Raw genomic sequence first — 57,664 nt, 5'->3', positions numbered from 1 at the left:
GCATCTAATTTGCATTTATTTTGCATCTAATTCACAGCCAAGATGGGGAGAAGTGGGTGGGAGGGGGTGGGGCTCATCCAGGCCCCGCCTCTTCCCCCCCATTGGCCGGCGTGGGCACAAGGGGGAGGGGGCGGGGCTTCCCTGGTGAAGGGTGAGGGATTTGTGAGAGGGGAGGGGCTTGTGGACGGGGGCGGGGCTTTGAAAGGGGGTGTGTCCTCGCACCAGGGGGTGTGGCCGTGCACAGTGGGCGTGGCCAGGGAGGCCGGCGGGGTCCTGCCCCCAACGGCTCCATCATCACGGGAGGGGTCAGACCTGGGGGGAGGAGAGAGAGGGGGCGGGGTCAGGTTGTGACGTGGTGTTGAGGCCGCCCCCCCCCCCTCCCTGCTCATGTCATCCATTTGGGGGGGGGGGGGGCGTTACCTGCGTGGCAGCTCCACGGGGCCGAGCGGGGGCGGGGCTGCAAAGCAAAGGGGGGCGGGGTTAATAGCGGGAGGGGTCAGTGGCGGGGGCGGGGTCAGTAGCGGTGGGCGGGGTCTATAACGGGGCGGGGGTCAATAACGGGGGGAAAGTCAATGGCGGAGGCAGGATCAATAGCGGTGGGCGGAGTCAACGGCGGGGGCGGGGCCAATAGCAATGGGCGGGGCCAATAACGGGGCGGGTCAATAGCAATGGGCGGGGTCAATAGCAGTGGGCGGGGTCAATAACGGGGCGGGGTCAGTAGCGGTGGGCGGGGTCTATAAGGGGGCGGGGGTCAATAACGGGGGGGAAGTCAATGGCGGAGGCAGGATCAATAGCGGTGGGCGGAGTCAATGGCGGGGGCGGGGGCAATAGCAATGGGCGGGGCCAATAACGGGGCGGGGGTCAATAGCAGTGGGCGGGGTCAATAACGGGGCGGGGTCAGTAGCGGTGGGCGGGGTCCATAGGGGAGGTAATTGGGGGTATCCCCGCCCCCCCGCCTGGCCCCTCCCCTCACCTGCTCGCGCGGAGGCCCCGCCCCCCGCGCGCCGCCGCGCGCAGCGCCAGCCCCGCCCCCAGCAGCAGCAGCGCGAGGGGCCCCGCGGCCGCCAGCGCCGCCGAGGGGGCGGGGCCGCGCGCCCGCCGGGGGGGCGGGGCGTCGGCGCCCGGGGGGCGGGGCGTGGCCACGGGCAGCTCGCAGCGCGCGCCCATGTAGCCCGCGGCGCACGCGCACACCGGGCCGGAGATGTGCGTGTAGCACGTGGCGCCGTGGCGGCAGGGCGCGCGCGCGCACGCGTCGCGGCGGCGCGCGCAGCGCGGGCCGCCGTAGCCCAGCGTGCACGAGCAGCGGAAGCCGTTGGCGCCGTCCACGCAGGTGCCGCCGTGCGCGCACGGGTTGGGGCTGCAGTCGTCCACGTTGTGCTCGCAGCGCCGCCCCGTGAAGCCCGGCCGGCAGCGGCACGTGGCGCCGCGGCGGCCCTCCACGCACTGCCCGCCTGCGGGGACACGCGGCGCCGCCGTCAGGGACCGGGCGCGGGCGGCGGCGCGGCGAGCAGGGGCGGGGCAGTTCTGCATGCGCGGCTATTAGGGACATTACGGCCGGGGTGCGCGGCCACTAGGGGGTAGCCGTTCTGCATGCGCAGCTACTATGGACATTACGGTTAGTAGTGCGCGTCTAGTAGGGACATTACGGCTCGGTGCGCGGCTAGTAGGGACTGCGGTTCCGCATACGCAGCTATTAGGGACATTCCGGTTGGTCGCGTGCGGCTATTAGGGACACTACGGCTGGGGATGGGCGGCTATTAGGGACATTACGGTTGTCTGTGCGCGGCTATTAGGGACATTACGGATAAGGGATGGGTAGCTATTAGGGACATCAATTCTGCATGTGCAGCTATTAGGGACATTACGGCTGGGGATGGGCGGCTAGAAGGCACATCAGTTCTGCACGCGCAGCTACTAGGGGCATGACGGTCCCAGGTGCGCAGCTGTTGGGTCATTACGGGCCCCCGATGGGCAGTTATTAGGGGCATTACGGTTGGCGATGCGCAGCTCTTAGTAGTGTTACGGTTCTGCATGTGCACCGTGCCTTTTACGGCAGCGGCGCCGCTCCACGGAGCATTACGGTAAAGGCACCGCTACTCAGCCTATTACGGCAGCGGCGCTGCTCCACGGAGCATTACGGCCGAGCACGGTAGCTCGGTACATTACGTTAACGGCACCGCGGCTCGGTACATTACGGTAAAGGCGCCGCTACTCGGCGCGTTACGGCAGCGGCCTCACCGTGCAGGCAGGGCCGCTCGGCGCAGCGGCCCGCGCGGCGCTCGCAGTTGGCGCCGCGGAAGCCGGGGGGGCAGCGGCAGGCGGAGCCGCCGCCGGGGCCCGGGGCGGGCGCGCAGGCGCCGCCGTTGAAGCAGGGCCCGAGCGCGCAGGGCGGCGGCTCCGAGGGGACGGGCCCCGCTTCCAGCGGCGCCGCCGACGCTTCCGGTGCCCTTCCGCCCACACTGGGCGGTGGCGCGGGCACGTCCGGCGGCGCTCTGTCCCGCTCTGATGGCGCTCCGCCCACTTCCGGCTCCCTTCCGCCCACACCCGGCGGCGACGTCGTCACTTCCGGCACCCTTCCGCCCCCACCCGGCGGCGACGCGGTCACTTCCGGCGGTGCTCCGTCCCTCTCTGATGGTGCTCCGCCCACTTCCGGTGGCCTTCCGCCCACATCTGGCGGCGGCGCGGGCCCTTCCGGCGGCCTTCCGCCCACATCTGGCGGCGGCGCGGGCACTTCCGGCGGCGCTCTGTCTCCCTCTGGCGGCGCTCCGCCCGCTTCCGGGGGCGCCTCCTGGCGGCTCCCCCAGTGACACCGGTCTGGACGGGGGGGGGGGAATGGGAGGGAGTGGCCGTGAGCACAGGGGACACCCGGGGACACCAGGGAGACCCCAGGGGACCTCCCCCCCCCAGGTGTCCTGAGGCCACCCCAGGACATGGGGGGGACACTGGGGGCTAATGGAGACCCCAGGGTGCAGGGAGGGACACGGGGACCCCCCCCGGTACTCACGGTGGTCGCAGGGGGCGGGGCCGAGGTGGGGGCGGGGCCAGGGCCCCAGGCGCAGCCGGTGCCACCGGGACCCCAGGCCCAGGTGCTGCCGCCAGCGGCTGCCGCCCAACAGGCGCCGGCGGCCTGAGGAGCCGCCGGGAACAGCCAGACTCAGCGGCAGCCCAACGGCCGCCGGGCACCCAGCGACACCTCAACACCCCCCACAACACCCCAAAACCCCCCACAACACCTAGGAACCACCAACACCTCGACACCCCCCACAACACCCCAAAACCCCCCACAACACCTAGGAACCACCAACACCCCAACAACCTCCCACAACACCCCAAAACCCCCCACAACACTCCAAAAACCATCCACAACACCTAGGAGCCACCAACACCCCTAACAACCCCCCCAATACCTAGGAACCACCAACAACCACCCACAACACCTAGGAGCCACCAACAACCTCCCACAACACCCCTACAACCACCCACAACACCTAGGAGCCACCAACACCTCGACACCCCCCACAACACCCCAACAACCACCCCACAACACCTAGGAACCACCAACACCCCAACAACCTCCCACAACACCCCAACAACCACCCACAACACCTAGGAACCACCAACACCCCAACAACCTCCCACAACACCCCAAAACCCCCCACAACACCTAGGAACCACCAACACCTCGACACCCCCCACAACACCCCAAAACCCCCCACAACACTCCAAAAACCATCCACAACACCTAGGAGCCACCAACACCCCTAACAACCCCCCCCCAATACCTAGGAACCACCAACAACCACCCACAATACCTAGGAACCACCAACACCCCAACAACCTCCCGCAACATCCCTACAACCACCCACAACACCTAGGAGCCACCAACACCCCAACCTCCCACAACACCCCTACAACCCCTAGCACCCACCAACACCACAACCCCCCCCACCCAACAACCCCCCATCAACACCCCAACAAACCCCCAGTGCCTAGGAACCACCAACACCCCCCCACAACAACCCTACAACACTCCAACACCCCCCCCCACAACACCCCAACAACCCCCTCAATCCCTAGGACCCACCAACACAACAACCCCCCACTCAATAACGCCCCCAACCACCCCCGCACAACCCTCCACTAACACCCCAACAACCCCCCCCCAATACGTAGGAACCACCAACACCCCCACAACACCCCAACAACCCCCGGTTGCCCCCCCCTCACCCGCGGGGCCTTCGGCCTCCTCCAGCCGCCAGGTCTCGATGAGGAGGGAGACGGTGCCCTGGGGGGGGGGACACGTGGGGGGGGGTCCCGGGAGGGGGGGACACGTTGGGGGGGGGGTCCCTGGGGGAGGGGCTCACGGCCGGGGGGGGCGGGGAGGGGGCTCCGATCGGGGCGGGGGTCCCCACCCTGGGCGGGGGGGGGGCGCCCCGGTTCCGTTTGGGGGAGGGGGCGCTCCATGGGGGGGGGGGGTCCCAGTTCGGGGGGGGAGGGGGTGTCCCATCCCGGTTCGGGGGGGAGGGTCCAATCCCGGTCCCTATTCGGGGCAGGGGGTCCCGTTCTGGTTCGGGGGGGAGGGTCCAATCCCGGTCCCTATTTGGGGCAGGGGGTCCCGTTCTGGTTCGGGGCGGGGGGGGTGGTTCGGGGGAGGGGGTCCCGGTTCCGGTTTGGAGGGAGTTTTGGTTCGGGGAGGGGTCCCATCCCGGTTCTGTTTCGGGGAGGGTCCCAGTTCCGGTTCGGGGGGGGCGGTCCCGGGTCCAGTTCGGGGGGGGGTCCCCGTTCCGGTTCGGGGGTGGGGGCGGTCCCGAGTCCAGTTCGGGGAGATCCCGGTTCCAGTTCGGGGGGCGGGGGGGGGGGCTGGTCCCGGTTCCGGGGGGGGGGCGGTCCTGGGTCCAGTTCGGGGTGGGGGGGGGTCCCGGTTCGGGGCGGGGGGGGGGGTCCCGGTGTCCCGATTGGGGGGGCAGGTCCCGGTTCCGGTTCGGGGGGGGGTCCCGGTTCGGGGGGGGGGTCTCACCGGCCAGGCCGAGGCCAGGGGCCCCCGCGGGGGGGGGCGGGGGGCGCCGGGCGCCTGGGGGGGCCCGAGGGGGGGGCGGGGGCAGCGGCAGGGGGGGGAGGGGCCGCCCCCCCGCGGCGGCCGCAGCTCCAGCGCCTGCGGGGGGGGAGGGAGGGAGCGCTGGCACCGGGACCCCCCCGAGCACCGGAGCCCCCCCCCCGTTAATAGCCCCAGGGACCCCCCCATTAATAGCCCCAGGGACACCCCCAATAGCCCCAGGGAGCCCCCCATAGCCCCAGGGACCCCCCAATAGCCCCAGGGACCCCCCCAGTAATAGCCCCAGGGACCCCCCCAATAGCCCCAGGGACCCCCCCAGTAATAGCCCCAGGGACCCCCCAAATAGCCCCAGGGACCCCCCCAATAGCCCCAGGGATCCCCCATTAGCCCCGGGGTCCACCCATTAATAGCCCTAGGGACCCCCCAGTAGCCTCAGGGACCCCCCCACATTAATAGCCCCAGGGACCCCCCCCCAATTAATAGCCCCTGCCACCCCCCCGAGTCCTCCAATAGCCCCCGGGTCCCCTGAACTGCCCCTAATGTCCCCTAAGGGCCCCCCTCAAACCCCCCCCCCCGAGTCCCCTCGACCCCCTGGGTCCCCCCAGGGCCCCCCCAAATCCCTCCCGCTCCCCTGAAGCCCCCCCCGGAGCCCCCCAATGCCCCCCATGGCCCCCTCAGGGCCCCCCTGTTGCCCCTCAAGTCCCTTCACCCCCCCCCAGACCCCTCGAGCCCCCCCTTAGGGCCCCCCCCAGAGCCTCCACCCCCCCCCCCCCATGCCCCCCCCCCCAGTGACATCATGGTGGGGGGGGGGTCCGGACTCACCGGGCGGGCGCAGAGCAGGGCCAGGAGCCCCGCGAGGAGCAGGGGGGCCATGGGGGGGCCGCCCGGTTCGGGGGGGCCCGGCCCGGTTTGGGGCGGGGGGGGGGGGGGGCGCCCGGTCCGGTTCGGGGGGTCCCTGTTTGGGGGGGGTCCCGGCCCCCTCCGTGGGTCAGGATGGGGGTTTGGGCGGGGGAGGGGAAGTGGATCCGAATCCACGCGGGTGCTCGAGCCCCACTGCGACCCCTGCCCCGACCCCCTCCCCTTATAGGCGCCCTAGCCCCGCCCCCAAAACCTGGCCACGCCCCCTGCCATAACCCCCCGGTCCCACTCCCCTCATAGGCACCCTGGCCACGCCCCCAAATCCTGGCCACGCCCCCTGCCATAACCCCCGTCCCACTCCCCTTATATACGCTATAACCCCGCCCCCAACCCTGGCCACGCCCCCTGCCATAACCCCTCCGTCCCACTCCCCTTATAGACGCTATAGCCCAGCCCCCCGATCCCCTTTATAGATGCTCTAGCCCCGCCCCCAAATCCTGGCCACGCCCCCAATCCACTCCTTTTATAGGTGCCCTAGCCACGCCCCCCCGCGCTGGCCCCGCCCCCCGCCATAACCCCCTTGGCCCCACTCCCCTTATAGACGCTGTAGCTCCGCCCCCCCCGCGTGGCCCCGCCCCCAACCCCCCCAATAAAACGAGGGCACCGCAGGCTCCGCACGACCCTTTATTGCCCCCCCCCATATATATATATTTATATATATAAGAACAGGCTGGAAGCGGTGGCGTGTCCCCGCCGTGTCCCCCGGTGTCACCGCTGTGTCCCCGCGGTGTCACCGCCGCATCCCCCCGGTGTCACCGCCACGTCCCCCGGTGTCACGGCCGCGTCCCCCGGTGTCACCGCGGTGTCCCCACGGTGTCACTGCTGCTTGGAGCGGGGCCACAGGCGCCCAGCCAGGGAGCCCAGCGAGAGCTGGGGCCGCTGGTGGCCCTGTGACAGGGCGGCCTGGCGCTGCTGCTCCTCCTGTCCCCAACGGTGCCACCGTGAGCCGGGGACACCAGGGACACGCGGGGGGGGTGGCCATGGGGGCACGCGGAGGGTGAATGGCCAAGGGGACAACGTGGGGACAGCAGGGTGATGGGGGGGGTGACGTCCATGGTGGCAATGGGGGGACACCCGGGTGTCACTAATGGTGGTGGCAGGGAGGGGACAGCACCCAGGGGACCTCAGGGTGCCTTAAGGGCAGGGGGACGTCGCTAGTGGTGGCCCCGGGGGGGAGATGTCACTAATGGGGGTGACATGGGGGACAGTGGCATGTGGCTGGGGCCACCGGGGATGCTACAAGTGGCGATGGGGAGGGGACACAAGGGGACAGTGGCGTGTGGCCAGGGGCTGCCACTGAATGGGGGGGACACGGGGGACGCCCAAGAAGGTGATGGGGACATGGGGGGGGAACACGGGGGACACAAGGGACACGAGGAGGCGACATGAGGAACGGACAGGAGGTGACACAAGAACACACCAAAGGACATGATGGAGGAGGACCCAAGGGACACGAGGAGGCGACACCAGGGAACACGAAGAGGGGACACGAGGGGACATGAGGAAGGGACATGAGGGGACACGAGGGGACAGGGCCACCTGCTGCAGCTGCGACTGGCGCCGCTTGAAGGCGCCCAGCGGGTCGGCCTCGCGCGCGTAGTGCTGCAGCACGGGGCGCACGTCCTCGACGCCGCTCAGCGCGATGGCTGCGGGGACGGCCACGCGTTGGGGACACGGCCACGGCCACGGCCACGCGTCCCCTGTGTCCCCATGTCCCCATGTCCCTGTGTCCGCGCATCCCCACACCCCCATGTGTCCCCGTGTCCCCACGTTCCCGTATCCCTGCGTCCACGCATCCCCACATCCCTATATCCCCACATGTCCCTGTGTGTCCCCATGTCCCCACGTCCCCGTGTCCCCACGTCCCCGTATCCCCACGTCCCTGTGTCCCCGCGCGTCCCCCTTCCCCCATGTCCCCGCATACCAGCATGTCCCCATGTCCCCGCGTGTTCCCCCGTGTCCCCGCACTCACCCTTGAGGAAGGTGGCCAGGTCCAGCAGCGCCCGGTCCCCATGTCCCCACGTGTCCCCATGTCCCCACGTGTCCCCATGTCCCCGCACTCACCCTTGAGGAAGGCCGCCAGGTCCAGCAGCACCCGGTCCCCATGTCCCCGTGTCCCCACGTGTCCCCATGTCCCCACACTCACCCTTGAGGAAGGCTGCCAGGTCCAGCAGCGCCCGGTCCCCATGTCCCCGTGTCCCCACGTGTCCCCATGTCCCCGTGTCCCCTCATTCACCCTTGAGGAAGGTGGCCAGGTCCAGCAGCGCCCGGTCCCCATGTCCCCACGTGTCCCCACGTGTCCCCGTGTCCCCACACTCACCCTTGAGGAAGGCCGCCAGGTCCAGCAGCGCCCGGTCCCCATGTCCCCACGTGTCCCCATGTCCCCACACTCACCCTTGAGGAAGGCCGCCAGGTCCAGCAGCGCCCGGTCCCCATGTCCCCACGTGTCCCCATGTCCCCACACTCACCCTTGAGGAAGGCCGCCAGGTCCAGCAGCGCCCGGTCCCCATGTCCCCGTGTCCCCACGTGTCCCCATGTCCCCACACTCACCCTTGAGGAAGGCCGCCAGGTCCAGCAGCGCCCGGTCCCCATGTCCCCACGTGTCCCCATGTCCCCACATGTCCCCATGTCCCCACGTGTCCCCGCACTCACCCTTGAGGAAGGCGGCCAGGTCCAGCAGCGCCCGGTCCCCATGTCCCCACGTGTCCCCATGTCCCCATGTCCCCACACTCACCCTTGAGGAAGGTGGCCAGGTCCAGCAGCGCGCGGTCCCCATGTCCCCACGTGTCCCCATGTCCCCACATGTCCCCATGTCCCCACGTGTCCCCGCACTCACCCTTGAGGAAGGCGGCCAGGTCCAGCAGCGCCCGGTCCCCATGTCCCCATGTCCCCACGTGTCCCCATGTCCCCACACTCACCCTTGAGGAAGGCGGCCAGGTCCAGCAGCGCCCAGTCCCCATGTCCCCACGTGTCCCCACATGTCCCCATGTCCCCACGTGTCCCCGCACTCACCCTTGAGGAAGGCAGCCAGGTCCAGCAGGGCCCGGTCCCCATGACCCCACGTGTCCCCGTGTCCCCACGTGTCCCCACGTGTCCCCATGTCCCCTCACTCACCCTTGAGGAAGGCCGCCAGGTCCAGCAGGGCCCGGTCCCCATGTCCCCACGTGTCCCCATGTCCCCGTACTCACCCTTGAGGAAGGCGGCCAGGTCCAGCAGTACCCGGTCCCCATGTCCCCGTGTCCCCTCACTCACCCTTGAGGAAGGCCGCCAGGTCCAGCAGCGCCCAGTCCCCATGTCCCTGTGTCCCCATGTGTCCCCGTGTCCCCATGTCCCCATGTCCCCGCACTCACCCTTGAGGAAGGCGGCCAGGTCCAGCAGCGCCCGGTCCCCATGTCCCCATGTCCCCACGTGTCCCCATGTCCCCGCACTCATCCTTGAGGAAGGCGGCCAGGTCCAGCAGCGCCCGGTCCCCATGTCCCCACGTGTCCCCACGTGTCCCCATGTCCCTGTACTCACCCTTGAGGAAGGCCGCCAGGTCCAGCAGCGCCCGGTCCTCGGAGGCGCCGTCCCAGCGCGGCAGGGCCAGCCCGTTGCAGGGCTGCAGCGCGAAGGCCTCGCGGCGCCAGTCCACGAGCACCACCCGCGCGGGGTCGCGGTTCAGGCAGGACACGTCCTGGGGACGGGGACAACGCGACAGTGTCACCGAGCGGCCCTCGGTGTCCCCTGGTGTCCCCACTGCTCCCCTTTGCATCCCCATTGCCCCTGTCCCCTCCTGGGGCAGGACACGTCCTGGGGACGGGGACAGCGCGACAGCGTCACCGAGCGGCCCTCGGTGTCCCCATGGTGTCCCCTGGCATCCCCATTGCTCCCTATTGCCCAGCCTCGCTGTCCTCTCCTGAGACAGGACACATCCTGGGGACAGGGACGGTGCAAGGACATCCCCAAGGGGTCCCTGGTGTCCCCATGGTGTCCCCTGGTGTCCCCATTGCTCCCCCTTGCATCCCCACTGCCTGGCCCCACTGTCCCCTCACTGTCCCCTCCCAAGGCAGGACATGTCCTGGGGACAGGGACAGCGTGAGGATGTCCCCAAGGGGCCCCCAGGGTCCTCCGGTGTCCCCATGGTGTCCCCTGGTGTCCCCATTGCTCCACCATTGCCTGGCCCCACTGTCCCCTCCTGAGGCAGGACACGTCCTGGGGACAGGGACGGTGCAAGGACGTCCCCAAGGGATCCCTGGTGTCCCCATGGTGTCCCCTGGTGTCCCCATTGCTCCCCCTTGCATCCCCACTGCCTGGCCCCACTGTCCCCTCATTGTCCCCTCCCAAGGCAGGACATGTCCTGGGGACAGGGACAGCACAAGAATGTCCCCAACGGGTCCCCCGGTGTCCCCATTTCTCTCCCTTGCATCCCCATTGCCTGGCTCCACTGTCCCTTCACTGTCCCCTCCCGAGACAGGACACATCCTGGGGACGGGCACGGCGCAAGGATGTCACTGAGCGTCCCCTGGGGTCCCCCGGTGTCCCCATGGTGTCCCCTGGTGTCCCCATTGCTCCCCCTTGCATCCCCACTGCCCAGCCCTGCTGTCCCCTCGCTGTCCCCTCCCGAGGCAGGACACGAGGCCGGTGATGTCCCCCGGTGTCCCCGGGTACCTTCACGTGGTGGCCGTCCATGTAGCGGGTGGCGTCACGGAACAGGCGGTAGGACACGAAGCCGTGGGGGTCGATGCTGTCGATGAGCGGGAAGGCGGTCTGGGGGGGGGGGGTCGCAGCGTCCCCAAGGTGTCCCCAAGGTGTCCCCAAGTGTCCCCACGTGTCCCCCCGCTCACCATGCCCGTCTCGGAGGTGAAGATGACAATCTCGTAGAGCGGCGCCAGTTGCTGGAAGAGGCTCTCGATGCCCGGGCGCTTCTTGAAGCGCCAGCCGGTGACGAGCTGGGGACAAGGGACGGGATGGCACCGGGCGGGGGGGGGGGGGGTCGTGTCACCCCGCCCGGGCCTTGGGGACACCTTGGGGACACTCACCGACCACTCGGGGTGCAGCAGGACGCCCGTGAGCTCGATGACCAGCGTGTAGGGCGGCTGGTAATAGGGCTCGCGCAGGGGGTCGGGCAGCAGCCGGGCGCTCGTGGGCTCGATGATCATCTGCGAGGGGACAGGGACACGCTGGGGACACGGGGACACCCTGGGGACACCCTGGGGACACCTGTCCCATTGCAGGGATGGATTGGGGACACGCTCATGGGCTCGATGATCATCTGCGAGGGGACAGGGACACGATGGGGACACGGGGACACCCTGGGGACACCCGTCCCACTGTGGGGACTGATTTGGGACGTGTTCGTGGGCTCGATGATCATCTACGAGGGGACAGGGACACCCTGGGGACACGGGGACACCCGTCCCATTGCAGGGATGGATTGGGGACACACTCGTGGGCTCAGTGATCATCTGCGAGGGGACAGGGACACGCTGGGGACACCCTGGGGACACCTTGGGGATACGGGGACAACCTGGGGATACCCTGGGGACACCCCTCCCACTGTGGGGATAGACTGGGGACGCGCTCGTGGGCTCGATGATCATCTGCGAGGGGACAGGGACACGCTGGGGACACGGGGACACCCTGGGGACACCCTGGGGACACCTGTCCCATTGCAGGGATGGACTGGGGACACGCTCATGGGCTCGATGATCATCTGTGAGGGGACAGGGACACCCTGGGGACACCTGTCCCACTGTGAGGACCAACTGGGGACACCATCATGGGCTCGATGATCATCTGTGAGGGGACAGGGACACCCTGGGGACACGGGGACACCCTGGGGACACCTGTCCCACTGTGGGGACTGATTTGGGACATGCTCGTGGGCTCGATGATCATCTACGAGGGGACAGGGACACCCTGGGGACACGGGGACACCCGTCCCATTGCAGGGATGGATTGGGGAAACACTCGTGGGCTCAGTGATCATCTGCGAGGGGACAGGGACACGCTGGGGACACCCTGGGGACACCTTGGGGATACGGGGACAACCTGGGGATACCCTGGGGACACCCTCGGGACACCTGTCCCATTGCAGGGATGGATTGGGGACACGCTCATGGGCTCAGTGATCATCTGCAAGGGGACAGGGACACCCTGGGGACACGGGGACACACTGGGGACGCCCATCCCACTGTGGGGACTGATTTGGGACACGCTCGTGGGCTCAATGATCATCTGTGAGAGGACAGGGACACGCTGGGGACACGGGGACACCCTGGGGACACCGTGGGGACACCCTGGGGCCTCCTGTCCCATTGCAGGGACGGATTGGGGACACGCTCGTGGGCTCAATGATCATCTGTGAGGGGACAGGGACACCCTGGGGACACCCCCCATGACAGGGACGAATTGGGGACGTGCTCATGGGTTCAATGATCATCTGAGAGAACAGGGACATGCTGGGGACACCCTGGGGACATCCTGGGGACATCCTGGGGACACAGGGACACCCTGGGGACGCCCATCCCACTGTGGGGACTGATTTGGGACACGCTCGTGGGCTCAATGATTATCTGTGAGGGGACAGGGACACGCTGGGGACACGGGGACACCCTGGGGACACCTATCTCATTGCAGGGATGGATTGGGGACACACTAGTGGGCTCAATGATCATCTGTGAGGGGACAGGGACACGCTGGGGACACCCTGGGGACACCTTGGGGATACGGAGACAACCTGGGGATACCCTGGGGACACCCCTCCCACTGTGGGGATAGACTGGGGACGCGCTCGTGGGCTCGATGATCATCTGTGAGGGGACAGGGACACGCTGGGGACACACTGGGGACACCCTGGGGCCTCCTGTCCCATTGCAGGGATGGACTGGGGACACGCTCGTGGGCTCAGTGATCATCTGCGAGGGGACAGGGACACGCTAGGGACACCCTGGGGACACCTTGGGGATACGGGGACACCCTGGGGACACCCTGGGGACACCTATCCCATTGCAGGGATGGATTGGGGACACGCTCGTGGGCTCGATGATCATCTGTGAGGGGACAGGGACACGCTGGGGACACCCTAGGGACACGGGGACACCCTCGGGACACCTGTCCCATTGCAGGGACGGATTGGGGACACGCTCATGGGCTCAATGATCATCTGCGAGGGGACAGGGGCACCCTGGGGACACCCTGGGGATACAGGGACAACCTGGGGACACCCATCCCATCACAGGGTTGGATTGGGGACAAGCCCCCAGGGTGGGGACAAAGCCTTGGCGCTGGGGACACCATTTCCACCGGGAGAGGAAGGTCCCCGGTGGGGACAACCGCGGCGGCAGGGACAGATCCCGAGCGGGTGACACGGCCCCATGTTGGGGACACAGTCCCACCTTGGGGACACGGTCCCACCTTGGGGACACGGCCCCCAGCACAGGGCGGGGGGCACAAATCCCGAGGGAGAGGGACAAGACACCGCTGGGGGGGAGGTGACAATGTCCCCCAGGAGGTGACAAAGGCCCCAGGGAGGTGACAAAGGCCCCCGGGGAGGTGACAACGCTGTCCCCAACCTGCCGATAGTCCTTGAAGTACTTGTAGGTCCTGCGCAGCTGCTGGATCAGCACCGGGTCTGGAGAGGGGGACACCGAGGTGACCGGTGTCCCCCCGCCAGGTGCCACCAAGATGTCACCTTCCCCCCGCCCCCCTCACCCTGCCGCTTCCCCTCTCCCATTTGCATCCCAAAAGACCCTTTTTCCCCCCCTTTTTTCATTTTTCCCTTTTCTTCTTTCCTCCCCATTTCTCCCTTTGCTTTTTTTCCTATTTTCTCCTTTTTCCCTTTTTTTCCCTTTTTTCCTTTTTTCTCTAAGTCCCTCTTTTTCACTTTATCTTTTTTTCCTCTTTTTTCCTTTTTATCCCCCTTTTCCCTTTTTTCACTTCTTTCTTTTTTCCTTTTTCGCTTTTTTCCTATTTTGCCCCTTTTTCCTTTTTTTCCCATTTTTCCCTTTTTTGCTATTTTCACCCTTTTTTCTGTTTTTTTTTCCCGTTTTTCCCATTTTCACTTTTTCCCCTATTTCCCCTTTTTTCCCTTTTCCCTATTTTCATTTTTTCCCTATTTTCCCTTTTTTTTTCTCTCTCTCTTTTTCCCTTTTTCTCTTTTTTCCCCTATTTTCCCTCTTTTTTCTTTTTTTCCCCCTCTTTTTTCCCCCTTTTTCCGTTTTTATCCCACTTTCTGGCCCTGGGGGGCTTCTCCCCCCTCGTTACCCCAAAAGCCCCTCTTTTTTTTGGGGGGGGGAGAGAGGGGTACAAAACACCCCATCCCCCCAGGACTCACCGTTGTCGAACTCATCCGGGATCTGCGGGGGGGGGGAAAGGCAAAAATGGGGAGAAAAGAGAGAAAAAAGGCTCGTCCCCTCCCCCCGGGACAATTTGGTGGCCCCGTTTCCGCGGGGACCGTTTGATGGGGGTCGTTGGCACCTCGGCGGGAGCCGCACTTCAAACGCTTCTGAAACGGGGCTTTTTTTCCGGCCCAAACGGGGCCCGGGAAGGGGGGGTGGGCGCTAATTAGCCACCCTCGTTAGCGGCTCTCACCTTGGCGCCCTGCTCGTCCACCGCGTTGGTGCCTGCGGAGGGGGGGACAGAGAGGCAGTTTGGGGACAATCCGGGGGTTTTGGGGGACCCCGTAGCAGTTTCAGGACCCCCCCCTGACGGTTTCGGGGAACCCCCGGCGGTTTCTGGGCCCCCCGGGAGGTTTGGGGGACCCCCTGGCGGTTTCAACACCCCCCGAGCCGGTGCTCGGACCCCCCCTGACGGTTTCAGGGCCCCCCCTCTGGGGATTCCCCCCCCCCCAGCGGTTTCGGGGCCCCCCAAGAGTTTCGGGATCTCCTGGGGGTTTCGGGACCCCCCCCCCCCACGGCGGTTTCAAGACCCCCCCCCCCCCAGCTGTTTCGTGTCCCCCCTCGGCGGTTTCAGGCTCCCCCCACCCGGGGGTTTCAGGACCCCCCCAAGGTGTTTCGGCGCCCCCCGCCCGTTCCGCAGCCCCCGATTCCGCCCCCCGCCGGTTCCGCCCCCGTAGTCGGTTCCGCCCCCGTAGTCGGTTCCGCCCCCCGCTGGTCCCGCCACCCGCCGGTCGGTCCCGCCCCCCCGGTTCCGCCTCCCGGTCCCGCCCCCTCACCGAACACGTAGAGGACGGTGCCGGTGGCGCCGGTCCCCAGCAGCGCAGCCAGGCGGAGCAGCAGCCGCCGCGCGCGGGACCCGGGGCCGAAGCCGGAACCGGTACCGGAGCCGGAGCTCGAACCGGACCCGGAGCCCGAACCGGACCCGGAACTGGAGCCGGACCCGGCGCCCGACGGGGACTCCCCGCCCTGCAGGGACGGCGACGTCACCAGGGTGTCCCGGGAGGGCGGGGGATACCGGGGGACACCGGTGGGCGCCCCCCGTTCCACCCCCCGCCTCCGTGCCAGTGCCCCCGGCCCCGCCCACCTGGTGCTGCCGCAGCCGCTCCTGCAGCAGCGCCTCGGTGCTGCTTCCGGCGGCGGCGCCGGTTCCGGTTCCGGTGCCGGCGGCGCGGGCCAGCGCGGCGCGGCCCGCCCCCCGCAGCGCCCGCGCCGCCGCCGCCGCCGCCGCCATCTTCCCGCAGCCCCGCGGCCAGCGCGCAGGCGCGGCCGCCGCGGCCAATCGGCGCGCGCCGCCGCGGGGGCGGGCCCTGCCGCGCGCCGGCCAATGAGCGCTAGCGCTGGCGCAGCGCGGCGGGGGGCGGGCCAATGGCGGCGAGGCGGGAGCGCAGGGGAGCCAATGGCGGGGCGGGGGCGCGGGGGCGGTGCCGCGGCGCGGCCGGGCCAATGGGAGGAGGGGGCGGAGGCTGGGGGGGGGGCGCCTGCACGTGCGCGGCGCGTGGGACGGGGCGGGAGAGGGGGCGTGGCCGGCTGTGGGCGGGGCGCATTGGGGCGGGGCCGGCGAGGGGGCGGAGCCGCTCGGCGCTGCCGGCCCCATCGCGCTCCCGTTAACGCCCCCCGCCCGGTTAGCGGGACCGAGATGAACGGGAACCCCAGGCCCCGCCCCCGCCGCCGTTACCGGGGGACCCCCCCAGTCACGTGTCTCCCCCCCCGACTGAAGCAGACGGTGTGGGGGAGGAGCGTTTTATTGAACAAGGAACCGGGAGTACAACGGGGCAACGGGGGGGCGGTAGAGGGGGAAGATCCGGAGGTCCAGCAGATTCCCGGGGGGATCCTGGTGTTCCCGGGAATCCTGGGGGGTCTGTAGGACTCCCAGGGGATCTGGAGGGTTCCCACAAGGATCCCAGGGATCCTGGGGGTCCAGAGGGTTCCTGGGAGGATCCAGGTGTTCCCAGGAATCCTGGGGCCTGAAGGGCTCCCAGGGGATCGGGAGGGCTCCCGCAGGGATCCCAAGGATCCTGGGAGTCCCAGTGGGATCCTGGAGGCCTGGGGGGATGTGGGGGGTTCCCAGGTGATCCTGGGGGTCTGGAGGGTTCCCCAGGGGATCCGAGTGTTCCCGGGAATCCTGGGAGTCCGGAAAACTCCCAGGGGATCTGGAGGGTTCCCCCAGGGATCCTGGGAGTCCTGGAGGAATCATGGGAGTCCAGAGGTTTCCAGGGGGATGCAGGGGGTTCCCGGGGACCCTGGGGGTCCGGAGGGTTCCCGGGGGAGGTCCGGGGGGCTCCGGGTGTTCCCGGCCGCTCAGGCCTCCAGCAGCTTTCCCAGGAAGCGCAGGTTGAGGATCTTGAGCTGCTCCTCCAGGTCCATGCGCACGATGCCGTCCTCGCCGTCGATGCTCAGCAGGATCCCGGTGGCCTCGCGGTCCTCGCCCAGGATCACCTTGACCTGGGAGGGGGATCCGCAGGGATCCGTGAGGAGCCGGGGGATCCGGAGGGACCAGGACAGGAGCCACGGGCAGGAATCCGGAGGGATCCCGAAGGGCTGGGGGGATCCACAGGGACTGGGGGGATCCACAAGGGCTGAGGGGATCCACAGGGATCTGCAGGAACTGGGGGGGGATCCCAAAGGACTGGGAGGATCCGGAGGGATCCCCAGGGACTGGGGGGATCCACAGGGATCTGCAGGAACTGGGGGGGGATCCCAAAGGACTGGGAGGATCCACAGGGATCCACAGGGACTGGGGGGGTCCACAAGGGCTGGGGGGATCCACAGGGATCTGCAGGAACTGGGGGGGGGATCCCAAAGGACTGGGAGGATCCGGAGGGATCCCCAGGGACTGTGGGGACCCACAAGGGCTGGGGGAATCCACAGGGATCTGCAGGAACTGAGGGGGGGATCCCAAAGGACTAGGAGGATCCACAGGGATCCCCAGGGACTGGGGGGATCCACAAGGGCTGGGGGGATCCACAGGGATCTGCAGGAACTGAGGGGGGGATCCCAAAGGACTGGGAGGATCCGGAGGGATCCACAGGGACTGGGGGGATCCACAAGGGCTGGGAGGATGCGGCGGAGCCAAGCGGCTCCGGAGCGGGATCGGGGAGGTGCCTGGAGGCCCCAGGGCTCCCGGTGGATCCCTATGAATCCCGGTGGCTCCCAATGGGTCCTTATGGATCCCAATGGGTCCCGGTAGCCCCGATGGATCCCCGTGGCTCCCTATGGCTCCCAGGGCTCCTGATGGATCCCAATGGATCCTGGTGGCTCCTGGGGCTCCCAATGGATCCCTATGGCTCCTGGGGCTCCTGATGGATCCCTATGGCTCCTGGTGGCTCCAGGGCTTCCAATGGATCTCTATGGATCCCGATGGCTCCTGGTGGCTCCAGTGGCTCCCGAAGGATCTCTATGGATCCCAATGGCTTCCGGGGACCCCGATAGATCCTTGTGGCTCCCAATGGATCCTTATGAATCCCAGTGTTTCTAGTGGCTCCTGCGGCTCCCTATGGATCCCGGTGGCCCCCGACGGCTCCCAGGGCTCCCAATGGATCCCAATGGATCCCAGTGGCTCCCAATGGATCCCAGGGCTCCCTATGGATCCCAATGGATCCGTATGCATCCGGCGGCTCCGCACCTTGTTGCTCTTGGTGGGCGTCACGGGCTCCAGGTGTTCGCTGGACACGCTCACCACCTTGTCACCCTCCTGCAGGTACACGGAGCACATCCCGCCCTGGGGACAGCGGGGACGTCAGGGGGGGCCACGGCGACACTGTCTGTCCCCCCCCAGCGTGGGTGACACCGCCTGTCCCCTGCACGGGTGACACCGACTGTCCCCCCCGCATGGGTGACATGGTGCCACCGCCCTGTCCCCCACCCTGTGCCATGCGGGTGACACCACCTGTCCCCCCCGACATGGCTGTCACTCATGGTGCCACCACCTGTCCCCCAGCCGACTGACACGGTGCCACCATCCCCCATGTAGGTGACATGGGTGCCACCACCTGTCCCCCCCGCACAGACACCCCTCCCAGTGCCACCATCCCCCATGCAGGTGACACGGTGCCACCGCCTGTCCCCCCTGCACAGACACCCCTCCCAGTGTCACCATCCCCCATGCAGGTGACACAGTGTCACCGCCTGTCCCCCCTGCACAGACGCCCCTCCCAGTGCCACCATCCCCCATGCAGGTGACACGGTGCCACCGCCTGTCCCCCCTGCACAGACACCCCTCCCAGTGCCACCATCCCCCATGCAGGTGACACAGGTGCCACCACCTGTCCCCCCTGCACAGACACCCCTCCCAGTGCCACCATCCCCCATGCAGGTGACACGGGTGTCACCGCCTGTCCCCCCTGCACAGACACCCCTCCCAGTGTCACCATCCCCCATGTAGGTGACACGGGTGCCACCGCCTGTCCCCACTGCACAGACGCCCCTCCCAGTGCCACCATCCCCCATGCAGGTGACACGGGTGTCACCGCCTGTCCCCCCTGCACAGACACCCCTCCCAGTGTCACCATCCCCCATGTAGGTGACACGGGTGCCACCCCGTCCCCCCTGCACAGACACCCCTCCCAGTGCCACCATCCCCCATGCAGGTGACACGGTGCCACCGCCTGTCCCCCCTGCACAGACACCCCTCCCAGTGTCACCATCCCCCATGCAGGTGACACGGTGCCACCACCTGTCCCCCCTGCACAGACACCCCTCCCAGTGTCACCATCCCCCATGTAGGTGACACGGGTGCCACCCCGTCCCCCCTGCACAGACACCCCTCCCAGTGCCACCATCCCCCATGCAGGTGACACGGTGCCACCGCCTGTCCCCCCAACACGGACGCCCCTCCCAGTGCCACCATCCCCCATGCAGGTGACACGGGTGCCACCGCCTGTCCCCCCCCCGTCCGAGCGCCCCTCCTGGTGCCACCAACCCCCACGCGGGTGCCACGGTGCCACCACCCGTTGTCCCCTGCCCCGCGCGGGTGCCACTCACGGTGACGCTGCGGATGACGCCGGCCTGCCCGGCCACCTGCGCGTCGGGACAGCTGTCGCGCACGGTCACCTGGATGTCGGTGGTGGCCCAGTCGCCGGCGCCGGCCTCGATGCCGGAGCCGGGTGTGTGCGGGTTGTAGCCGCCGGGTGACGGTGCCCCTGGCGTCATGGGGCTGTAGCCCACGGGGCTGGGGCTGGGACTGGCCTGGGGGGGACACAGGGGACTGCGGGTCACCAAGGGCCACCCAGGGGCCACCCAGGGGCCTGGAAGAGCCTGTGGTGGCCCCCAGAACTCCATGGTGGCCCCTGGAGCCCTGTGGTGGCCCCCAGAGATCCACAGTGGCTCCCAGAGCTCCATGGTGGCCCCTAGGGCCCTGTGGTGGCCCCCAGAACCCCATGATTGCCCCCAGAGACCCACAGTGGCCCCCAGAGCTCCATGGTGGCCCCTAGAGCCTCACAGTGGCCCCCAAGGGCCTGTGGTGGCCCCCAGAGCCCCATGGTGGCCCCCAGAGATCCACAGTGGCCCCCAGAGCTCCATGGTGGCCCCTAGAGCCTCACAGTGGCCCCCAAGGGCCTGTGGTGGCCCCCAGAGCTCCATGGTAGCCCCCAGAGATCCACAGTGGCCCCCAGAGCTCCATGGTGGCCCCTAGAGCCTCACAGTGGCCCCCAAGGGCCTGTGGTGGCCCCCAGAGCCCCATGGTGGCCCCCAGAGATCCACAGTGGCCCCCAGAGCTCCATGGTGGCCCCTAGAGCCTCACAGTGGCCCCCAAGGGCCTGTGGTGGCCCCCAGAGATCCATGGTGGCCCCTAGAGCCTCACAGTGGCCCCAAGGGCTTGTGGTGGCCCCTAGAGCTCAACGGTGGCCCCCAGAGCTCAATGGTGGCCCCCAAAACTGCACAGTGCCCCCTAGAACTCCATGGTGGCCTCAAGACTCTTGTAGTTGCCCCTAGAGCCTCACGGTGGCCTCAAAATCCTTGTGGTGGCCCCTAGAGCTCTATGGTGGCCCCTAGTGCCTCACAGTGGCCCCTAGACCGTTGTGGTGGCCCCTAGTGCCTCACAGTGGCCCCCACGGGCTTGTGGTGGCACCCAGAGCTCCATGGTGGTCCCCAGAGATCCATGGTGGCCCCTAGAGCCTCACAGTGGCCCCAAGGGCTTGTGGTGGTCCCTAGAGCTCAATAGTGGCCCCCAGAGCTCCATGGTGGCTCCGGGAGCCTCACGGTGGCCCCCAAAATTCCACAGTGCCCCCTAGAGCTCCATGGTGGCCCCAAGACTCTTGTGGTGGCCTCTAGAGCTCTATGGTGGCCCCTAGTGCCTCACAGTGGCCCCTAGAGCTCCATGATGGCCCCTAGAGTGTCACAGTGGCCCCCAAGGGCTTGTGGTGGCCCCCAGAGCTCCAGGGTGGCCCCAAAGATCCACAGTGGCCCCCAGAGCTCCATGGTGGCCCCTAGAGCCTCATGGTAGCCCCCAAGGGCTTGTGGTGGCCCCCAGAGCTCCATGGTGGCCCTCAGAGCTCCATGGTGGCCCCTAGACCCTTGTGGCCGCTCCTAGAGCTCCACGGTGGCCCCCAAAGCTCCAAGGTGGTCCCTAGAGCCCCGTGGTGGCCCCTAGAGCTCCATGGAGGCACCTGGAGCCTTGTGGTGGCCCCTAAAGCTCCACGGTGGCCCCCAGAGCTCCATGGTGGCCCCTAGAGCCCCATGAGTGTCCCCATGCCATCCTCACCTTATCCCCACATTGTCCCCAATGTCCCCATTGCTGTCCCCACCTGCTAGGCCATGGGTGACGGTGTCGGGTGGTAGCTGTCCCCCCTGTGTCCCCACATTGTCCCCAGTGTTCCTGCAGTGTCCCCATGGGTGACGGTGTTGGGTGGTAGCTGTGCCCCCCGTGTCCCCACATTGTCCCCAATGTCCCCGCAGTGTCCCCACCTGGTAGGCCATGGGTGACCGTGTCAGGTGGTAGCTGTGCCCGCTGTGTCCCCACATTGTCCCCAGTGTCCCCGCAGTGTCCCCACCTGGCAGGCCACGGGCGACGGTGTCGGGTGGTAGCTGTCCCCCCTGTGTCCCCACATTGTCCCCAGTGTCCCTGCAGTGACCCATGGGTGATGGCATCGGGTGGTAGCTGCCCCCCGCCGTGTCCCCACATTGTCCCCAATGTCCCCGCAGTGTCCCCACCTGGTAGGCCATGGGTGATGGCATCGGGTGGTAGCTGTCCCCCCGTGTCCCCACATTGTCCCCAATGTCCCCACAGTGTCCCCACCTGGTAGGCCATGGGTGACGGCGTCGGGTGGTAGCTGGCCGGCGAGTGCGAGGGCTGGTAGCCCACGGGGCTGGGGGCCACTTGGTGGTAGCTCTGGGGACTGGGGCTGGGCTGGTAGGAGCCCTGCGGGGACGGCACGGCGTAGGGTGAGAACTGCTCCGTGTTGTACCTGGGGACAAAGGGGACACATGGGGGACATGGGGACACGGCACGGCGTAGGGCGAGAACTGCTCCGTGTTGTACCTGGGGACAAGGACACGGTGACAGGGGGACATGGAGGGACATGGGGGACATGGGGACATGGCGTGGAGTACGGCGAGAACTGCTCCGTGTTGTATCTGGGGACAAAGGGGACACATGGAGGACATGGGGACACGGCATAGGGTGAGAACTGCTCCGTGTTGTACCTGGGGACAAGGACACGGTGACATAGGGATATGGGGGGACATGGGGACACACAGGGGACACGGGGACATAGGGACACGGCATGGCGTAGGGCGAGAACTGCTCTGTGTTGTACCTGGGGACAAAGGGGACATGCGGACATGGGGACACAGGACACAGGGGGACACAGGGACACACAGGGGACACGAGGACACAAAATGGAGTAGGGCAAGAACTGCTCCGTGTTGTACCTGGGAACAAACGGGACATGGGGACACATGGGGACACAGGGACACACCGGGGACATAGGGACACGGCACAGCACAGAGCGAGAACTGCTTCATGTTGTACCTGGGGACACACACACAGGGACACACACAGGGACACACACGGGGGACACTCAGGTGACACTGGGGTGACCCAGGTGACACTGGGGTAACGGGTGACACTCAGGTGACCCAGGTGACACTCACATGGCAGGTGTCCCCAGCGTCTGCGGGTTGTAAGCCCCGCTCAGCTGGAGTGACGTGGGGGATACACACACAGGGACACACACAGGTGACACCCAAGTGACACTGGGGTGACAAGTGACACTCACATGGTGGGTGTCCCCAGCGTCTGCGGGTTGTAAGGCCCGCTCAGCTGGAGTGACACGGGACACACACACACAGGGACACACAGGGGACACTCGGGTGACCCAGGTGACACTCAGGTGACACTGGGGTGACACTCACATGGCGGGTGTCCCCGGCGTCTGCGGGTTGTAGGCTCCGCCCAGTTGCGGTGACGCCGGCTCGGGGTACCCCGGGGTCTGGGGGTTGGGGGTCCCCCCGTAGCCCTGCGGTGACGGCGTCGCCTCCTCCTCGAAGCCGTAGTCGAAGTCCTCGTCCGCCCTGGGGACAGGGACAGGGCGGCGTGAGGGGACACGTCGGGACATGGGGGACACGGTGGGACACGGGGACACGCTGGGGTTTGGGGACGCGTCAGGATATGGGGACGCATCGGGACATGGGGACACGCCGGAGTTTGGGGACACGTCAGGACATGGGGATGCGCCTGGGTTTGGGGACGTTTTGGGATTTGGGGACGTGTTGGGACATAGGGACACGCTGGGATATGGGGACACGTCGGGACGTGGGGCTCTGTCGGGATATGGGGACACACTGGGATTTGGGGACTCGCTGGGGTTTGGGGATGCGTCAGGACATGGGGACGCGTCGGGGTTTGGGGCTATGCTGGGATGTGGGGACACATCAGGGTTTGGGGACGCATTGGGGTTTGGGGACAGGCTGGGACATGGGGACACGTCGGGACATGGGGCCGCCCCGGGGTTTGGGGACGCATTAGGATTTGGGGATGTGTCGGGACATGGGGACGCGTTGGGACATGGGGACACGTCGGAACATGGGGACATGCTGGGATTTGGGGACGTGTTGGGACATGGGGACACGCCGGGATTTGGGGACACGCCGGGATTTGGGGATGTGTCAGGACATGGGGCCGCGCTGGGACATGGGGACACAGCGGGGTTTGGGGACACGCTGGGGTTTGGGGACACGTCAGGGTTTGGGGACAGGTCGGAGTTTGGGGATGTGTCGGGATATAGGGACATGTCGGGACATGGGGACGTGCTGGGGTTTGGGGACACGCTGGGGTTTGGGGACACGTCAGGGTTTGGGGACAGGTCGGGGTTTGGCGATGTGTCGGGATATAGGGACATGTCGGGACATGGGGACGTGCTGGGGTTTGGGGACACGCTGGGGTTTGGGGACACGTCAGGGTTTGGGGACAGGTCGGGGTTTGGCGATGTGTCGGGATATAGGGACATGTCGGGACATGGGGACGTGCTGGGGTTTGGGGACGTGTTGGGGTTTGGGGACACATCGGGGCTTGGGGATGTGTCGGGATATGGGGACACGCTGGGGTTTGGGGACACGTCGGGGTTTGGGGACACGTCGGGGTTTGGGGATGCGTCAGGACATGGGGTTGCGCCGGGGTTTGGGGACACATCAAGGTTTGGGGACACATCAGGGTTTGGGGATGTGTCGGGATATGGGGACATGCTGGGGTTTGGGGCCCCGCCGGGGTTTTGGGACACGCGGGTTTGGGGACACGTCGGGGTTTGGGGACACGCGGTGTCACTGTCCCCACCGCGAGGGCGTGTTGGGGTTGTTGGGGTCCCAGGCGCCGCTCTGCGCCGGCGTCCGGCTGCCGTCGTGCAGGGGGGTCTGCGAGCCGTAGTGCGGCGTGCGCGAGCCTGCGGGGACAACACCGCGTCACCCGGTGTCACCCGGGGTCACCTGGAGTCATCCGCATCACCTGGTGTCACCCGTGGCGCCTGGGGCACCCGGTGTCGCCCGAAGCGGTGTCGCCCGTAGTGCCTGTAGCACCCACATCACCCGGTGTCACCCGGTGTCACCCGCGGCGCCTGGTGTCACCCGGAGTCACTCGCGTCACCCGGTGTGACCCGCAGCACCCAGGGCACCCGGTGTCACCCGTAGCGCCTGTAGCACCCATGTCACCCACGTCACCCGGTGTCACCCGTTGAACCCGCGGTGCCCGGTGTCACCTGCAGCGCCCGGGTCACCCGCGGCACTGCGGTGCCCGGTGTCTCCCAGTGTCACCCGTGGCACCCGCGACACCCATGGCACCCCTGTCAGCTGGTGTCACCCACAGCACGCGTGGCACTCGCGGCAACTGGTGTCACCCGCGGTGCCCGGTGTCACCCGTGTCACACCCAGCACCCACGTCACCCATGTCACTCGGCAGCACCTCCCAGGGTGGCACCAAGTGTCCCCATGGGGGCCGGTCACCACGTGTCCCGTCCCGGCCCCCCAAGGGTGTCACCACACGGCCCCCCCCACCCCGGGGTGTCACCGAGTGTCCCCTCCTGCCACCCTCGCCCCCGTCCCCTCCGCCCCCCCCGCTGCTCTGGGGTCCCCTTGGTGGCCCCGAGCCACCTCGTCACTGTCCCCCAGGCCACGCGGACGTCCCCTCCATGTCCCCTCTGCCCCCCCCAGGCAACCCTAGTGTCCCCTCTGCGTCCCCCAATGTCCCCTCTATGTCCCATCCACGTCCCTGTGTTGTCCCCTCCGCATCCCCCCGTGTCTCCCCCCCCATCCCCATGTCCTCACACTGTCCCCAACGTGTCCCTTCAATGTCCCCAACGTGTCCCCACACTCACCGTCGTGCAGGGGGGTCTGGGACCCGGACATGGGGGTCCGGGAGCCGGCCCCACACATGGGGGTCCCCTGTGTGTCCCACCACGTCCCCACTGTGTTCCCATGTCCTCCCGTGTCCCCATGACCCTCCCGTGTCCCCATGTCCCTCCCGTGTCCCCATGTCCCCACTCACCGTCGTGCAGGGGGGTCTGTGACCCATACATGGGGGTCCGGGAGCCGGCCCCACACATGGGGGTCCCTGTGTGTCCCACCACGTCCCCACTGTGTCCCCACGTCCTCCCGTGTCCTCATGACCCTCCCGTGTCCCCATGTCCCCCCCGTGTCCCCATGTCCCCACTCACCGTCGTGCAGTGGGGTCTGTGACCCATACATGGGGGTCTGGGAGCTGGCCCCACACATGGGGGTTCCTGTGTGTCCCACCACGTCCCCACTGTGTCCCCACGCCCTCCCGTGTCCCCATGTCCCCCCCGTGTCCCCGTGTTCCCACTCACCGTCGTGCAGGGGGGTCTGGGACCCATACATGGGGGTCCGGGAGCCGGCCCCATACATGGGGGTCCCTGTGTGTCCCACCACATCCCCACTGTGTCCCCACATCCTCCCGTGTCCCCATGTCCCTCCCGTGTCCCCATGTCCCCCCCGTGTCCCCGTGTCCCCACTCACCGTCGTGCAGGGGGGTCTGTGACCCATACATGGGGGTCCGGGAGCCGGCCCCATACATGGGGGTCTGGGAGCCGTACATGGGTGTGCGCCCATAGGCCGAGGCCACCGCGCCGGGGCGCCGCGCGCCGCTGTGGGGACACGTGTGTCACCGGGGTGGCACCAGGGTGGCACTAGGGCCACTGGTGACACCGACCCCCAGGGATCCCTCCCCGCTGCCCCGGATGCGGTCCCAGGGCCACCCGGTCCCCAGTGTCCCCACCCCAAGGGCTACCCAGTGTCCCCAACCCCATGGGCCACCTGGTCCCCAGTGTCCCCCCAGCTGGTGTCCCCGGTGTCCCCAGCCCCATGGGTCACCTCGTACCCAGGGTCCCCATGTGGTGTCCCCAGCTGGTGCCCAGTGTCCCCATCCCCATGGGCCACTCGTTGTCCCCAGCGCCCTCATTGTCCCTGCTGTCCCCGGTCTCCCCATTGTCCCCACTGTCCCTGTCCCCCGTGTCCCCACTGTCCCCAACATTTCCCCACTGCCCTCATTGTCCTCAACATCTCCTCGCTGCCCCAGTTGTCCCTGTTGTCCCCACGTCCCCGCTGTCCCCACTGTCCCCAGCGCCCCCACTGTCCCCGTGTCCCCACTGTCCCTGTGTCCTCAACATGTCCCCATGTCCCCAATGTGTCCCTGTGTCCCCAGCGTGTCCCCACTGTCCCCGGCGTGCCCCCGCTGTCCCTGTGTCCCCAGCGTGTCCCCACGTCCCCAGCACGTCCCTGCTGTCCCCAGCATGTCCCCAATGTGTCCCCACTATCCCCAGCACATCCCCGTGTCCCCAGTGTGTCCCCACTGTCCCTGTGTCTCCAGCACATTCCCGTGTCCCCAGTGTGTCCCCGCGTCCCCAGCGTGTCCCCGCGTCCCCAGCATGTCCCCACTGTCCCCAACGGGTCCCCACTGTCCCTGCTGTCCCCAGTGTGTCCCCACTGTCCCCAACACATCCTCGTGTCCCCAGCGTGTCCCCACTGTCTCTGTGTCTCCAGCGCATCCCCATGTCCTCAGCGTGTCCCCGCGTCCCCAGTGTGTCCCCCCTGTCCCCAACGGGTCCCCACTGTCCCCGCTGTCCCCAGCATGTCCCCGCTGTCCCTGTGTCTCCAGCGCATCCCCGTGTCCCCACGTCCCCAGCGCATCCCCATGTCCCCAACGCATCCCTGTGTCCCCAGTGTGTCCCTGCTGTCCCCGCTGTCCCCAGCGTGTCCCCAACGTGTCCCCGTGTCCCCGCTCACACGGTGGTGAGGCGCTGCCGGTCCACGGAGATGGTCTGGCACGTGGAGTGCAGCTCCACGCGCGCCGTCGACTCGGTGGCGTCCTTCACCACGCCGATGTACCCTGCGGGGACGGGGACGGTGACAACCGCGCGCGCAGGGTCCCCGAGGGCCACCCTGGTGCCACCCACCTTTGTAGGGACCCTGCGAGATCCGGACCGTCTGCCCGATGAGCTCGTTGTCCCTCCGGCCCCGGCCCCGGCCGAGGCCACCGCCGCCGAAGCCACCGCGCTGGCCTGGGGGACACGGAGGGGACAGTGTGGGCGGGGGGACGGCCCCGGGGCTCTCCAGGATGTCCCCATGGCCTCGGGGACGTCCCCAAGGGTGGCAAGGACATCCCCAGGGTCTCTGGGATGTTCCCAGGGCCTTGGGGACACCCCAAGGGTCTCCAGGACGTCCCCAAGGGTTTCCAGGATGTCCCCAGGCCTTCAGTAACACCCCAGGGGCTCAGGGACATCCCCAGGGGTCTCAAGGCCATCCCTAGGGTCCCCAGGGATTCAGGAATGTCCACAGGATGTCCCCAGGGTCCCCAGGCCATCCTCAGGGTCCTTGGGCTATCCCCAGGGGTCCTGAGGCTGTCCCCAAGGGTCTCAGGGATGTCCCCAGGGTCCCCAGACCATCCCCAGGGATTCAGGGACACCCCATGGTCCCCAGGCCACCCCCAGGGGGTCAGGGACACTCCATGGTCCACAGGATGTCCCCGTGGTCCCCAGGCCGCCCCCAAGGCCTCGGGAACGTCCCCGGGCTGTCCCCAAGGTCCCCAGACCATCCCCAGGGGCTCAGGAACACCTCAGGGTCTCTGGGATGTCCCCAGGGGTCTCAGGGACACCCCATGGTCCCCAGGCTGTCCCCAGGGTCCCCAGACTGTCCCCAGACCATGCCCATGGTCTCAGAGACACCCCATAGTCCCCAGGCTGTCCCCAGGGTCCCCAGGCTGTCCCCAGACCATCCCCACGGTCTCAGGGATGTCCCCAGGGTCCCCAGACCATCCCCAGGGATTCAGGGACACCCCATGGTCCCCAGGCTGTCCCCAGGGTCCCCAGGCTGTCCCCAGACCATCCCCATGGTCTCAGGGACGTCCCCGGGGTTGAAGGCTGTCCCCAGGGGTCTCAGGGATGTCCCCAAGGTCCCCAGGCTGTCCCCAGGCCATCCCCACGGTCTCAGGGATGTCCCCAGGGTCCCCAGACCATCCCCAGGGATTCAGGGACACTCCATGGTCCCCAGGCTGTCCCCAGTGTCCCCAGACCATCCCCAGGGTCCCCAGGCTGTCCCCAAACCATGCCCATGGTCTCAGGGACATCCCCAGGGTCACCGGGCTGTCCCCAGGGGGTCTCAGGGATGTCCCCAGACCATCCCCATGGTCTCAGGGATGTCCCCAGGCTGTCCCCAGACCATGCCCATGGTCTCAGAGACACCCCATGGTCCCCAGGCTGTCCCCAGTGTCCCCGGACTGTCCCCAGGGTCCCCAGGCTGTCCCCAGACCATTGCCATGGTCTCAGAGACACCCCATGGTCCCCAGGGTGTCCCCAGGGTCCCCAGGCTGTCCCAGACCATCCCCACGGTCTCAGGGACGTCCCCAGGGTCCCCAGGCTGTCCCCAGGGTCCCCAGGCTGTCCCCAGACCCATGCCCATGGTCTCAGGGACACCCCATAGTCCCCAGGCTGTCCCCAGGGTCCCCAGGCTGTCCCCAGACCATCCCCACGGTCTCAGGGACGTCCCCAGGGTCCCCAGGCTGTCCCCAGACCATTGCCATGGTCTCAGGGACGTCCCCAGGGTCCCCAGGCTGTCCCCAGACCATGCCCATGGTCTCAGGGACGTCCCCAGGGTCCCCAGGCTGTCCCCAGACCATTGCCATGGTCTCAGGGACGTCCCCAGGGTCCCCGTCACTCACCGGCCCCGCTGGGGTGCATGGGGCTGCTGATGCGGGGGCTCATGGGCGCGAAGCCGCCCACCGTGAAGTTGGTGACGTCGCGGGGCTGCCGGAGGGGACACGGAGCATCCATGAGCGCCGCGCGCTTCCGGAGGGCGGGAAGGGCGCCGCGAGGAGGAGGAGGAGGAGGAAGAGGGGACATCCCCACCTTGGAGCCGCCGGCCAGGACGAGGTGACGCGTCTTGCACACGAACATGCCGCCGTTCTCCACCAGCTTCTTGCAGTGCAGGAAGGCGAAGCCGCGGAAAAGGTGCCGGATTTCGCCCTCGCGGCCCTGCGGGAACGCTGGCCTCAGGCCCCGCGGTCCTCCGGGGTCCCCCGGTGTCCCCAGGGTCCCCAAAGCGCCCCCGATGGCGCCCGCGAGGCCTCCCGGGAGCCAGCGGAGGCAGCGGGAGGCTCCTTTGGGCCAGGACAACCGCACAGGGTGACAACCGCACAGGGTGACAACTGTGCAGGGTGACAACCGCGTCAAGTGACAACCGTGTAGGGTGACGACCATGTGGAGTGCAACTGCGCAAGGTGACAACCGCACAGGGTGACAACTGCGCGGGGTGACAACTGTGCAGGGTGACAACCGCGTCAAGTGACAACCGTGTAGGGTGACGACCATGTGGGGTGCAACTGCGCAAGGTGACAACCGCACAGGGTGACAACTGCGCGGGGTGATAACTGTGCGGGGTGACAACTGCATCAAGTGACAACTGTGTGGGGTGACGACCATGTGGGGTGCAACTGCACAAGGTGACAACCGCACAGGGTGACAACTGTGCGGAGTGACAACCACGCGGGGTGACAACTATGTGGGGTGGCAACCGCGCAGCGAACCAGCTGTGCGGGCGAATAACTGCAAGGGGTGACAACCGCGTGGGATGACAACTGCATGGGATGACAGCCACGTGGAGTCACAACCATGCAGAGTGACAACTGCAGGGGGTGACAACCATGTGGGGTGACAACCGCATGGGGTGCAACTGCGTGGGGTGACAAGTGTGCAGGGTGACAACCGCACAGAATCACAACCACGCGGGGTGACAATCGCATGGGGTGACATCCGCGCGGGGTCACAACCACGTGGGGTGACAACCGTGTGAGGCGACAACTGTGTGGGGTAGCAACCACGTGGTGTGACAACCGCACGGGATGACAACCGCGCGCGGCAACAACCGCACGGGGCGTCACCCGCCGCCGTCACGCACCGAGTGGGGCCCGTCGATGACTTTGACGATGTCCTTGACGTGGATGTTGTTCTGCTCCGAGTCGAGCGCCACGGCGAAGCGGTTGTCCTTCTTGCGGGTGACGGCCTGGTGCCGCACGGTCACCACCTTCCCGTACATGTTGAGCACCTGCGGCCGGCGAGCGGGTGACGCCGCGCGTCCCCACGCGTCCCCACGCGTCCCTGCGTGTCCCCGCGCGCCACCTGGAAGGTCTCGCGCTCCAGGCGCACGATGACGCCCACGGTCTGCGGGTCCAACTGGACCAACTCGCCCCACTCGTGCTGGCCGCCCACGTCGACGCCGGACGCCGTCTCGGAGCAGAGCTGCAGGTCGCGCGGCAGCACCTTGAGCTGGGGACAACGGGGACGCGTCAGGCGGCGGGAGGGGACACCCCGGGGACGCGCTGGGGACGGCGGCGCCCACCTCGTGCATGGTGAGGTCGGAGAAGAGGATGACGAAGTTGTCCTCGACGCGCACGATGAGCCCCGTGTCGCCCTCGAAGCGCCCCGCGATCACCTTCACGTGGTCGCCCATACGGAAGTACTTCCGCAGCTCCTGAGCTGGGAATTCCAGCATGTCCTGCGGGAAGAGGAGGAGGAAGAGGAGGTCACGGTGTTCCTTGTCACCCACCCCGTCCCCGGCGGCGCTGTCCCCACCTTGAGGTCCTCGTGCTTGGGCATGATGGTGACCTTGTTGCCGTCCACGCTGAGGATCTTGCCCTGCAGGTTGATGAGCTCCCCCTCGCACACCTCCACGTTGTCACCCGGCTGCAGGTTGTGCTCGCGCTCCTTGCCTGCGGGTGATGGCGCGGTGACGTCACCCGTCACCGCGGCGTCGCCCGGCGTCACCGCGGCGCTCACCTGTGCCCTCGGTCACCACCTCCAGGTCGAGGCCCTCGGGCTGGTCCTCGAACTTCTCCAGCTCTGACAGGGTGGGCTTGACGCCCTCCGTGATCTGCGGGGACGATGGGGACAGCCGCGCGGGGACACGGGGACCCGCGGGGACACCAGGAGCCATGGGGACGCCGGGGACAGCCGCGCGGGGACACGGGGACCCGCGGGGACACCGGGAGCCATGGGGACACTGGGGACAGCCGCGCGGGGACACGGGGACCCACGGGGACACCGGGAACCGCGGGGACAGCCGCACAGGGACACGGGGACCCATGGGGACACCGGGAGCCGCGGGGACACTGGGGACAGCCATGCGGGGACACAAACACCCGCGGGGACACTGGGGACACCCATACGGGGACATGGAGACCCACGAGGACATTGGCACCACCAGGGACACCGAGACGCGAAGGGACACTGGGGACAGCCGCGCGGGGACACCAGGAGCTGTGGGGACACCGGGGACAGCCGCGCGGGGACACGGGGACCCGCGGGGACACTGGGGGCTGTGGGGACGCTGGGGACAGCCGCACAGGGACACCAGCACCCATGGGGACACCAGCACCCATGGGGATGCTGGGGACAGTCGCGTGGGGACACAGAGACCCGCGGGGACACAGAGACCCACGGGGACACCCGCACGGGGACACGGAGACCCACGGGGACACTGGCGCCACCAGGGACACCGAGAGGCGAAGGGACACTGTGGACAGCCGCGCGGGGACGCCGGGAGCCATGGGGACACCGGGGACAGCCGCGCGGGGACACGGACACCCGCGGGGACACAGAGACCCGCGGGGACACTGGCACCACCAGGGACACCGAGACACGAAGGGACACTGGGGACAGCCGCGCAGGGACACCAGGAGCTGTGGGGCCACTGAGGACAGTTGTGGTGGCACAGGTGGCACCGGTGGCACAGGTGACAGGTGGCACCGGAGTGGGATTTTGGATGGAAACGGCCCCGTTTTGGGTGCAAACAGCCCTGATTCAGGGCAGGAGATGGTGTCAGAGAGGAATTTTGGGTAGAAATGACCCTGTTTTGGGGCGGGAGATGGCGGCGCCGGGGCAGGATTTTGGGTGAAAACGGCTCCGTTTTGGGGCAGGAGATGGTGCCAGAGCAGGATTTTGGGTGGAAACGGCCCCATTTTGGGGCAGATGGCGGCGCTGGAGCAGGATTTTGGGTGGAAACGGCTGCGTTTTGGGTGGAAACAGACTTTTTTTGGGGCAGGAGATGGCGCCAGAGCAAGATTTTGGGTGGAAACAGCCCCATTTTGGGTGGAAACGGCCCCATTTTTGGTGGAAACGGCCCCATTTTGGGGCAGGCGGTGGCACCGGAGGGGAATTTTGGGTGGAAATGGCCCTGTTTTGGGGCAGATGGTGGTGCCAGAGAGGGATTTTGGGTCGCAACGGCCCCGTTTTGGGTGGAAATGGCCCCGTTTTGGGGCAGATGGCGGCGCTGGAGAGGGATTTTGGGTGGAAACAGCCCTGTTTTGGGGCAGATGGCGGCACCAGAGAGGGATTTTGGGTGGAAACGGCCCCGTTTTGGGTGGAAACGGCCACATTTCGGCGCTCACCACGGCCGACATGGCGAAGCTCTTGAAGAGGAAGCCCTTGCGGCTGTAGCGGTTGCCCTCGAAGATGAGGAAGTCGCCATCGGAGGCCACGTCCCCCCCCAGGGACCTGCAGAAACGATGGAAATTAATTAATTGTTAATTAACCCCCCATGGAGAACCACCCCCCCGCCAAGAGTGACTTTTTGGGGTGAAACAAGCCCAAAAAGGGGCTCGGTCCGGGCGCCTACCGGATCTTCTCGGCATCGAAGAGCCTCTGCGGGGGCCGCTTGAACTTCTTGCGCTTGGCGAACCAGTCTTTCTGCGAGGTGAAAAACGGGAAAAAATGAGAGAAATCGGGAAAAAAACAGGGAAAATGGGAAGAAAATGGGAAAAATGGGCTGCGGGGGGGCACCCACCAGGCTCATGCGGGCCTTGATGCGGTCGAAGTCGATGCGCGGGATCATCTTGAGGGAGATCTGGTTCTGGCTGGGCTCCACGTAGTCCACCTGGGATATGGGGGGACACGAGGGGACGTGGGGACACGGGGGGGACCCTGAACTGCGGCTCCCGTCGCGGCCAGGGGTTCCCCCAAACCTCAGGATTCTCCTGCATGGAGAAGATCCCCCCAAAACCGGGTCCTTCTGGGGACCTGGTGGCTCCTGGTGACCAAGAACACCCCCAAAACCAGGTCCTTTGCGTGACCTGGTGGCTCCTGATGACCAAGAACCCCCAAATCTGAGTCCTCTGTGTGATCTGGTGGCCAAAAGCCCCCAAAACTGGGTGCTTCTCATGACCCGGTGGTTCCTGGTGGTCAAGAACCCCCAAAACTGGGTCCTTTGTGTGACCTGGTGACCAAGAACCCTCCAAAACTGGGTCCTTCTGGGGACCCAGGAATCCTGGTGACCAAGAACCTCTATAAAAAGGGGCCTTTGTGTGACCTGGTGGCCAAGAGCCCCTCAAAACCAGGTCCTTCTCATGACCCGGTGGCTCCTGGTGACCAAGAACACTCCAAACTTGGGTCCTTTGTGTGACCTGGTGGCCAAGAACCCCCCAAAACTGGGTCCTTCTCATGACCTGGTGGCCCCTGGTGACCAAGAGCCCCCCAAACTCATTCGTGTGACCTGGTGGCCAAGAACCCCCCAAAACCAGGTCCTTCTCATGGGTCCCTCTGGGGAACTGGTGGCTCCTGGTGACCAAGAACCCCCCCAAAACTGGGTCCTTCTCATGAGCCCTTGGTTCCTGGCAACCAAGAACCCCCCAAAACCGGGTCCTTCTCATGACCTGGTGGCCCCTGGTGACCAAGAGCCTCCCAAACTCGTTCGTGTGACCTGGTGGCCAAGAACCCCCCAAAACCAGGTCCTTCTCATGGGTCTCTCTGGGGAACTGGTGGCTCCTGGTGACCAAGAACCCATCAAAACCGTGTCCTTCTCATGATACGGTGGCTCCTGGTGACCAAGAACCCCCCAAAACCGGGTCCTTTTCATGACCTGGTGGCACCTGATGACCAAGAACCCCCAAAACCATCTCCTCCTTGTGCCTAAGTGGCTCCCCTGTCCCTCGTCCCCCACCTGGGCGATGTCGTCCTTGTAGATGCCCCTCTTGAGGCGCACCCAGGCCTTGGGCTTGAGGTTGGTGACCTCCTTGACCACCTTGAGGACGTCGGTCATCTCCTTGATGGGGACCATCTGCTGGTTCCAGTAGCCGGCCCGCAGGTTGCCCACGCCCTCGATGGCCTGCTTGACGTGCGTCTGCTTGTAGGCCTCCACGTACAGGTAGCCCTTGACGTGCTCGGGGGCCACCACCGCCTTGATCTGCAGCGGCTGCAGGGACACGGGGACACACGGTGACGCTCGCGGGGACGGCGCCGGTGGCACCGCGGTGGTGGCGCCCGCGGGGACCTTACGGTGTCGGTGAACTGGTAGGCGATGAACTTGCGCATGAGGGCGATGGCCGTGGCACGCTCCTCGCCGATCTGCGGGACACGAGGGACATCGCATTGGGGACATCAATACTGGGGACATCAATACTGGGGACATCGGCGTTGGGGGCATCAATAGTGGGGACATTGGCACTGGGGACATCAACGTTGGGGGCATCAATATTCCGGACATCAATACTAATCAATACTGGGCATATCGGTGTTGGTGACATCAATACTGGGCACATCAATAGTGGGGACATCGGCATTGGGGACATCAATATTGGGGACATCAATACTAATCAATATCGGGGATATCAGTGTTGGTGACATCAGCATTAGGGACACCATATTGGGGACATCGCCATTGGAGACATCAGTATTGGGGACATCAATGGTGGGGACATCGGCATTGGGGACATCAATATTTGGGACATTAATAATCAATATTGGGGATATCAGTGTTAGTGACATCGGCGTTGGGGACATCCGCATTGGGGACATCGGCATTGGAGACATCAATATTGGGGACAACGGCGTTGTGGGCATCAATACTGATCAATATTGGCAATATCAGTGTTGGTGACACTGGTATTGGGGACATCAGTGTTGGGGACATTGGCATTGGGGGCATCAATGTTGGGGACATCAGCGTTAGGAGCATCAGCGTTGGGGACACTGGCATTGGGGACATCAATAGTGGGGACATCGGCATTGGGGACATCGATATTGTAGATATCAGTATGGGGGACATGAACAGTGGGGACACCGACGTTATGGATATTGGCATTAGGGACATCAGTGTTGGGCACGTCAATGTTGGGGACACAAGGACATTGGCACTGGGGACACTGGTGTTGGGGACATCAATATGGGGGAGATCCCATTGGGGACATCAGTGTTGGGGACATCAACACTGGGGACATCGTGTTGGGGATGTCAACGTTGGGAACGCGAGGAAACCAGTGTTGGGGACACCTGCGTTGGGGACATCAGCGTTGGCCACATCAGTGTTAGGGACACAAGGACACCGGCGTTGGGGACACTGGTGTTGGGGACATCCCATTGCGGACATTAGCACTATAGACATCAGTGTTGGGGACATCGGCGTTGTGGATATTCATATTGGGGACATTACTATCGGGAACACCATGTTGGGGACATCATGTTGGGGACACTGGCGCTGGGGACATCAGTGTTGGGTACATGGAGATACCAGCGTTGAGAACATTGGCGTTGGGGACATCAATATTGGGGACATTGATACTGGGGACACCGGCACTGGGGACATGGGGACACTGGCATTGAGGACATGGGGACACCAGCGCTGGGGACACTGGCGTTGGGAACATGGGGACACTGGCGCTGGGGACATCAGTGTTGGGTACACGAGAACACCAGTGTTGGGGACATCAGTATAGAGAACATCAATGTTGGGGACATCAATATTGGGGCCACCGGCGCTGGGGACATGGGGACACCGGCATCGAGGACATGGGGACACCGGCGCGGCCCCCTCACCTTGCACTTGACGGTCCAGAGGTTGGGATCCCTGCGGAGACGACGGGAGCGGGAGGAGGTGGCGGGGGGGACGCGGGGCGGAGCCGCTCGCGGGCGGCCCCCCGGTGTCCCCGTGTCCCCGATGTCCCCGTGTCCCCACTCACTTGACCCCGGGCAGCAGCTGCTGCTGGGTGATGTCGTCCGAGAGCTCGTCCGAGCCGCCGTACACGCTGCGGGGGGGGGGCACGGGGGTCACGGGGGGGCACCCACGGCGGGGGGGGGGGCACCCGTGGGGGGGGTCACCCGTGGGGGGGACACGTGTGTCATGGGGGAGTCACCCATGGGGGGGTCACATGGACATCATGGGGGGGGGTGACAGGGGGGTCACACATGGGGGGACACAGGGGTATGGGGGGGGGCACCCACGGGGGGGGTGTCACGGGGGGGCACCCACGGGGGGGGGCACCCACGGGGGGGGCACAGGGGCTTCACGGGGGGGCACCCACCGGGGGGGGGTCACCCATTGGGGGGGGTCACGGGGCAGGTGACGGGGGGGTCACTCATGGGGGGGTACGGGGGGGCACCCACCGGGGAGGGGGTCACCCGTGGGGGGGTCATGGGGGGAGACACTCATGGGGGGGGTCACGTGGGGAGGGGCACGGGGGGGCTATGGGGGGGGGGGGTCGCATGGGGGGATCACTCATGGGGGGGGGTCGTGTGGGGCGTTACCCTCGGGGTGGGGGGGGGTCACGTGGGGGGTCACATGGGGAGGGTCACCCGTGGGGGGCTGCAGGGGGGGCCATGCGGGGGGGGGGGTCACGTTGGGGGGGTCACATGGGGGAGGTCACCTATGGGGAGGGTCACATGGGGTCACCCATGGGAGGGGTTACATGGCGGGGGGGGGGGGTCACTGGTGGGGGGGGTCGTGTGTGGGAGGGGGGAGTCACCCTTGGTGGGGGGGATAAGGGGGTCACCCATGGGTGCGGGGGCACCTGTGGAGGGGGTCACATGGGGGGCACCCGTGGGTGAGCGGGGCATGGGGGGGGCAGGGAGCGTCACCCATGGGGGGGGGGGCCATATAACTGGGGGGGGGGTCACCCGTGGGGGGGAGCTCACGTGGGGGGGTCATCCATGGGGGGGGGTCACCCGTGGGCTGGGAGGGGTCCCCCATTGTGGGGGGGGGGTCACCCGTGGGGGGGGGAGATCATGTGGGGGGGGGCTCACGCATTGGGGGGGGGGTCACATGGGGGTGTCCCCCATGGGGGGGGTGTCCCCCAAGGGTGGGAGGGGGGTGTCCCCCGTGGGAGGGTCACCCTTGCGGGAGGTCACGTTGGGGGGGGGAGGGGGGGTCACCCATGGCAGTGTCCTCTGTGGGGGTGTCACCTGGGGGTGGGGGGGTGTCCCCCATGGGGGTGCCGCATGGCAGTGTCCCCCGTGGGTGTGGGGGGGTGTCACACGGGGGGTTGTCCCCCGTGGGTGTGGGGGGGGGTGTCCCCCGGGGGTGTCACTCACGTCTCCCCCACGGCCGACTTGGCGTATTTCTTCATGTAGTACTCGCCCAGCTCCTCTTCCCGCTGATCCCTAGGGAAAAACAAGTGGGAACATCACGGAAAAGGCCCCCCCGCCACGTGGGGACACCCGTGCGTGTCCCGTCCCCCCCGCGGTGTCCCCGTGTCCCCCCCGTTGTCACCTCCAGAGGTTCTGCAGGCGCCGGGCGCCCGAGCGGTCCTCGTCCAGCACCACGTTGTCGATGTTGGAGGCTGCCGAAGGGAAAACCGGGAAGTTTCCCGGTTTTTCCCGGTTTTCCCAAGCTGGGGGGGGGGGCTGGGGGTGCCCCCCCCACCGTGGATATAAATGGGGGGGGATGGGGGGGACTCACCCTCGATCTCTTCTGCGCGGGAGGAAGGTGGAGGAGGAGGAGGATGGAGCAAATAATGGCGGCAAAAGCGACCACGGATGGGGGGGGGACACAAAATTAACGTCGGAAAAGCATGAAAAGCGCCCAAAAAAACCAAAACGGGGGAAAATAAAGGAACGGCGGCGGAGGAAAAAGTAAAAAATAAAGACGGTGGAAAAAGAATCAAAAATAAAGGGAAAACGGTGGGAATTGTGATGGGAATGAGATAAAAACACGGCGGGAGGAGGGGGCCTGTGGCCCTGGGGAGGGGGGACATGGGGGGGACATAAAAATGGGGTGAAATCGCCCCGGAATGGCCAACCTTTCTCCAGGATGTCCTCGGCGCCGTCCTCCCATTGGTCCTCGTCCTCGTACTCGTCATCCACGTCTGAGGGGGACATTTGGGGGGGGGCATCAGCGGGGGAGGGGGGTGGGGGGCAGCCCCCGTGTTTGGGAGGGGGGATTAGAGGGGGCAGCCCCCGTGTTTGGGGGGGGCCATGGGGGGGCAGCCCCCGTGTTTGGGGAGGGGGTTGGGGGGGGGGACAGCCCCTGTGTTTTGGGGGGGTTTGGGGGGACACCCCCTGTGTTTGGGGGGGTGATTGGAGGGGGCAGCCCCCATGTCTGGGGGGGGTCAGTGGGGGGTCATCCCACGTGTTGGGGGGGGTCAGTGGGGAGGCAGCCCCATGTTTCGGGGGGGGATCTGTGGGGGGATGGGGGGGCAGCCCCTGTGTTTGGGGGGTTGGAGGGGGCAGGTCCTGTGTTTGGGGGGGGGGTGATGGGGGGCAGCCCCCATGTTTTGGGGGGGGGGGGGCAGCCCCTGTGTTTCAGGGGCGTCTGTGGGGGGGGGAAGCCCCTGTGTTTTGGGGGGGTCATTGGGGGGGCAGCCCCTGTGTTTCAGGGGGGTCTGTGGGGGGGGAAGCCCCTGTGTTTTGGGGGGGTCATTGGGGGGGCAGCCCCTGTGTTTCGGGGGGGTCTGTGGGGGGGGGGGAAGCCCCCGTGTTTTGGGGGGGCCGCTCACCAGCCTCATCCAGGATGAAGCCCCTGTGTTTTGGGGGGGGGTCTGTGGGGGTGGCAGCCCCCGTGTTTTGGGGGGGTCATTGGGGGGGCAGCCCCTGTGTTTTGGGGGGGTCATGGCCGGGGGGGTGGCGCTCACCGGCCTCGTCCAGGATGAAGCCCCCGTGTTTGGTGGGGTCATTGGGGGGGGCAGCCCCTGTGTTTTGGGGGGGTCTGTGGGGGGGGCAGCCCCTGTGTTTGGGGGGGGGTCATGGCGGGGGGGGGGCGCTCACCGGCCTCGTCCAGGATGAAGCCCCTGTGTTTTGGGGGGGTCATTGGGGGGGGCAGCCCCTGTGTTTTGGGGGGGTCATTGGGGGGGGCAGCCCCTGTGTTTTGGGGGGGTCATTGGGGGGGGCAGCCCCTGTGTTTTGGGGGGGGTCTGTGGGGGTGGCAGTCCCTGTCTTTTGGGGGGGTCATTGGGGGGGGCAGCCCCTGTGTTTGGGGGGGGTCATGGCCGGAGGGGGGGGCGCTCACCGGCCTCGTCCAGGATGAAGCCCCTGTGTTTTGGGGGGGTCATTGGGGGGGGCAGCCCCTGTGTTTTGGGGGGGTCATGGCCGGGGGGGCCGCTCACCGGCCTCATCCAGGATGAAGCCCCCGTGCCGGGGCTTCTTGGCTGGGCGGTCGTCATCCTCCTCCTCCTCTTCCTCCTCCTCGTCGTACTCCTCCTCCTCCTCCTCTTCCTCCTCCTCCTCCTCCTTCTCGCTGCCCGCGGGGCTGCCCCGCTCCTCCTCGGGCGCCTGGGGGGGGGGGGGTGTCACGGTGGGGGGGTCACAGCGAGAGGGGTCAGGGGGTCAAAATAGGGGGGTCACAGCAAGGAAAGGGGGGGGTTCACAGCGAGGGGGGGGTCACGGCAAAGGGGGTTGCAGGGAGGGGGGTCGGGGTAACAGGGGAGGTGACGGGAAGGAGAGGTCCTGGGGGGGGGACACAATGAAGGGGGGGGGTCATGGGGAGGGGGGTCCCAATGGAGGGGGGGTCACGGGGAGGGGTGTCACGGAGGGGGAGGGGGGTTGCGGCGAGGGGGGGGGTCACGGGAAGGGGGTTGTGGGGAGGGGGGGTGGCGGCAAGGGAGGGTTACCATGGAGGGGGGGGGTCGCATGAAGGGGGGGGGTCCCAATGGAGAGGGGTTGCGGGGAGGGGGGGCGCAGAAAGGGGGGTCCCGATGGAGGGGGGGTTGTGGGGAGGGGGTCCCGATGGAGGGGGGGTTGCGGGGAGGGGGTCCCGATGGAGGGGGGGGTCCCGATGGAGGGGGGTCCTGATAGAGGGGGGGTCCTGATGGAGGGGGGGTTGTGGGGAGGGGGATCCTGATGGAGGAGGGGTCCCGATGGAGGGGGTGGGTCCCGATGGAGGAAGGTCCCGATGGAGGGGGGGTCTGGATGGAGGGGGGTCACACAAAGGGGGGTCCCGAAGGAGGGGGGGTTGCGGGCAGGGGGGTCCCGATGGAGGGGGGCCGCGGGAAGAGGGGGGTCCCAATGGAGGGGGGGTCCCGATGGAGGGGGGGGTTGTGAGGAGGGGGGGGTCCCGATGGAGGGGGGGGTCCCGAAGGAGGGGGGGTCCCGAAGGAGGGGGGGTCCCGAAGGAGGGGGGGGCCCCGATGGAGGGGGGGTCCCACCTCGGCCTCCTCCCCCTCGCTGCTCCGCTCGCTCTCCTCCTCCGAGAAGTTGCTGTCGTCGCTGTCCGACATGGCCGCCCTGGAGGAGGGCACGGGAGGGGGTCACGACCCCCCCCCCCCCCGGTAACCCTCCCCACCCCTTCCCAATGGGGCGAAAAGGGGGGTCCGACCCTCCCATGGGGCAATTGGGGGGGCCCGACCCTCCCCAGCCTGACACCTCCCCCCATGGGGACCCCCCAATGGGGCCGTTGGGAAAGGGGGGGCACGACCCCCCCCCATGGGACCCCCCAATTTGGGGGCTGCGGGGGGAGAAGGGGGTCCCAACCCGCCCCCCCCCCGCTCCTCCCCGCCCTAGAGGCGGCACCGGGGGGAGGGAGAGCCCGTCCCGGTACCGCTGCGCTCCTGCCTGGTCTCGGTCCCGCTTCCGGTTCCGCTTCCGGTTCCGCTTCCGGTCCCGGCGCCGCTCTCGCTCCCGCTCCGCTCCCGCCGCCTCTTCCCGGGCCCCGCCGCCGCCGCCGCCAAATCTCGCGAGAGCCGCGCCGGGGGCGGGGCCGGCGTCACGCGCACCGCGGGCCACGATTGGCTGACGCGGGGAACTGGGGGTTGGGGCGACGGCGGCGCGGAGGGGACAGGAGAGTCGCAGAGGCGAAGGGGAATTAAAGGGCCAGGAGCCTTTTAGGAGAGCCGGATATTGGGGTGGGAAAGGCGGATTTTGGGGCCAGAACAAGAGATTTTGGCTTTAAAGGGGATTTATGGTCTGGAAATGCAGATTTGGGGGATACGGGGCGGATATGGGGTCAGAAGGGCCATTTTGCGGGGGAGGGGAAATTGGAGTGAAAAGGGCAGATTTTGGGGTCCCGGGGGCAGATATGGGGGGGGCACAAGGCCCCGCCCCCGCAACTGATTGGTCGGCCGAGCTGCATGGCTGGCGGAGCGCCCTGCGCTGATTGGCCAGCGGCACCGGGACGTGGGCGGGTCCCCTGGCGCCCTCTCCCGCGTCGCTGATTGGTCGGCTCCCCTGATGGAGGGCGGAGCCCCCGCCTCCGTCGGGGGGTCCCACAGGGGCTCAGGCAGGTGGGGGCGTGGTGCCTTGGCCCCGCCCCCTTTGTGTTTGGGGGCGTGGCCAGTAGGGGCGTGGGTGGGGCCTGTTTGGGGGGTGGGCTTCCTTAAAGGGCCAGCGCGCCCTAGAGAGGGGTCCCTATAGGGGAAACAATTGCTGGAGGGTGTCCCAGGCGTCCGGGGTATAAATGGGGACTAACGAAGCCGGGGCCGGTACCGGTTCCGCCGAGGGGCCCCGGCGTCCGGGCGGGGCCGCCCACGTCAGCAGGCACCACAACCCCCGTTGCCTTTTTTGGCTCCCGGACGCCTGGGCCCTCCCGGATGGGGGCGGGGGAAAGAGGGATGCACGTGTGGTGACGTCACCCGGTCACGCGTGTTTTCCTCCCCCGACACGTCACAGCACGCCCCGCCCCTTCCCCAAAAAACCTTCCTCTTTCCACAGGAAACGACACCGGAATTAAGGGGGGGGGAGGGTACCCGAACGCCTGGGCCCCCCGCCAGCAACACAAGGAGGAGGCAGGCAAAGGAGGGCAACACTTTATTCACCAAAACAGGGCCCTTTTGCCCCAAAACAGGCGGGCCGGAAATAGAGCAGCTCTCCGGGGATTACAAAAATCGCATCAACGCGGTACAAAATAGCAGCAATAAATAAATCAATTAGTCCTTAAATAGTGGGGGGGGGGGGGGGGCAGCACCAGGCTGGGGAGGGGTCCCACAGAGGGGCCCAGGCATCCGGGGCAGGGCCCCCAGCATCAGATTAATGCAAGGCACAGATTGACCCCCCCAATTTGGGGGGGTCCCCCCCAATTTGGGAACACTGGGGGGACCCATGGACCCCCCCCCACAAAGAGGGTACCCGAATGTCTCCCCCCCCCCCCAGAGTGGGGCAATAAATAAAGCCATAAATACCCCCCCACACACAGGGGTTGGGGGGCAGGTCCTGCCAGCCCCCCCCCCCCATATTAAAGCTACAGTAATTAGGGAGGGGGCACCCAGGGGTGTCCCCCCCCCACCCTGAGGGGCTCTGCTACATAAGTGTCATCCCCCCACCAAAATATTCCAGGGGTGGGGGGGGCAAAAAGTGCCCCCCCGCTTCACCCATGGGGCACCCAAAAACAGGTGGGGGGGGGGGCAAGGAGGGACCCCAGGGGTGGGGGCACCCAAAGGGGGGGGTCCCCATTACCCAGGGGGGGTCCCTATTGCTACAGGGGGCACCCAAAAAGGACTCAATCCCCTAGGGGGGGGGTCCCATCACCTGGGGGGGGGGAAATCCTCAGGAGAGGAGGGGGGGTCCCCAAAGGGGGTCCCCATCATGGGAGGGGGATCCCCAAAGGGGGTCCCATCACCAGGGGGTCCCTATCACCCAGAAGAGGGGTCCCCAAAGGGGGTCCCCATCATGGGAGGGGGATCCCCAAAGGGGGTCCCATCACCAGGGGGTCCCCATCACCCAGAAGGGGGGGTCCCCAAAGGGGGTCCCCATCAGAGGAGGGGGGGTCCCCAAAGGGGGTCCCCATCACCCAGAAGGGGGGGGTCCCACGAGCCGGGGGGGGGGGGTCCCCACCCCCTGGGGGGCCCCCACCGCCTCCCCCCACCTCAAGCCGACCCGGAGAGTCGGTGGAAAACGGGGAGGCGCCGCGGGGGGGCGACAGCGACGGGAGGGTCCCCCCCGTCCCAGCCGGTCCCGGTGCCGGTCCCGGGGGGCTCCTCGGCTCCGTGCAGGAAGAGGCAGCGGGCGCCGTAGGGGCAGACGCCGGAGCGCAGGAAGCTGCGGCAGGGCCGGGTCTTGTACCGGGGGTGGCGGCGGGCGCGGAGCTCGGCGGCGCCGTGCGCGAACTGGCAGCGGGCGCCGTAGGGGCAGCGGCCGTCGGCGGCGAACGCGCGACACAGCTCGGTCTTGTAGCGCGGCGACAGCGGCGGCGACAGCGGCGACACCGGCGGCGGGGACAGCGGGGCGAAACCGGGGGGAGGCGGCACCGGGCGGCCCTCGGGGGCGCTGGCGGAGCGGAGCAGCCGCCCGGGCTGCGGCTCCGGCATCTCCAGGAGCTCCAGGAGCAGCTCCCGGGAATGCAGGAGCTGCCGGGGGTTCAGGAGCAGCTCCGGGAGCTCCAGCAGCTCCCGGGGATCCGGCGGGAGCTCCGCGGTCCAGGGCGAGCGCGGGGGCCGTGGGGGCTCCAGCCTCTGCGGGGGGGGGAACGGGACGGGGGTCAGGGACATCCCGGGGCTGCGGGAGCCTCCGGGGGCAGCGGGGAGGGAAACGGGGATAAAATAGGGAAGGCGGGGGGGGGGGAAAGAACAACAGGTCCCTGGGAGGGATTTGGGGGTAATTCGGGAATCCCAGGGGGGTGACAGGAGTCCCAAGGGGAATTTGGGGGAGATTAAGGAGAAATGGGGAGTCCCGGGGAGATTAACGGACACCGAGGTGCCCGGGGTGGGAGGTGGGGGGATCGGAGCACAAGGAAGGGCCCCGGGGTGCCGGATTTGGGGGGGAATAAGGGAAAATGGAGAGTCCCCCGGGGGCTGAGGGAGCCCGGGGGTCCGGGAGCTGCCCCGAAGGGAATTTGGGGGGGAATAAGGGAAAACGGAGGGTCCGGGAGGGCTGGGGGACTCGAGGGGCACCCGGGGGTCCCTGGAGGGGGACGGGGGACGCTGAGGAGAAGCGGGGGGCCCGAGGGACCCCGGGGAGGACCCGGCGGCCCTAAAGGGGGAGATTCCCGGGATTCGGGAGCTCCTGGGATTCGGGGGTCCCGGAGAGAGGCCGGTACCTGGAAGCCGGGAGGCGGCGCGAGGTCGAGCGCGGCAGCGGTCATGGCGGCGGCGGCCGGGCCGGTCCGGGGGGAATTCGGGTCGGTCCGGGGGGATTCGGGCCGGTTCGGGACCGTTCGGGGCAGCAGCGGCTCCTCCTGGGGCGCCGGCGCCTTTATAGGGCGCGGCCCCGCCCCGCCGCCGTGACGTCAGCGCGCGGCGAGGAGGGGGCGTGACCATGAGCTCACGGGGGGCGCGCCGGAAACGGGGGGCGTGGCCATGAGCTCACGGTGGCGGGAGAGGCGGGGCCTGACGTTGCGGGGGCGGGGCCTGGTGCTGCGGGGGCGGGGCCACGAGCGCGCTGGCGGGAAGGGGGAGGTGCCACGAGGCCGCGTCATAGGGGGCGGGGCCTGTGACGGCGGGCGCGGCCCCGGTGACTCATCCTGCCGGGAACACCGCGGGGGACACGGGGACACGGGACACGTCACCGCGGGGAGGGAGGGGCCCCCCTGCAATCCGCCCCGCCCCGGGAAAGTCCCCTCCCCCTAACTCGCCTACTGACGGAGTGGGCGGGGCCGGAATAAAGCCCCGCCCCCGGCGAATGACCCCTCCCCCCGAAACCCTCCCCCCCCCAAGAACTCACCCAATTTATTTATTGATTTATTGAGGTTTTATTTGCACGGGGGGGGGGACACACGCCCCCCTCAATGTCACCCCCCGCCTTGGGGACATCCCTGCCACGGTGTCCCCAGGGTGGGGGGCGCCTCCGTGGTCCCGGGATGGGGGGGGACGGGGACACAATTTGCCCGTGATCCCTGGGACACCCATAAGGGGACACTGGGGACACCGCGCGTGGGGTCCATAGGGGCCAGTGTCCCCACGGTGTCCCTGATGTCCCCACGGTGTCCCCACGCTCAGGCAGGGGCCCCGTGATCTTGTTGGCGCCCTCCGGCAGCGCCGTGTGGATGTCCCCACTGTCCCCATTACCCCCCATGTCCCCCATGTCCCCAAACTCCCGAATGTCCCGGATGTCCCCAATGTCCCGGATGTCCCCAATGTCCTGGATGTCCCCGATGTCCCCAGGGCTCAGGGCGCGGGCAGGCGCCCCGTGATCTTGTTGGCGCCCTCCAGCAGCGCCGTGTGGATGTCCCCGCTGTCCCCGTTACCCCCCCATGTCCCCGATGTCCTGGATGTCCCCAATGTCCCGGATGTCCCCGATGTCCTCAGGGCGCGGGCAGGCGCCCCGTGATCTTGTTGGCACCCTCCAGCAGCGCCGTGTGGATGTCCCCACTGTCCCCGTTACCCCCCATGTCCCGGATGTCCCTGATCTCCCGGATGTCCTGGATGTCCCCAATCTCTCGGATGTCCCCGATGTCCCCGATGTCCTCAGGGCGCGGGCAGGCGCCCCGTGATCTTGTTGGCGCCCTCCAGCAGCGCCGTGTGGATGTCCCTACTGTCCCCATTATCCCCCATGTCCCCCATGTCCTGGATGTCCCCAGTGTCCCGGATGTCCCCAATGTCCTGGATGTCCCCAGGGCTCAGGGCGCGGGCAGGGGCCCCGTGATCTTGTTGGCGCCCTCCAGCAGCGCCGTGTGGATGTCCCCGCTGTCCCCGTTACCCCCCATGTCCCCATTACCCCCCATGTCCCCGATGTCCCCCATGTCCTGGATGTCCCCAATGTCCCGGATGTCCCCAATGTCCCTGATGTCCTCAGGGCGCGGGCAGGCGCCCCGTGATCTTGTTGGCGCCCTCCAGCAGCGCCGTGTGGGTGTCCCCACTGTCCCCATTACCCCCCATGTCCCGCATGTCCCCAATGTCCCGGATGTCCCCAATGTCCCGGATGTCCCCGATGTCCTCAGGGCGCGGGCAGGCGCCCCGTGATCTTGTTGGCGCCCTCCAGCAGCGCCGTGTGGATGTCCCCACTGTCCCCATTACCCCCCATGTCCCCCATGTCCTGGATGTCCCCAATGTCCCGGATGTCCCCAATGTCCCAGATGTCCCCAATGTCCTGGATGTCCCCCATGTCCCAGATGTCCCCAATGTCCCCGATGTCCTCAGGGCGCGGGCAGGCGCCCCGTGATCTTGTTGGCACCCTCCAGCAGCGCCGTGTGGATGTCCCCGCTGTCCCCGTTACCCCCCATGTCCCGGATGTCCCCAATGTCCCGGATGTCCCCAATGTCCTGGATGTCCCCGATGTCCCCGATGTCCTCAGGGCGCGGGCAGGCGCCCCGTGATCTTGTTGGCGCCCTCCAGCAGCGCCGTGTGGATGTCCCCACTGTCCCCATTACCCCCCATGTCCCCCATGTCCTGGATGTCCCCAATGTCCCGGATGTCCCCAATGTCCCGGATGTCCCCAATGTCCTGGATGTCCCCGATGTCCCCAGGGCTCAGGGCGCGGGCAGGCGCCCCGTGATCTTGTTGGCGCCCTCCAGCAGCGCCGTGTGGATGTCCCCGCTGTCCCCATTACCCCCCATGTCCCACATGTCCCCAATGTCCTGGATGTCCCCAATGTCCCGGATGTCCCCGATGTCCCCAGGGCTCAGGGCGCGGGCAGGCGCCCCGTGATCTTGTTGGCGCCCTCCAGCAGCGCCGTGTGGATGTCCCCACTGTCCCCATTATCCCCCATGTCCCCCATGTTCTGGATGTCCCCAATGTCCTGGATGTCCCCAATGTCCTGGATGTCCCCGATGTCCCCAGGGCTCAGGGTGCGGGCAGGCGCCCCGTGATCTTGTTGGCGCCCTCCAGCAGCGCCGTGTGGATGTCCCCACTGTCCCCGTTACCCCCCATGTCCCGGATGTCCCTGATCTCCCGGATGTCCTGGATGTCCCCAATCTCTCGGATGTCCCCGATGTCCCCGATGTCCTCAGGGCGCGGGCAGGCGCCCCGTGATCTTGTTGGCGCCCTCCAGCAGCGCCGTGTGGATGTCCCCACTGTCCCCATTACCCCCCATGTCCCGGATGTCCCTGATCTCCCGGATGTCCCGGATGTCCCGGATGTCCTGGATGTCCCCAATGTCCCCGATGTCCCCGATGTCCTCAGGGCGCGGGCAGGCGCCCCGTGATCTTGTTGGCGCCCTCCAGCAGCGCCGTGTGGATGTCCTTGGCGCCCGCGATCTGCGCCTTGGCCAGCGGCAGGTACTGGGTGTAGGGGAGGCTCTCGCCGGCCGCCGCCTCGGGCTTGGTGGCCGTGGGGACCAGCGTGGGCGAGTGCTTGGCGCTGTCAAAGCTCTGCGAGAGGCACTCGTGCGCCAGCCGCTGCGGGGACATCCGGGACATTGGGGACGGCGTCAGCAGTGTCACCGCGGGGGGGACAATGGGGGACATCACCGCGGAGGGGATGAGGGGGATGTCACTATGGTGGGGACAATGGCAATGCCACCATGCTGGGATAAGGGGATGTCACCGAGGTGGTAACGAGGGGATGTCACCGTGGTGGGGACGAGGTGGATGTCACCACGGTGGGGACAATGGGAATGCCTCCATGGTGGGGATAAGGGGACGTCACCGTGGTGGGGACGAGGGGGGACATCACTACGGTGGGGACAATGACAATGCCACCATGGTGGGGATAAGGGGACATCACTGTGGTGGGAACAAGGGGATGTCACCGCGGTGGGGATAAGGGAGACGTCACCACGGTGGGGACAATGGCAATGCCACCATGGTGGGGATAAGGGGACGTCACTGCGGTGGGGACGAGGGGGACGTCACTATGGTGGGGACAATGGCAATGCCACCATGGTGGGGATAAGGGGACGTCACCGTGGTAGGGACAATGGGGACGTCACCACGAAAGGGACAATGACAATGCCACCATGGTTGGGATAAGGGGACGTCACCATGGAGGGGACGAGGGGGACGTCACTATGGTGAGGACAACGGCAATGCCACCATGGTGGGGATAAGGGGACGTCACCGTGGTAGGGACAATGGGGACGTCACCGCGGAGGGGACGAGGGGGACGTCACTATGGTGGGGACAATGGGAATGCCTCCATGGTGGGGATAAGGGGACATCACTGCGGTGGGGACGAGGGGGGACATCACTACGGTGGGGACAATGACAATGCCACCATGGTGGGGATAAGGGGACGTCACCGCGGTGGGGATGAGGGGGACGTCACCATGGTGGGGACAATGACAATGCCACCATGGTGGGGATAAGGGGACATCACTGTGGTGGGAACAAGGGGATGTCACCGCGGTGGGGATAAGGGAGACGTCACCACGGTGGGGACAATGGCAATGCCACCATGGTGGGGACGAGGGGGACGTCACCGCGGAGGGGACGAGGGGGACGTCACCATGGTGGGGACAATGACAATGCCACCATGGTGGGATAAGGGGATGTCACCGCGGAGGGGATAAGGGGATGTCACCGCGGTGGGGACAATGACAATGCCACCATGGTGGGGATAAGGGGACGTCACCGCGGTGGGGATGAGGGGGACGTCACCATGGTGGGGACAATGGCGCTGCCACCATGGTGGGGATAAGGGGACGTCACCGTGGTAGGGACAATGGGGATGTCACCGCAGAGGGGACGAGGGGGATGTCACTATGGTGGGGACAATGGCAATGCCACCATGCTGGGATAAGGGGATGTCACCGAGGTGGTAACGAGGGGATGTCACCGTGGTGGGGACGAGGGGGATGTCACCATGGTGCGGACGAGGGGGGACGTCACTATGGTGGGGACAATGGCAATGCCACCATGCTGAGATAAGGGGAGATCACCGCAGTGGGAACAAGGGGGATGTCACCACGGTGGGGACGAGGGGGATGTCACCACGGTGGGGACAATGGGAATGCCTCCATGGTGGGGATAAGGGGACGTCACCGTGGTGGGGACGAGGGGGGACATCACTACGGTGGGGACAATGACAATGCCACCATGGTGGGGATAAGGGGGACGTCACCACGGAGGGGATAAGGGAGACATCACTATGGTGGGGACAATGGCAATGCCACCATGGTGGGGATAAGAGGACGTCACCGCGGTGGGGATGAGGGGGACGTCACCATGGTGGGGACAATGGCACTGCCACCATGGTGGGGATAAGGAGATGTCACCGTGGTAGGGACAATGGGGATGTCACCGCGGAGGGGACGAGGGGGATGTCACTATGGTGGGGACAATGGCAATGCCACCATGCTGGGATAAGGGGATGTCACCATGGAGGGGACGAGGGGGACGTCACTATGGTGGGGACAACGGCAATGCCACCATGGTGGGGGTAAGGGGATGTCACCATGGTAGGGACAATGGGGATGTCACTGCGGAGGGGATGAGGGGGGACGTCACCGCGGAGGGGACAATGGCAATGCCACCGTGGCGGGGATAAGGGGACATCACCGTGGTATGGACAATGGGGACGTCACTATGGCGGGGATGAGGGCACGTCACCAGAGAGGGGACAATGACAATGCCACCATGCTGGGATAAGGGGATGTCACCGCGGTGGGGACGAGGGGGATGTCACCATGGTGGGGACAATGGCAATGCCACCATGACGAGGATAAGGGGGACGTCACCATGGCGGGGATGAGGGGGAACGTCACTATGGTGGGGACAACGGCAATGCCACCATGGTGGAGATAAGGGGATGTCACCGTGGTAGGGACAATGGGGACGTCACCACGGAAGGGACAATGACAATGCCACCATGGTTGGGATAAGGGGACGTCACCATGGAGGGGACAACGGGGACGTCACCACGGTGGGGACAATGGCAGTGCCACCATGGTGGGGATAAGGGGATGTCACCATGGTAGGGACAATGGGGATGTCACCACGGAGGGGACGAGGCGGATGTCACCACGGAGGGGATGAGGGGGGACGTCACTATGGTGGGGACAACGGCAATGCCACCATGGTGGGGATAAGAGGACGTCACCGCGGTGGGGGTGAGGGGGGACGTCACCACAGTGGGGACAATGACAATGCCACCATGCTGGGATAAGGGGACGTCATCGCAGAGGGGATGAGGGGGACGTCACCACGGTGGGGACGAGGGGGATGTCACTATGGTGGGGACAATGGCAATGCCACCATGGTGGGGATAAGGGGACGTCACCGTGGAGGGGATGAGGGGGACATCACTACGGTGGGGACAATGGGAATGCCACCATGGTGGGGATAAGGGGATGTCACCGTGGTAGGGACAATGGGGACGTCACCACGGCGGGGATGAGGGGACGCCATGGCGGCGGGGACAATGGAAATGTCACCATGGTGGGGACAAGGACCAGGTCACTGCGGTGGGGACGAGGACAATGTCACCACGGTGGGGACAATGGGGACGTCAGCGCAGTAGGGACGAGGGGATGTCACCCCCGGTGGAGTGCCCTGGGGGACACTAGGATGCCCCTGGGAACACGAGAACACCCCAGGGGACATAGTGACATCCTGGGGACACAGTGACACCCTAGGGGACGTGATGGCACCCTGGGGAGGCAGTACCCCCCTTGGGGACGCGGTGCCACCCTTGGGGACATGGTGGCACCTTGGGGACACGGTGCCACCTTGGGGACACGGTGCCACCCTAGGGGACGTGATGGCACCCTAGGGGACGCAGTGGCACCCTAGGAGACACGGTGCCACCCTTGGGGACATGGTGCCACCCTGGGGAGGCAGTACCCCCCTTGGGGACGCGGTGCCACCCTTGGGGACATGGTGGCACTCTGGGACACGGTGCCACCCTAGGGGACGTGATGGCACCCTAGGGGACGCAGTGGCACCCTAGGAGACGCGGTGCCATCCTTGGGGACATGGTGACACCTTGGGGAGGCAGTACCCCCCTTGGGGACATGGTGCCACCCTTGGGGACAGGGTGGCACCCTGGGGACATGGTGCCACCCTAGGGGACGTGATGGCGCCCTAGGGGACGCAGTGGCACCCTAGGAGACACGGTGCCACCCTTGGGGAGATGGTGCCACCCTGGGGAGGCAGTACCCCCCTTTGGGACGCAGTGCCACCCTTGGGGACAGGGTGCCACCCTTGGGGACACGGTGCCACCCTAGGGGACGTGATGGCACCCTAGGGGACGCAGTGGCACCCTAGGAGACACGGTGCCACCCTTGGGGACATGGTGACACCTTGGGGAGGCAGTACCCCCCTTGGGGACGCGGTGCCACCCTTGGGGACATGGTGGCACCTTGGGGACACGGTGCCACCCTAGGGGACGTGATGGCACCCTAGGGGACGCAGTGGCACCCTAGGAGACACGGTGCCACCCTTGGGGACATGGTGACACCTTGGGGAGGCAGCGCCCCCCTTGGGGACATGGTGCCACCCTTGGGGACATGGTGGCACCCTGGGGACACGGTGCCACCCTAGGGGACGTGATGGCACCCTAGGGGACGCAGTGGCACCCTAGGAGACGCGGTGCCATCCTTGGGGACATGGTGCCACCCTGGGGAGGCAGTACCCCCCTTGGGGACGTGGTGCCACCCTTGGGGACATGGTGGCACCCTGGGGACACGGTGCCACCCTAGGGGACGTGATGGCACCCTAGGGGACGCAGTGGCACCCTAGGAGACACGGTGCCACCCTTGGGGACATGGTGACACCTTGGGGAGGCAGCGCCCCCCTTGGGGACATGGTGCCACCCTTGGGGACATGGTGGCACCCTGGGGACATGGTGCCACCCTAGGGGACGTGATGGCACCCTAGGGGACGCAGTGGCACCCTAGGAGACACGGTGCCACCCTTGGGGACATGGTGCCACCCTGGGGAGGCAGTGCCCCCCTTGGGGACATGGTGCCACCCTTGGGGACATGGTGGCACCTTGGGGACACGGTGCCACCCTAGGGGACGTGATGGCACCCTAGGGGACGCAGTGGCACCCTAGGAGACGCGGTGCCACCCTTGGGGACATGGTGCCACCCTGGGGAGGCAGTACCCCCCTTGGGGATGCAGTGCCACCCTTGGGGACATGGTGCCACCCTTGGGGACACGGTGCCACCCTTGGGGACACGGTGCCACCCCGGGTCACCCACCAGGCACAGCTCCAGCTGGTCGCACAGCGCGTAGAACTCCTCCAGGCTCTTGTCGAAGCGCTGCAGGGCCCCGTCCGCGCTCTTCCTGCGGGGACACGGGGACAGCGGTGTCACCGGGGGGGGGGGACATGGGGACAGCGGTGTCACCGGGGGACATGGGGACACAGGGACAGCAGTCACCGGGGTGGGGACACAGGGATGGGGGCGTCACTGGGGCAGGGACAGGGGGACAGGGGTATCCTTGGAGTGCGAACATGGGGACGGGGGGGGTCTCTGGTGACAAATGGGGACACGGGGACAAGGGGGGTCACCAGGGTTGGGGACATGGGGACAGGGCGGTCGTGGGGGTTGGGGACACGGGGACAGGGTGGTCACGGGGACACGGGGACAGGGAGGTCACCAGGGTTGGGGACACGGGGCGGGGGCGGTCCCAGGGTTGGGGACATGGGGACAGGGCGGTCGTGAGGACATGGGGACAGGTCGGTCCCCGGGGTTGGGGACACGGGGCTGGGGCAGTCCCGGGGTTGGGGACACGGGGACAGGGTGGTCACGGGGACACGGGGACAGGTCGGTCCCCGGGGTTGGGGACACGGGGCCGGGGCAGTCCCAGGGTTGGGGACACGGGGACAGGGTGGTCATGGGGACACGGGGACAGGGAGGTCACCAGGGTTGGGGACACGGGGCGGGGGGCGGTCCCAGGGTTGGGGACACGGGGACAGGGCAGTCGCGGGGACACGGGGACAGGTCGGTCCCCGGGGTTGGGGACATGGGGCCGGGGTGGTCATGGGGTTGGGGACACGGGGACAGGGCAGTCGCGGGGACACAGGGACAGGTCGGTCCCCAGGGTTGGGGACACGGGGCCGGGGCGGTCCCGGGGTTGGGGACACGGGGACAGGTCGGTCCCCGGGGTTGGGGACACAGGGACAGGGCGGTCGTGGGGGTTGGGGACATGGGGACAGGGTGGTCACGGGGACAGGTCGGTCCCCGGGGTTGGGGACAGGCCGCACTCACTGCCCCGTGTCGATGCTCGAGTTCTGCACCAGGTTCTGGGCCGCCACCTTCATCAGCGTCTGGGGGGGGGGAGACGCGGCCACCAACGTGTCACCAACGTGTCACCAACGTGTCACCAACACAGGCCCCCCCCTCCCCGGGCGGGGACATGGGGACAGCAGTGTCACCCCCCCCCCCCCCAAAAGGACCGATTGGGACAAGGCGCCCAACAGGGCGCCGGCCCCGCCCCTTCTCCAAGCCCCGCCCATTCCCGCAGGCGGCCCCGCCCCTTCTCAAAGCACCGCCCCCACCCCGGCGACAGGCCCCGCCCCTCCCTTGGCGGCGGCCCCGCCCCCTCTCGGCAGCAGCCCCGCCCTCTCCGGCGTCCCGCCCATTCCCGGCGGCAAGCCCCGCCCCTTCCCCGCGGCAGGCCCCGCCCACCTGCAGGCCCCGCCCACCTGCAGGCTCTCCTTGAGCTGCGGCAGCAGCAGCCGGAACCGCTGCACGGGGTCGAAGTCCTGCGCCTGCGCGGCCGCCGCCGCCGCCACCTGCGCCGGAAGCGCCGCCCCCGCCGCCGGCCCCGCCCCGGCCGCCGGCCCCGCCCCCGCCGCGGGCAGCGGCGGCCCCGCCCCGGCCGGCGGCGGCGGCTGCTGCGCGGGCGCCGCCATCTTGAGGCGCCCCGCTTCGCTTCCGCTCCCGCCCGCCTCCGCGCGCGCGCACGCGCGCTTCTGCCCGCCCGGAAGTGACGCTACGCCGCCAGGGGCCCTCGCGGCTGCCGGAAGCGGCGCCCGCACTTCCGGCCGCGGGTGTCCCCGGCGGCGCCTGCCCAGCGGCGCCGCCGTCCCGGCTTTCCTCCCGCTCCCGGTTCCGGTTCCGGTGCCGGTTCCGGTTGCCGCCATGGCTCCCACCATCCAGACGCAGGCGCAGCGGGAGGAGCCGGGCCACAGGTACCGCCCTTCCGGCGCGCGGCGCTGCGTCACGGCCGTGACATCACGGCGGGGGGTGGTGACGTCATGGCGCCTGGGCGGGGGGAGGCTGCAGGGGGGAGGGGCGTGAGGGTCACGTGGGAGCGCTTGATGATGTCATGGAGCGGGGGGGGCTCGGTGTTGAGGCATCACATGACATGGGGGTGGGGTTTTCATGACGTCACAAGGGGGGTATTGGATGACATCACAAGGCTGGGGCGAGTTCCCTTGATGACATCACAGGGCTGGGAGCGGGTCACGATGGCATCACAGGGGTGGTGGGGGGGAGGAGGTCCCTGATGACATCACAGGGGTGAGGGGGTGATGTCACCCCTTGATGACGTCACCACGGGGGGGTGATGACGTCACCGCGGGGGGCGCCCCCCCAACTGACTCCCCCCCTCCCCCCCAGGCCCAGCTCCCACCGGACCCTCCCCGAGCGGTGAGTGGGGCCGGGACCTATAGGGGCCCCATAGATCCCCCCGCCCTATAGGAACCCCCACCCTATAGATCCCGCCCCATAGATCCCCCCGCCCTATAGGAACCCCCACCCTATAGATCCCGCCCCATAGATCCCCCTGACCTATAGGAACCCCCACCCTATAGATCCCGCCCCATAGATCCCCCTGCCCTATAGGAACCCCCACCCTATAGATCCCCTCCCATAGATCCCCCACCCTATAGGAACCCCCATCCTATAGATCCCCTCCCATAGATCCCCCTGCCCTATAGGAACCCCCACCCTATAGATCCCGCCCCATAGATCCCCCCGCCCTATAGGAACCCCCACCCTATAGATCCCGCCCCATAGATCCCCCAGCCCTATAGGAACCCCCATCCTATAGATCCCCTCCCATAGATCCCCCCGCCCTATAGGAACCCCCACCCTATAGATCCCCTCCCATAGATCCCCCAGCCCTATAGGAACCCCCACCCTATAGATCCCGCCCCATAGATCCCCCCACCCTATAGGAACCCCCACCCTATAGATCCCGCCCCATAGATCCCCCCGCCCTATAGGAACCCCCACCCTATAGATCCCCTCCCATAGATCCCCCCACCCTATAGGAACCCCCACCCTATAGATCCCGCCCCATAGATCCCCTATCCTATAGATCTGATACTCCCTGTGCTATAGGGGCCTTCACCCTATAGATCTCCCCATGCTATAGATCCCTCATCCTATAGATTTCCCCCATGCTGTAGATTCCCCCACCCTATAAATCCACTCATACCCTATAGGCACCCCCATATTGTATATATGTCCGTGTAGCCTATAGACCCTCTCATTTTATAGGCACGTTCATACCCTATAGATCTCCATGTACCCTATAGAATGCTCTGCCCCCTATAGGCCAGTCCACCCTATAGACACCCCCCATCCTATAGCCCCCCCCACCCTATAGGGCCCCCCAGAGCCCCCTGTACCCCAGAGCTCCCTTATAGGGGGGTGTCTCCTGGGTGAGGGTGCCCCCATTTGGGGGGGTGTCCCCATGTTGGGGGTGTCCCCATGGGGGGTTGTCCCCTGGGGGGGGTGTCCCCATTGGGGGGTGTCCCCATGTTGGGGGTGTCCCCAGGCAGGGGGTGTCCCCATGGGGGGTTGTCCCCATTTGAGGGGGGTGTCCCCAGGCGGGGGGGTGTCCCCATGTTGGGGGTGTCCCCAGGCAGGGGGTGTCCCCATGGGGGGGGGTGTCCCCATGGGGGGGGTGTCCCCATGTTAGGGGTGTCCCCATGGGGGGTTGTCCCCATTGGGGGGGTGTCCCCGTGTTGGGGGTGTCCCCTCTCGGGGGGGGTGTCCCCATGGGGGGGGTGTCCCCATTTGGGGGGGTGTCCCCATGTTGGGGGTGTCCCCATGGGGGGTTGTCCCCTGGGGGGGGTGTCCCCATTGGGGGGGTGTCCCCAGGCGGGGGGTGTCCCCAGGCGGGGGGTGTCCCCATTTGGGGGGGGTGTCCCCACTGGGGGGGTGTCCCCTCTCGGGGGGGGGGGGTGTCCCCAGGCGGGGGTCACTGACGCCCCCCCAGGTCGGGGGTCGTCTGCCGGGTCAAGTTCTGCAACAGCCTCCCCGACATCCCCTTCGACCCCAAGTTCATCACGTACCCGTTCGACCAGAACCGGTACCGGAACCGGCACCGGCACCGGGCCGGGGGGAGGGGCCTCGCTGCGGGCGGGGGGAGCAGGGGGAGGAGCCTCGAGGGGGGCGGGGGGAGCAGGGAGGAGGGGCCTCGAGGGGGGCGGGGGGAGCGGGGGGAGGAGCCTCGAGGGGCGTGGGGGGAGCAGGGGGAGGGGCCTCGAGGGGAGCGGGGGGAGGAGCCTCGGGGGCGCGGGGGGGGCAGGGGGAGGGGCCTGGATGGGGCGGGGGGGCAGGGGGAGGGGCCTGGATGGGGGCGGGGGGAGCAGGGAGCACGAGGGGGAGGAGCCTCGCTGGTGGGGGCGGGGCCTCACGGGGGGGCACATTTGGGGTGAGCCACGTGGCATTTGGGGGGGCACAGAGGGGTGGGGGGCGTGTCACGTTGGCCCCCCCCCGGGGAAAGGGGGCGGGGCTTGGGAGCAGGGGAATCTCCTTGGGGTGCTGGGGGGAGGGGAAATTCGGGGGGGGGGGGTGGGTGCTCTGGGGGCTGTGGGGACACATTGGGGACACGAGGACACATTGGGGACGCATTGGGGACACGGGGTGGAGGGGACACATTGGGGACATGCTGGGGACACCCTGGGGACATGCTGGGGACATGCTGGGGACATGTGGGGGTGGAGGGGACACGCTGGGGACATGGGGACACGCTGGGGACATGTGGGGGTGGAGAGGCCGCATTGGGGACACGTTGGGGACACGTTTGGGACACATTGGGGACACACTGGGGACACGTGGGGGTGGAGAGACCCCATTGGGGACACGTTGGGGACATACTGGGGACACGTGGGGGTGGAGAGGCCACGCTGGGGACACGTTGGGGACACATTGGGGACACATTGGGGACACGTGGGGGTGGAGAGGCTGCACTGGGGACACGTTGGGGACACACTGGGGACATGGGGGGGGTGGAGAGGCCACGCTGGGAACACGTTGGGGACACGTTGGGGACATGTGGGGGTGGAGAGGCCCCATTGGGGACACGTTGGGGACACGTTGGGGACACGTTGGGGACATGTGGGGGTGGAGAGGCCGCATTGGGGACACATTGGGGACACGTTGGGGACACGTTGGGGACACGTTGGGGACAGGTTCGTGCA

General features: G+C 67.2%; 3 protein-coding genes and 1 long non-coding RNA gene across 5 annotated transcripts; 1 reads left to right on the top strand and 3 right to left on the bottom strand.

Annotated features, from left to right (window-relative positions):
* Positions 1 to 6,762: 6,762 nt before the first annotated feature.
* TIMM50 (translocase of inner mitochondrial membrane 50) lies at positions 6,763 to 15,135 on the bottom strand. The gene is made up of 10 exons (XM_088538683.1): positions 15,126 to 15,135; positions 14,543 to 14,574; positions 14,286 to 14,307; positions 13,525 to 13,583; positions 10,990 to 11,109; positions 10,795 to 10,899; positions 10,619 to 10,717; positions 9,488 to 9,644; positions 7,511 to 7,617; positions 6,763 to 6,892 (listed from the first exon to the last, which is right to left on the bottom strand). The coding sequence occupies exons 5-10, from the start codon at positions 11,107 to 11,109 to the stop codon at positions 6,788 to 6,790; spliced, it is 693 nt and encodes a 230-aa protein (XP_088394809.1). The 5' UTR covers positions 13,525 to 13,583; positions 14,286 to 14,307; positions 14,543 to 14,574; positions 15,126 to 15,135; the 3' UTR covers positions 6,763 to 6,787.
* Positions 15,136 to 16,608: 1,473 nt separating this feature from the next.
* Positions 16,609 to 40,753, bottom strand: SUPT5H (SPT5 homolog, DSIF elongation factor subunit). Of its 2 annotated transcripts, none has more exons than XM_088538681.1 (28): positions 40,682 to 40,753; positions 39,644 to 39,809; positions 38,342 to 38,407; positions 37,813 to 37,882; positions 37,635 to 37,703; positions 36,287 to 36,352; positions 36,144 to 36,174; positions 34,608 to 34,676; positions 34,273 to 34,524; positions 33,121 to 33,210; positions 32,953 to 33,023; positions 32,726 to 32,831; positions 31,116 to 31,209; positions 30,912 to 31,048; positions 30,679 to 30,834; positions 30,459 to 30,605; positions 30,238 to 30,384; positions 29,190 to 29,315; positions 29,003 to 29,087; positions 27,243 to 27,347; positions 27,073 to 27,175; positions 25,807 to 25,934; positions 24,116 to 24,221; positions 22,699 to 22,857; positions 21,581 to 21,749; positions 19,330 to 19,533; positions 17,972 to 18,067; positions 16,609 to 16,791 (listed from the first exon to the last, which is right to left on the bottom strand). In XM_088538681.1, the coding sequence occupies exons 1-28, from the start codon at positions 40,751 to 40,753 to the stop codon at positions 16,648 to 16,650; spliced, it is 3,234 nt and encodes a 1,077-aa protein (XP_088394807.1). In that variant the 3' UTR covers positions 16,609 to 16,647. The 2 variants fall into 2 exon arrangements, 1 of the variants encoding a protein (XP_088394807.1); XR_015914270.1 differs by having other exon boundaries at positions 16,671 to 16,791; positions 27,073 to 27,155.
* Positions 40,754 to 47,517: 6,764 nt separating this feature from the next.
* MED29 (mediator complex subunit 29) lies at positions 47,518 to 54,151 on the bottom strand. Its single transcript, XM_088538671.1, has 4 exons — positions 53,930 to 54,151; positions 53,493 to 53,551; positions 52,482 to 52,566; positions 47,518 to 47,736 (listed from the first exon to the last, which is right to left on the bottom strand). The coding sequence occupies exons 1-4, from the start codon at positions 54,137 to 54,139 to the stop codon at positions 47,518 to 47,520; spliced, it is 573 nt and encodes a 190-aa protein (XP_088394797.1). The 5' UTR covers positions 54,140 to 54,151.
* Positions 54,152 to 54,288: 137 nt separating this feature from the next.
* LOC148590713 (uncharacterized) lies at positions 54,289 to 56,499 on the top strand. The gene is made up of 3 exons (XR_015914269.1): positions 54,289 to 54,418; positions 54,849 to 54,878; positions 56,458 to 56,499. It is a non-coding gene; the product is annotated as an uncharacterized LOC148590713 (long non-coding RNA).
* The last annotated feature ends 1,165 nt before the right edge of the window (positions 56,500 to 57,664 follow it).

Source organism: Tinamus guttatus, unplaced genomic scaffold (genome assembly GCF_059628265.1).
Source record: "Tinamus guttatus ecotype Peru unplaced genomic scaffold, ASM5962826v1 Tinamus_guttatus_pri_ptg001146l, whole genome shotgun sequence".
Classification (NCBI taxonomy): Eukaryota; Metazoa; Chordata; class Aves; order Tinamiformes; family Tinamidae; genus Tinamus; species Tinamus guttatus.
This window is presented reverse-complemented; position numbering and strand designations above follow the sequence as displayed.

Bases quoted from the DNA above. Each gene is read 5' to 3' on its own strand.
- TIMM50 (XM_088538683.1), bottom strand. From the start codon at position 11,109: ATGATCATCGAGCCCACGAGCGCCCGGCTGCTGCCCGACCCCCTGCGC. The intron at 10,718-10,794 runs GTGAGCGGGGGG...CCCCCCCCCCAG, and splicing joins TCACCTCCGAGACGGGCATG to ACCGCCTTCCCGCTCATCGA. The intron at 9,645-10,618 runs GTACCCGGGGAC...CCCCGTCCCCAG, and splicing joins TGGACGGCCACCACGTGAAG to GACGTGTCCTGCCTGAACCG.
- MED29 (XM_088538671.1), bottom strand. From the start codon at position 54,139: ATGGCGGCGCCCGCGCAGCAGCCGCCGCCGCCGGCCGGGGCGGGGCCG. The intron at 53,552-53,929 runs GTGGGCGGGGCC...CCCCCCCCCCAG, and splicing joins AGCTCAAGGAGAGCCTGCAG to ACGCTGATGAAGGTGGCGGC. The intron at 47,737-52,481 runs GTGGGTGACCCG...ATGTCCCCGCAG, and splicing joins ACCAGCTGGAGCTGTGCCTG to CGGCTGGCGCACGAGTGCCT.
- SUPT5H (XM_088538681.1), bottom strand. From the start codon at position 40,753: ATGTCGGACAGCGACGACAGCAACTTCTCGGAGGAGGAGAGCGAGCGG. The intron at 31,210-32,725 runs GTGAGCGCCGAA...TCGTCCCCGCAG, and splicing joins GCTTCGCCATGTCGGCCGTG to ATCACGGAGGGCGTCAAGCC. The intron at 29,316-30,237 runs GTGCGTGACGGC...GCGTTCCCGCAG, and splicing joins TCATCGACGGGCCCCACTCG to GGCCGCGAGGGCGAAATCCG.